The 72,089-nt window shown below is 40.6% G+C and overlaps 1 protein-coding gene across 5 annotated transcripts; it reads left to right on the top strand.

Moving 5' to 3' along the window:
- Window positions 1-17,485: 17,485 nt before the first annotated feature.
- On the top strand, window positions 17,486-49,443 carry SULT4A1 (sulfotransferase family 4A member 1). 5 transcript variants are annotated; one of them, XR_011741790.1, is made up of 8 exons: window positions 17,486-17,763; window positions 36,246-36,376; window positions 37,831-37,911; window positions 38,036-38,162; window positions 41,521-41,615; window positions 43,057-43,195; window positions 46,004-46,133; window positions 46,810-49,443. XR_011741790.1 is itself a non-coding variant. In XM_065856543.2 (7 exons), exons 1-7 carry the CDS (start codon window positions 17,595-17,597, stop codon window positions 47,876-47,878), a joined length of 855 nt encoding a protein of 284 aa, XP_065712615.1. In that variant the 5' UTR covers window positions 17,486-17,594; the 3' UTR covers window positions 47,879-49,443. The 5 variants fall into 5 exon arrangements, 3 of the variants coding, with proteins under 3 accessions (XP_065712615.1, XP_071672545.1, XP_071672535.1); XR_010652797.2 differs by having other exon boundaries at window positions 47,766-47,882; XM_065856543.2 differs by lacking the exon at window positions 46,004-46,133 and having other exon boundaries at window positions 47,766-49,443.
- The last annotated feature ends 22,646 nt before the right edge of the window (window positions 49,444-72,089 follow it).

Here is a 72,089-nt window from a genome sequence, read left to right as displayed (position 1 = left end):
ACACATATATGCTTATAGACACACTTAGTAATGTTGGTGTCTGCTTATATTTTTCAGCCTTTTTATGAGTACCAAGAGAATGCTGTTCTGTGTGGGGCCATGGAAATCCTGACCCCAAAGAGCAGGGTGCAGTCTCTGGAAGTACCAGGATTCAGTCATGATTAGCTGCCACAAAGATTAGTACAATTTGTCCCAGTCCATGCCCATTGTCTGTTACTGGGCTGTTAATTCAATTTCAGCAAACCTCAGACCACAACCCTTGCTAAAGACAAGCATATAGGAGACAATACTACAGCCTACAGCAAGTGTTTTCATATCCAAAGTTCTACAGGCATCCTTTTAAGGGCCGTATCTCACACCTAATAGTTACGGAGGTTGAGATATGTTTATCAACATAATTAAGATTATAATAGGGAACAGCTGAAGTAAAGGTTGCCTTTTCTATTTGCTATCCAGACATGATGAGAGGTTATTTCTTAAAGAGGTACTTGAGACCTGTGTGCTCTAAAGTTGGAGAGTTATGGCATACCGGTGGGTGTACGGAGCAAGGAAGCTGGCCGAGAAGCATGTCTAGCTAGACAAGGGGTGAAGTCAGAGAGAAAAAAAAGATCAGTCTTGGGAGCACTGTTTTGTAAACACTTGGCTCTGCCCTCTAGGCTTAGGAAGCCTGTTGCAACAAAGCATGGCAACTCCTCATGACCCCAGTTACCTGTACAAGCTGCAGGACCTGTTCAGGTATCAAGCAGCTGCTCTTTTCTGTGACTCAGTACAATAATTGCTAGAAAAGGACACCAGCTGGGTTTACATTACCAGGACTACCATTTCCTGGCGTTAGGACTGCTACCATTTGTGCTTCTGCCTGTCCTTTAATGTGCCTCTGCCTTGCCCTTTTCCTTTGCAGGCAGAAGACTCTTTGCTCTGTTGCTGTAACACCAGGCAGCACTACAGCCTTCCTCCAGTGTGTGCTGCAACTCTGTCCCCACTGATCTGGCCAAAAGGCTTTTCAAAGTGGAAACACTGACAAACATGGGACTTCTTCCTGTTGCTAGGGGCAAGCAATCTGTTCTCTTCATAGAAAATATCTATTAGCAATGGGTAAGCTATGAAAGCCAGCCCATGACATCCATACTCCCAAGTGCTGTCTGCCCCATGGAAAATTAAAAATCCAGAAAAAAAACTTCTCATGGATGCCTTATTAAAGAGGCATTAAGAGGTTTATTGAGTCTACAGCTAAAAATATTTTAATGTAGGTCACCACTGATGGGTCAACTGAGATTAGTTATAATTCTATAATTCTTTCAAGGAGCATGTAGAGACAAACCATCCTTCCTGGATCTGTTTTTAAATTGGTGGGATAGGGGTGTAGCTAGTCTGAAAGGATCTTTAGACAAGCCTAAAGTTACCAGTCGCTTTTTAAAACACAATTTCATATCATTTACATTCAAATCAAATGTCCAACAGAAAGAGTATTTGGGGTTGTTTTTCCCCGTTGTTTGATAGGAAGGTCCAGCTAGAAGCTCTTGGCTGTCCAGCTGTTAATCACTGGTGAATCCTAGAAGTACAAAAGGTCCAGTGTCAGATTGTACACAGCCTATTGTACACAGCTTGCCCAATACACATACCAAACTGCTCACAAGCACTTTATCCATCCTGAGTTGTAGAGACCTCAGTCAGCTCTCAGCCCAAGACTTCAAAAAACCTTTCAAAATAAAAACAACACTAATAAAACACATTCCTACAACTCCTAATCTTGTGAGTTGGCTGTGATGTCCCCTACTGAGGGGAGGCATCCATTTCCTTCCTTGTTATCTGTTGCTAGCTTCAGTGAACCCAGAACTTCAGTCCCAGTCTTCTGCTTAAACCAACACCATTATTCCTTTTCCCCTCCTGAGAATCAAACCAGATCAAAGCTGTCCTCAAAATTCACCAAGTCTCCTGACTGAAGCCATAACATACTGCTTCCTAGCTCTGAAGAACACGTGCCTGCTTCCAATTCAGCTGCCTAAGAAACATCCACAGAAAATGTGGAGAAAAGGAAGTTGTCCCCACATCTCATGTTCATCTTCCAGTTGCAGCTAAGTGACTAATTCCTCAGATCCCCACACCACCTTTAAAAAGAGCGAGACAGAACACTTAACTGCCAAATAAACATAAGGAAATTTGTGCAGTATTGCCATCCTAGTCAGCAGGTAATAACAATTAAATATTAGATTATAAATATTTTTATTTTCCCAGAATGGAATGGACATGAACATGTTTCCATTTCTGCCAAGATTTCTCTCTTCTCTTTCACGTATCAATAATGCACAGGCTCTAGGTCAAAGAAACAGTGCCCTGCAGTAGCAACAGGCAATAGTTCTTTGTTGTATTGTTCCTAATACATATATATTTCTGCTTTTCTTGTAAAGAAAAATCTTATTCTGTATGACTCATTCACTAATGTTCTGCTAACCAGAAGCCCAGCTCCCTAACAGAAAATCATTCCCAGTTCAGTGCTTAGTATCAACAACTGCACACCTTTTATTTCCTCCTCCCAATAAAAACTCTGAACTTAGAGAAGGCTGCAGCTTATCCTCTCCCATCATGCTCTGTTTTGCAAAGTGAAGAAGCAGCCACAGAAGAAGTCAAATAACATGACTGAGAAGCTGTGTCAGAAGCAAATAAGCAAGAATGAACAGCTGAGGTTGGACAAAAGAGGGAGATGGGCAAGTAACTGATCAAGAGAAAGTATGGTGGAACAGCAGCCTGAAACTGTTCTTTAATGTGCTAAGCTTTTTGTGGGATTGGGGATATGTGCTGTCTTTGCCTCACAACAGGAATGATCAAGTTTAGTGCACACAAAATAGCTGCTTTAATTGAGTTTAAGAGATAGTCCTAATTCTATTTAAAGATGTTACCTTTTGTTTAAAAACATTCCTGATGTCAATTAAGATTGATTAATTTGTAGTTTTCTGTAATCACAATATAAGTTAGATCCTTAGAGCAACACTGCAAAGCATGATGATGCAACCCAGTTTGTCAATTGTTCATTTCACAACTAGAATAGCAGATTAAAGGACCACTGAATGTTACCTCTGTATTCATTATTTTTAGTGCAACATCATGTGTAGAAAATATAACTCTTATTTTTCTCATTCTAACTCTTTCACTTCCCTTTACAGAGAAGGAACAAAAAGCAGGTCTAAGACCTAACTGCTCACCCACTTCTTGCAAACCACAAGGAATCATCTATACAAATAAAACTCTTTTGGTTGAGGCTTAGCACTTCAAACTAAGATTTGTTATGATCTAATGGACAATGTATCACTAAGCATTTACAGAAGGAAAAACATAGTGCTCAATATTTAGCTGATATAAATTGTCACAGAGCAAAAAGTGAATGGTGTTATAGTATTGACGAGTAGTTCAGTAACTATTGTTTTGCTTTATTCTTCAGCTTTTCCTTTGTAATGCCAACAGCAGTAACCTAGAAAGCAGGTCTAGCAAAGATTAATGCAGTTGTACTCCCAATAGGGAGTTTACAGTCTCAGTAGCTGGAAGGCACATACACAGGCAATGTGACTTTTGGTTTCTCAGTTCCACAGCCAGACCTAGTAAGCCAAGTTTTCCTTTCTTATTAATTTTTTTTTTTCAGTTTCATTTGGATGTAAGAGCATGTAATGCTGATATAAATCAAGTGAGAGAAAATCCAGGTGCAAGAGAACTAGAATGAAACTAATTTACTTTGTTGTGCAAGAAGGAACACTCCCTTTCAGGTCAGATTTTCAAAATCTGGCAGGCTGAATTTCTTGCTAAATTCTGACAGTCCCATTTGACATGTACCTGGCTTTTGCAAATGCAACAGTATAATAAAGGACAGTTTGAACAAGAGTTACAAAGGTTAGGTCATGCAGTACCTAGAACTGGTGACGACAACAGACCCTCTATTACAGCTCAAGTACCACTCTGTCTTCTGTTTATGTGCTTTTTCCATGCATATATTATTTACCTAGGCCATGAGGTATCCTTTTTTAACCAAAAATCATTTAAATCCATATTTAAATCCAAGACTGCTTCATCCCTATGACAGAGATGAAAAGCAATGCAGTTTACGCTCAATGTGTTCCTAGTGTTGCAGAATGAAAACTGGTAGTCACAGCTGTAGCCCTCAGTTGGAAACCACCCCCTTGAAAGAGAAAGCATTTAAAGTTGTACCAGTCATTGCAGTTTCAGTCTGTGAATGCAAATTGCATTGTCTGAAATTGCAGTGTAGGCAGTGGTACACTTTTTTAAAAGTTGCCTTGAGTTATCCTTCTGTTGAGTGTATTCTCTAGCACTGGAAATATTGGCAAACGAAACATGAGTAGTGGATATTTCCTTATTATTTATTAAAATAAAAAGTATTCATTGAGATGCAGCAATTCTGATTCTGATAATGACTTTTGCAGTGCAAACCAAAAGCAATGGAATCACTGAAGTCCATGAACATGCTATTTAATTTGTAAAATGTGACTCTGGCCACAAGTTCATGCTGTAAATCTATGGACCAGTTGTGTCTTGTTCATCTCCCTGCTACCCCTTTCTGGAGATGACTGCTCCCACAACAACACTGGTAAAAGCAATGGGAGCTGGCATTATTTGCTTCAATGTGGAGTTACGCATTTTAGTTTAATTTGCTATAGAAATACAAGGGTGACCTGCTTGTAAAGCAGATTAGAGGAGTGCTCACACAATGAATGTACATTGCTCCTGCAGGACTCTGGCTGAGGAAGCAGGGACACCCATCCAAAGAACAGCAGCTTCCTATCACTTGAAAACGATGGCTCTTTCTTCAGGTGATGGTTACATCAGGAATGAGTACACAGTGATTCTGATGAAAAATAGTGCTCCATTTTAAAACTAAATTTGAAAAGAATAATGCAGGCTTCTTGTTCAGCCTGTAGTGAACATAGTGATGCTTTGGAGAACCAGGCTATCTACAGCTTCAGTGCAATTCACAGTGTAAATACCTAAGCAGTTTAGGAAACATTATTTTTTTTAACATATGGCCCTCCATTATGAATAAGAACTTGAAGCTCAGTAATGGATTTGGGCCTATGTGTGAAACGCAGAGCAGACCTCATCAACAAGCATTTCCCACCCAAATGTACGACCATCACTGAGGACTTTACCTCCCTTGTTACAAAGGAAAGCCTTACTTTCAGCAGCAATCCAGAATATCACCCTCAGCTTCAGCTTCTGAGGAAAAAAAAGAAAAATCAAGCTGTACTTTGGAAAATTATAGCTGAGCAAAAGAATTGTAAGGACTTGAACAATTCCATTGTTGTTAAAGTTTAAAGAGTACCCCTGTGCATTTTCCTCTTCCTAGTGACTGCTTCAAAAAATCAAACACAACTGTTGTAAAGCATAAGATGTTTGGCACATGAGTGCCAGTTGCACCTTACTATCTGACAACAATGTGAACGTCACAGCTGCAACACGAAAAATTAAAGCATTCTGGCTTGGTATTTAGAGACTTACAGAATAAATTTCTCCATAACATGCTAGCTTGAACAGCTGGGATTGAAAAGCTCATTTAATATTTTCCTGTTTTGCTGGCAGATTCCCAAGAGCACAAGACACTTGGAGTTGCTTTTGCAATTGGACTAAACCTCCCTCCAACTCACCTCCACAATGAAAGTACTCCTCCTGCCACAGCCTTTCAGAACACCCATTACTGATTTAGTAACTACTGGTTTGGAGTTAGATTGTCCAGGAGGGCTTTTATTTGCATTAACAGCAGCTGAAAGCCTTTCATGTTAATTTGCACATAGCTGCTTGAAGGTCTTACTTCATGTTAATTTCTCATAGGCATCCAAAGAAATTGCCTTTTCTACCCATCTCAAAGTAGTGGCAAAGCAACTCGGTGACAGCTGAATTTATTTCTATCTGCCATTTAATACCTTGCTCAGTACAGCATCTTCAATTATATGTAGAACATATTCAGTTATGACCTGAGCTGTATTTATTATGACTATTCAGTGCAATTCAAGATAGTTTGATCAACTCTCTACCAGGATTTTTAAGAAAAAATAGGAGAATGAAAAAATAATACAAATTTCATAAAAAAGGGTCCTGGAGCTGTGTACTAAATCGCAGCCTGTTCAAAACTGCATTACTAAGCCAGCCAATGCGCCCAGCACTCTGCTCAGTACCAGGGGAAAGAAGCCCAAGACACCCAGGATGCACTTCTGAAGTTTTCCCTTCTCCTGGCCTCCAGACTCTTCTAGCCTGCAGCATCCACAGGAAGCATAGTGAGGGGGAGGACCCTTCATTTTCACCCAGTATATGTTTGATGACCAGGCCACAGTCCAAGGACATGGATGATGAGGATTTGAAGCTTTCTCACAAATGTGTTTTTCATCTTTATTTGCCCAGGCCTTCATTCAGGGTCCTTCAGTGTAAACACAAGAAAGGCTCATCTGTGAGAAAACAAGACCTATTTCTGAGGCTTACTGTAGTTTGTTCAGATGGCATCAGAACATATGCAGACTTGGACACCTTGCCTTCTGGTCCTGGAATGGTTTCCTTCACAAGCCACACAGAGTACTGGACATAACCAGAATAGCTTGCAGTACTAGGTCAGAAACTCCCAAGTCTTTCAATGCAGAACTTCTTGGGCAATAGCTTCCTTTTAACAGCCTTTTTCCCTAGCAATTGTCCTCTCTGTGTCAGTGCTTGATACAAATTTCATTTCCTCTGTATCATTCCCACAAGAGATTTTAATTATGTGCTCACTGCAGCTTCCTCTCAGCTAAACGTCAGTCTTTGCTCAGCTTTCCTAGGTCATAAAAGCAGTTTGCCTGTGCTTTAATTTCTCCAATTACTCTGATGCCTCCTTCCTGTCTTATAAAAACTATACCAAATGTGTGCAGATCAAGTGTTCTCTGAGTGGATTTGTACTGTTCACTCACTAGGTGGTCACATATACATGCCCTGGTGACAGAGTTACAAAGCTTGCAACAGAAGACAAATAAGAGAAGTAGGCTTTAATAGTCTTTCTATGTCATTGTTGCTCGGGTGTGTAGTTGAAGGTTGAACAAGCATGAAGTACTGGGAGCTGGAGTTTGTGGTGGGAAGAACACAGCACTGGACGTGGTAAACACTCTCACATTTAGCTCAGAAGAGGCTGCTGTAAGGAGGAGGCGTTAGTAAATCTATCATAAAGACTTTAAGACACTAAGAGAAAGACATTAGCTACATTTTACAAGTATGGAAAGAGGAAGTTTAGGAACTGGAGTAAGAATATCAAGTAAATAAGAGCAAAACTGCAACTGGGAACTAAGACTTCTACTTCCCATCCGCATGTTTAAATGTCAGAACAATAGTGTCTCTCCTGGAGTACCTCTGGTTTGTATTTGTCATCTTTTTAGAGATGAAGCTTACATCTCTTCATATGATCAGTCCCATAGAAACTAGTGAAAATGAATCAGGATTTAACATTTAAATTACAGTCCTAAGGATTTTTTGGCACTTTTTTTTTCTTTTAACCCACCACCTATGCTTTCTTAGCACTCGGTACGTAATTTACGACAATAGAAGTTATTAGGAATAATAGCAGGTATATTCCGAACGCTCCAAATTACATTTAGCAAACAGGTACACTTGCTACTGACAGTATAATGTAAGAAAAACATACAGAGCTATTTGCCAGACTAATTAATGGGTTTGACTAATATAAGCCATATTACACCTGAGCATATGACATGCTCTTCAAAGACTGTGACCTGTGCCCTCATTACAGGTCCACCCACAGGATATGAGTGCAGTCATTTGCAGAACACACGTTATCTCTGAACTATTCATGGCTGCTTTCATGATGCAGCTGATGAAACATCCAGAATAATCATGATACTGCCACAGGCCAGCAGATACTGTATCATAGTCCTTGTGATGTTTGTCTGAAGAACCATATTGCTAGCTGTACATATTAGGATCAGGATGGAGCTAGAGGTGGTCTGGAAGCAAAAATCTCTTGACTGTGTAATAGTCCACATGTGAATTTGGCAGCTGAAAGATCAGCTCTTCATTTCCAAATACAGCAATTGCCACTAAAAGAGCCTGCTCTTCCCTTTGTATATCACTTCAAACCTTGCAGGGCAGAATGGCCTTGAAGCCTGGCATATAGTAATGCACAATAGTAATGTGGTTTGTTAATCTGCATTACAAGACACTTGGGCACGATCAGGCCACTATGGATTAATACTGCTCTTATCACAGAACCGGTCGTGGCATCTTACAGAGAAGGTTCAGTCAGTTTTGTGTAATCACTCTTGGGTACTTGAGGGTTGTTCTCTCTGTGCCTTACACAATCCATGCAGGTGATGATGTAGGCATTGCTCACATCTCTTCCTGCTCCCTGCTGAGCAGACCCTTTTGTGGTAAGAACAGAGGAAGAGCCTGGCTTCCCTCTTCCTGTGCCACACAAGCCTTCAGGGAGTGCACTTTGCACAAGGAGCAACAGGCAGGATCAGAAAGAAGATGCATCCTGAAGAATGCTACAGCAGCTGTCACCACTCACACAAGAAGCCTTAGCAAAACAAGGGAAAGTCTAGGCTGCAATTTCTGAAGTGCTAACAGGCATTCCATCTGCACCCAATTTACATAATAAGAGATGTTATTCAAACACTTGTATGAGAAAATATATCCCTCCCTTTCAGCAGTACATGCCTGCTACTGTGCCAGTGTCTGGAATAATTGTAAGGGAGACTTATTTTGTCCTGTATTCACCAAGCAGCAAGATCATGGTCCAATCCTGCAACTTGTACTCTCTACAATGAGAGCTGTAGGAATGATATTTTGATGCTTTGAGCAACTACCTTGCTCAAAATATCTGTCACCACACTTCCTTCTGCCTTTGCAAGTTCTTTCCAACCACTGCACTTTCCCACTGCTGAATATTCTGCTAGAATCTAGCAGCTCCCTTTCCTCAGAGAAGCTGCAGCAGCAGCAATTGGTAGGTGTCCAGGATATTTACCCCATAGAGGTTGTCATCCTGGACTGACTACAATTACAGAAGAGGAAACAGTCCCTTCAAATTCCTCTTTCTCCACTACACACTTAGGAATCAAATGAGTGACTAGGGAGACGAATTTCAAGCTCAGACAACAAAAAAAAAAAAAAAAAAAAAGATTTCTCTGAAGATTGAAAAGAAGCACTCTAGTTGCATGATAATCATAGATGGTACTACCTACCTTGCTTTGAGAATGTGTGAGACATGTTCAGCTGAGGCCAATGTTGGATGGCTGTACTGTTGTGGCTCAGGTTCACAGGTAACATGTATGAGGCATCACTTGCTCCAAAGATGTTTACCAAAGAGAAGGAAGGAGAACTTTTGCATTGATTCTAGTACGTAAGAATTCTGTTCTTACAAACAGGCTGTGTATGTGATAGACATTTTGTCACTATTCAGTGTCTCACATAGAATGAAGGCAGCCCTTACCCCAGGATTGCCCCAGGAGTTAAAAACAAGAAGCAGGCATGTTTGTGAGAACCATGTGAGCCAGTTTCTCCATGTCTCTCATCACATTTCCTCAGGTGTATGTTTTGAGGCTGAGGTGACATAACTCACAATATCGGGCTCTCTGGGAACGCCTTTGAGAATGAGTCTTAACCTTGGCAACCATCATGGGTTCTGTCTGCTCACATGCAGACAAAATATAAAGTAGAACTTGACAGATGGAACCATCAGGAATGACACCCAGAGTGACTATTTTCTTGATCATCATATCTAGCCTGACTCAAATCTGTTCTGAAGTGGTACATGACTAGTTAAGTGCATATGTGATATCCATGAACATACAGAACATTGTGTCACTTGTGCCATTAATGACATTACTACTATCAGTTCCCACTCAAAGTTTGTACATTTTAATACATCCACGAAAGAGACTATTACTGCACATGGTCATTTTAAGTATGTGAATAGCCATACTCATGCTAATAGTGCTCATGTAATCCAAGTCATGTATTCTTCAATGTCTGCATCTTTAAGTCCTAGTCAACATTCAGAGTACTATCACATTACTATATAAATCTGCTCTTACCTTCTTTTAGGCCTCTTGTGTGGTCTTCCATTTCCCACTCACCCTCAGTTTCTGTGTCTTATGTTTCTGGGACCTTTAATGGTCCTGACAGCAGCAGGCTCAGTGGCAAGCCACCACCCGTTCCTGCAAGTAACCTGGCACATTCATTTCAGCATCTAGATCCTTCCACCTCTATCTGGTAAATGCTTCCACTCTTCCTAGACTGACTACCTTTATGTTGCCTTTCTGTGGTTGTCCTGTCTCTTCCTCGACATTCTAGCTTGCTCACCTCAGTAGCAGAAATATGTTTCTCTTTTTTGTTTTTTTCAAATGGTTTCCCCTCAATCTCTCTAATCCCTTCCTCTAGCCTTTCCCAGAAATCCATTAGTAAATGAGGCAGAAAGCTGCCTCACAGTTATGCATACCCATTCAGTTTTCTGTGTTGATGTGAGGCAGAGGTGTCAAACTCATTTTCACTGGGACCCACACCAGCCTCGCAGTTGTCTTCAAAGGGCTGAATGTAATTTTAGGACTGTATAAATGTAACATAGTTTGACACCTGTGTTGTGAGGCAATTTTTGTAATGAATGTGTAACAGAGATTGTTGTTCTGTATGTTTCTGAAATCATATAAGAGATTGTCTAGGATGACATATTAATCCCTTCTGAGGTAAGTGGTCTGGAACCATGATCAACACCTGCTGATTAAAGCAACTCTGGACACACCTAGGAAGCCCAGCTGAGCAGCTCCTTTCTTTGCTGTGACCTTTTATTGCCATCTACACCCTCATTGTGAAAATGACTTCACAACTAGAGTAGCTAATTTCCTTTAACACTACCTTCTTTTTTTTTCTTTTAATTTCAAGGCTAGCAGCTAGATTTATAAAGCTGTAATTGCTAGGAGATGTTGATTTGGTATCTGAGGGGTTTTACAAAAGTGCCTGAAGGGTAGGCATTGCAAATCACAGCGCATAGTCCCTAGTGCAGTACCATCCAAAGCCTTTAAATCCACACACAGTTGCTCAGCTGCCCCAGAAGAATGAGCTGTTGTCTGAAAGCAATGAAGCCCCCCTACATCACTACACAAACCACAGCCTGACTTGTGCAGAGTCAGCTCAAGAGTTGTCTTTGCATGTACAACTGTATCTGGACATGACATTCTGCAGTGGTTTGAATGCCAGAAAACCAGTACAAAAGCATGCACATTAAAGGCCATTCGGTAGTTCACAGGGTCTTGTGTGGTTTAAGGGCCATGACTTGAAGATTACCTATCCTCATACCCCTACGTCCATGTTTAGATAAAAATATTATATACTTTTAGAAGCATACTATAAATGAAATGTTTCTCACTGATTCTCATCAGGGACAACTGTGTCTGTGTCATTTCTACAGTAGCTTGCTTTGAGAAAGATAAATTCAGAGGCATTTTGAAGGGAAAATAATTTTCAGTCCATAGCACTAAAGCAGCCACAACCAGTTCACCTGCTATGAGTCTTCAGTTTCTATGCTGTTGCAATCGTAACAATCACAAAAACTCCTGTAGAAATGACTTGTTTGAGTGGTACTGAATCACTGAGATGTTCAAATCAGGTCCCTCAAAAATAAACCAGTTTAATATGAGATAGCTGCACAACCTTTATTATGCAGAGATAATGAAACCAGCATATCCAAAGGCCACTCAGTTGTCTGCTTCTCCTAACACACTGAAAACTAAAAGTTACTACATGAATCCAGTGAAAGCCACACTAATTACTGCTTTAAAACAATCATTTACCTTCAGTGCCCTGATCTTATTTAAGAGACCATTTAAGTTATGCCCAAAATGTTTCTCTTCAACTTTAATAATGACACAAATAACGAATTTAAGACTTCTAATTAATAAGCATAGTTAATTGATAGCATTGTTCTTTATCAACATTGAATTTTACTTTCTCCCATGAACACATAGATATGTTCACCTGTCTATGTCCCCATTTAAAATGAAGGGTGACTTAAGTGAAGCGTGGCAAAGTAACTCACCCAACTTGACCTACAGAAGCAGCAAGAGTTTGCAATGGAATCCAGATCCCCTACATCCCAGGCCAGCACTTTGCTTACAGGGCCACATTTGAACATTTCCAATGAAACCTAGGGCAGATTAAGTTAGAAATTTTCTTTCCTTATGGCTCAGTCCCAGCCATAAATTTATGCTACAAAAAAAAAAAAATTAAAAATTAGCTCTTTTTTTAGAATAAAAGTTGCTGTTAAAAATAGCTACAAATTCAAAATTGGAGGAGGATGGAACAGAGATAGAAATGTGCAGACATCTAAAGCCATCTACAGCTCAGTGGGGAAATATTTACAGTGTGGCTAGCTGAGTTATGCAAGGTATCCCATACTGTCTCGTCTGGTGGAATTATCATTGCACAATTTGTGGTGGGGATCTAAAAAATTGTAATTCTGACCTTTCAGGAAAGCGAAGCCATTAGTACACAGCGCTGACTTACATGCTGCTCATCTTCCTCTCATGTGATCTTTGTTTTGACTCACCCAAAATACTGGTGTACCTCTTGCATTTTTCCTTTGAAGTAATACCATAACTTGCTGATGATTTTTAGTTATTTGCCTTTTTGTGTTACTTCCTTCATTTTATGTGTAATCTATACCATGCATCAGCAAAGTGACCACACGTTTCCTTATACTGTTTAGGCTGGCAGTAAGGCAAGCTCGTCTGAAAGTCTCTCCCTACACAGCCTGCTGGGAAGCATAGCGGTAAGAATAAAGATGATACATGATGTCTACATGTACTCATGATCCAAGTCTGATGACTTTTAAATGCTGCGGGGTATAATTTTAGAAGCACTGTAAATTTGTGGAAAATATGATACAGTAAGGACCTGTATCAGAGTTGCGCACTGGCTGATTTGCATTGCTACTGAATTTAATGCTAGTGGTCTTTTGCAGCCTGGGAGTGAGCAACTGGCTCTCTTTTCAACTTTATTTCATATGAACACTAAGCAAGAAATACAAACTGTTGCAATCTAATCATATTGATCAGGATCACTGCAAAGAAAACATTATTTGCATCAATCTTGCCTCCTAGAGAGACCTTGAATCTTGTGCTTAGGTAATGAGAGGCAAGAGATTTATCTTCAGATAGCCTTGTGAGGAGGATTACAGTACTTTGACTGTTTTGGCACGTGGAAATTGAAGCACAGGGAGACTCAGTTAATTAAAGCTATATAGAAATCCTAGCAGAAAAGAGATCACATTCCTTAACATCCTAGATATGAGGCCAGAGCACTCATTTCTGGTTACAGGTACCAGAAACAGACAGAAAAAGAGACGGTGACTGCTGATTAATGGCTTGATCCTCAGCAGAAGAATTAAATGCCGTGTTAGGATCATGTGCTCAAACCTCACAGCTATGGCTCATATTTGGGCTGAGTCAGTAAGAAAAATTCCTGAAAGTTCATGTGTACTCGCTGAACAAACATGAAAGACAGCAGAAAAGACAGCAGTGTTTTATAAACACTGTAGATTTACTGCACAGTTGTTTATTGCATTAATACAATACCACATGCTGTTGTTAGGGTATCACTAATCAGCTTCATGTAATACTTGAGGTAGCATTTACAGATTTCATGTCTAAAACTAAACTGCAGTTGGCACCCTAACACGTGCAAAAAGTCTATCTTCCTCTGAACATGTCCCTTCAACCTTGATGCAGGTTGCTATTACAATGGTTTAATAAAGAGGTGACATAAAACATTACCACGTTTATATTTTTTCATCAGGTAGATTTTGAAAGCTGAAACTCCATTTTGGTGTGTGCAACAGCACACGTCCATCTCAAGACAGGGACATTCTTTACAGTATCTTCAGCTAATAAGTAAGCACATCTGACAGCAAAGACAAGCAGACACCTTCTGACCCTTCAGCAATACAAAGGTATAGGAGTGCTTTTTGTAGTGACAGACCACAGAAATACAGGTATATCTAACCAGCACAGGAACACATATTCTTCTTTCTAGGACTAAAACCTACTTTCACGGATCTTAAAATGACAACATTTTCCTAATGTGAACATTTTATTCCTTTTATAAGGTCTTCTTTTCCCATGTCTTATTCAAGTTTTACACAGAGGGGAGTCGAGTGATTTCCGTGAAGTTGGTCCCAGTTTACAGCACTGTGAGAGAATTCAAACTTTTTCACCTACATTTCTTTCTGCTGCTCCATGGGAACACCAAATAACTACATATTCTGAAATCAGTTACATTACAGAACAGTCCAAGTGTTACAGAAGAGGCTGTGAACACATTCAAATAGACTGAGATGCTGTTAATTTTTTTCTTTTAAACAGAAAAATAAAAAAGTCAATCTACTAAAAGTAACTTTGCAGGCTATGTATTCTGATTCCCTCCAAAAGACCTCTCTAGTTTGAAGGTAAGTCAAACAGTACTGCATGGTTAAGCTGTTCTAGAATATTTTATTCTTATTTAGCTCGAATGCTGGATCATTCTCAAGTTGTTTGCAAATACCCTTTGGTAACTGAATGAAGGTCTAACAGCTTCAGCATTTTTGTTGTAGACTACCCTGTTTGCAAAGGGTGTACTGCCTCTGGGAACAATGTATAGGTTGTTGTGGGGTTTTTTTGGTTTTTTGTTTGTTGTTGATTTTTTTTTTTTTTTTTTTTTTTTTTTTACAGGGAACTCTCAGACAAACCACTGTCATGCATTTTGTAGTTCAGCTGTCTTTGAATTCCCAGCAAATCAGATGTGTCTCAAATATGTCAGATGTGAGTAAGCACTGGGCTGGTGATCTGCATGCACACAGTAAATCCTGTATGCTTAATATCCACATGCATACATCAGCTGTGCAATTTGTGCACCATAGGTCCAACATTAGGATTTACTGCCCCATAACACAGGGTTGATCTTTCCAAGTGCAGCAAATCCAGGTCATCTGCTTTCTCCACCACACCGGGCTCCAATTGCTCTTTCATTTGAAACATTATAAGGTAAGTGAAAGCATCCATTGCTAAAGAGACAGCTCTGATTATTGTTGCATCCTTTGTGGTACTGCCTGCTCTTTTTTGCTCTTCAGAAGCTGGTATTCCACCCTGAGTTATGTTTGTACAACTCCTGTTAACTTAAAGGGAAAACAAACAGTTTTTCTGTTGTCAGTACAGCTCCCTCCACTTGATATATTGAACAAAGACCATATCCACACCCAAGGACTAAGTCAGGAATTAAAAAAAAAACTAAATTAAAATTTTAAAAAATAATAACAAAGACCTGAATTCAAATCTGTCTGTTGTGTTGGACTTTAAAGTTATTTTTTACTAGTATAGCTTAATGTTTTAACCATCAGAAAATACCAATAAATTTTGCCTCAAAGGCTGGCTAGAAAACCCCGCAACTCTACTTTCCACAGAAAACTGCAGGTTTGAATTATTAAGCAAGGAAAAAAAGAAATCAAGCCATTTAAAACACCATAGGAGAAACAAACAAACAAACTCAAAAAACCCACAAAACAAAAAACACCACAAAGCAACAAACCAGGCACCAGTGCCAGGATGCCAGTTGCTTCTGAGTTTACAATGTTATCTTAAAATACAGAATGCCAGTTGCCCAGCTGCCTGTTGTTGTCAACCCAAGATGTTAGTTTTTGGTGTACTTTTCCTACCTGCTCTAACCAAAGTTCCAACATCTGCAGTTTATTATTAATAGGAACAAACATCAGTAAACTACAGTAACAGTGTTGATTTATGCATACTAGTAGATAGAACTACACAGGCTGAAAGCAGTTACTGCCCTCAGCTGTTTGCACTGTTGATTTTCATAAGATTGTTCCTGTAGAAGGGATAACTGGACAGGACACACAGCCACTAGCTGGTTGCTGTTTAAAATTCAATAAACTCAATTAAAATTAGCTGTAATTTACTCTTTAGTGCTTAGATGCATATATTTTCTAAGTCACCATACCCACCTCCCTTACTTTATTGCTTCTTTATATACTTCTTTCAAATGTACATCTCCTGCAGACAGCTTGTATCTGAAGCTTTCAAAGAAATTCTATTATATTCTAGCACTATTACAGAAGCATACACAATTGAACACAAAGTAGCTGTTATAAGGCTGAGTAAGCTCAACCAAAACTCTTCCCTGACTTTTTTTTAGAACTAACAGAAATCTTAACTTTGTTTAGCTACTGTTAGCTTTCCATTCATGCCTTATCAAACAGCCAAAACAGTCTTCAGTAATGCAAGCAGATCTCAGAGGGGTTAGAATTTTTATACTTCCCCATCAAGCACCAAGAGGACTTAAATACTCTGAACAGCAGCACCTGAGCTGTCTTGCCCATAAGCCCAGCTGGGAGTTCTGCCTCAGGCCTCATTTATGATGCCAGGAGCAGTGAGATTGGAGTTGCTCTAATAGGAAGATTGAGGGATGTGCAGACAGAGCTGTGTCCTCACTAACCAGCCCCCTGTGATCTTGGGATAGGGGTGTTTTCTGCTGCATAATGACCACCAAACAAGGTAAGTTAGAGCCAGCTCTGATGGCAAAGGAGCAAGTCAGAAGGGGATGTGCTGGGTACCTGCCCTGGGAGGGGCTGGGTGCCCAGGCCTGAACTCACCTGCAAGATGCCCTAGGCTGTAATGAAAGCTGATACCATCCCAGACACAGAGAGGTAGCACCCAAGAGATTGAGAAAAGGGAGCCAGGATAAATGGCTTATTGTGTAAACAAACAGGTATGTGTTTAAACCTGAGCATTACAAGGACTGAATGATCTGTGTTGCTGGAGAAGCTGGCTGTGTGCCCCCTTCCAGAACACCGGAACAGGCTGCTCAGAGAGGCTGTGGAGTCTCTTTCTCTAGAGACACTCAGAACCCGCCTAGACACATTCCTGTGTAGCCTCATCCAGGTGTTCCTGCTCTGGTGGGGGGGACTGGACTAGATGATCTTTTGAGGTCCCTTCCAATCCCTAACGTTCTGTGATTCCTTACTCTCTCACCCTCCCGATGCATTGTGCTGAGGTTCAGTACAAGGACAGCAACGACTGCACCTGACAGCTGCTGCTCAACCCCCTCTCTCGCACATCTCCCCAGCCGGCTGCCCGCCTTGAGGCCGGGCCTTGGCGCTGCCGCAGCACCGCAGAGCCCCGTACTGCGGGCTGAGCTCTGAGGTGAAATTGAGGAAGGCAGGTCCTTCTCCTGCCCTCTGCCCAAGCGGGCTGCGGCCCCAGCACCGTGTGAGGAGGCCCGGCCGGGAAGGAGAGGTGCTGAGGGGCGGACAAGCCCCGCAGGGAGGGCAACCCAGAAGGGGCTGCGGCGGCCCGACAGTTACCGGCCGTTGGCACCGAGCGCTGCGGCTGCCGCGCATGACATCACCGCGCGCGGGGCCCATGCGCCGCCGGGCGCGCGCCCCCTCCCCGTGCGTGCGTGGGGGCGTGCCGGGGCAGGGGCTGCCGCGCCCGCCGCCGCTCGCCCGCCCGCCGGAGCGCCCGCGGCCCCCGCACCTCATCCCCCCTCCTTTCCCAGCCCCCGCTCCGCGTCCGGCAAGGAACAGGATGGCGGAGAGCGAGGCCGAGACCCCCAGCACGCCCGGGGAGTTCGAGAGCAAGTACTTCGAGTACAATGGGGTGCGGCTGCCGCCCTTCTGCCGGGGGAAGATGGAGGAGATCGCCAATTTCCCGGTGAGGGACAGCGACGTCTGGATCGTCACCTACCCCAAATCAGGTAGGTAGGCAGGCAGGCAGGCAGGCAGGCAGGCAGGCGGGCGGGCTCTCCTCCCTACCTCCCTCCCTCTCTTCCTTCCCTGCTGGGTGTGGATGGGTGACGGCTTCCCCTCTTCCCCGCTCACAGGGTGGCCGGCCCGGGGAGGGGCGGGAGGCGCCCCCTCGGCCCCGACCCCGCGGCGGGAGGCCCTCCCTGGCGGGCGGTGCGCAGCGGCCGCCCGTGCCCCCGCGGGATGCCGGGGCGAGGCCGGTGCTCCGCCGCCACAGGCGTGTGCGGGGAGAGTGGTTGCCCTGCTGGCCGGGGGTTCCTGGAGCACCTCAGAGTTGAGGGGAGCGCACGTCCCCCGGTCGCGGGCACCTCCCTGCCCTCGGGGGTGCCCACCGGGTTTAAATACCAGCCAGCGGCGGGTGCTGCTGCCGGTGGTCCTCGCCTCGGTGGTCCCGGTGCCCGCCAGCCGAACTCCTTGGGAGGAGAGGCTCTTCTCCAGGCAAGGGATATCTCGCTCTTCTGTGTTAAAAAATGGGGATGTATATAGCGTGCACGCAGATTTCTGATGTGACAAGCAGGTTTGCTGTCGGCTCTGCAGACCTCCGTGTTGTGCTCCCGAGGCGGCTGCCCAGATCGTTCTGGGAGAACATGTGCTCCAAGTACATTCTTGCTGCACTGTCTGAATTACCAGGAATATCTCCTGTTAGCAGCACCAGTGTGCATTTCTCCAGTAGATGCATCCTGTGGCTGTTTTATACCATTTGGGTGTCTGCTTTTAATATCCTGTTTCTTGATTTCTTATCGTCTCCATTTCCAAGTGAAAATGTTTGAACAGAATTAACACAGATAAAATGCTGCCTGCAAAGAGGCAGACAACATGGTAGCTTTGTAACCTACCTGATAAAACCAGAACTGAACAGGGATGGATAGGCTCTTTTCTTGAGTGACTTTTTTCCTGGCAATAAGATGATCTCTTACTAGAAAATTCAGAGTCCACTGGAGATCATAGCTGTTAGCTCTGTAAATACCCTTGTAAAATGATGTTTTGTTATTGTAGGTTTCTGACTTATTTTGTAAGGCCAACGTCTTTCTATTTCTTGGTGTGCAGTTTCAAGCATATAGACATTTTCTACAATGTGGCATCTATTAAGTTATCATTTCTTAAACAGTTTCAAAAATTTGTGTTCACATTTTTGTGGTATTTTGATACTAATGGTGCTGTTAAAGACCAGCTAGAGCTTGATAGAGGCATAGGTTAGATAAGGGATATTACGTAGACTGATTACCCCCAAAATGCTAGGGTTAGAAGCAGACAGCTGCATCTTGTTGTTCTTTTAAACTGTTTTCATAAAGATTTATAGGATGCAGCAAGAATGTTATTTAATCCTTTCAGTTTTGCAAATCTGAGTTTACAGTGTTCTTGTGTTAGTGTAGCACCCCAGCTTCATATTCATGGATCGTTAAATATCCTCAGCTAACCTCTGTTTCCAACAGCCAAAGCACAGTATAACTAACACATCAGCTGGCAGTAGCTTAGTTTTGATGGCTATACAGTTGGCCATGGAAAGCCAGCCTGCATAATCACATTCAATTTGCTATTATTTTGTGAGTATAGCAACATCATATTAGGTCTCTCGGGGCCTCAGCTGAGGCCAGTCAGAGGGAACTGTCCACTTAAAAAGTTAGTAGCAGTGCTTACTATAAGTGGATTTACTAACAATGTGTAAGAAGGAAAAGGAAGGTTGAGAGCTGGGGCAATAAAACTGAAGGCAGAGTGTTGTGTGGAGGAGCTGGGGGAACAACCTTGGGATAAAAGTAGTATTTTACTTGCCAGGAAAGAGAATATTTAGGTCTTGAGGAATCTGATGTCCTTGTAATGGGAGTAGGCTCTAGACAATAATAATAATGTCTGCAAGCTTGACCTTCAGGTTGCTTGATGTTTACTGACACCCTTGGAATTTGTTTTGTCAGCTGATCCTGTGTGGCTTACAGCTCGGTGCCATATTTAGGGCTTCTGAATGAATTATCAAAGGCTCTGCTGACTAGGGACAGGCATGTCAGTAGAAATTAGGCTGTCCTAATATTGTTTCCACTGATTGAGCCAAGGTCATGTAGGAAGTCTACAGCAAAGCCAGAAATTGAATCCAGAACCCCAAGCTTCTCTGCATTACCTTAACTTCATCTTCTTGTCTCTCAGTAGCATTGACAAAGACTTTTCTGTTTACTGGAGCTAATCAGAATTTTCATAATATTGCTGTAATCAAAAAAGTCGGTTTACAAAACAGATTTCATGGACAAATAGAATTATTTGGGGTGAAATACTTTGGGTCTTTTTGGTGATATTTAATGTTAAAACATGGTTTGGACCACTTGTCTATTCTGATGAAATACATTTGAACAAAATTTCAGTAATATTTTTGACAACAGAATTTTAGGAAAAGAAAAATGCACTGATGTCAGATAAGTTCAATGGAAAAAAATTTTTATTCTTAAGGAAAGCAGTTTTGTTCAGTGTTTCACCAGCCCTCCATCTGCTCAAATTGTGGAAGATACACAAACAAGCCCTTCTGCTGGATGTGTGAGAGGCCAGAGCTTCTCGCTCTTACTGAGCCCTATGCTGCATTCTAATAGCAGAACGCTGCATCGGTGGCTGTTGACCATATGTTGGTTTATCTGGCAAAGAAAATACACAAGTGACTTACAGGGTCAGGGCTGCTTCAGTAGTCCTAGGGACTGGTCAAGTAATGTGTATACCATTTTGAACACATGCTCTGCAAGACTATATGATACAGCTCTAAACATAAGCAATGCAGATAGTGCTTGGAAATAGTTGTGGATATTGTTAAGTTGGGAATGACCCAGGAAAAGGTTGGTCCAATAATGGTTGAAAATTGAATGTACCAGTGGCCTTACTGGGAATAATGTAATAAGCCTAATGGAAAATGAATCTGCTTTAATGTTATTTTCACTAATAGGTGCCTAAATAATGATACTCCTTATATATTTAATTATTCTTAACACCTGTGTCCAGTCAGTGGTAACAGCTTTTGGGAGCTGCTGAAGTAGAAGCTTATGCGTAAAACCCAAAGACTCATTTAGACATGCAAATATGCGGAGGTCCGTATATGCTTGTACATATCTATACAGTAGAGCTGTAATTACAGAAAACATTTTTATCATGATGCGTCACTTAAAATCAAGTGTACTTCTACGCTTGTAGAAATGACAATTTTCATCTTGCATGTAACTTCATAGTATAGAATGGGCAGGCTGAATGGGACACACTAAGATCTACAGTAGTTGCCAATGTAAAATGGAATACCATTCTCTAGAGCATTAAATAATTGGAGCTCACACAACGTATTCCTTCGCAAATAAGTTATAGATTAAATGTTCAAGGGAAACAATGTGCATTTGTCACAGCTTTCCTTGAACCCTCTCATACTGTGGGATTTTAGTACCCTAGTTGAAAATTAAAACTCTTCTCTATGAACTTAAACTACAGAATTAATGAAATAAGCAAATTCTTTCATGGTGTTTCCTCAGTCACTGTGCTAAGGGCTAGATAAGCTGTTTGTTAAGGTCAATTATTTCAATGGAATTCAGTCAGTCCCCAAAGTATAGTATTGAGTCCAGGTTCACTTAGTATTTTGCTATGTCTTAGGATGATAACCCCTGACTGTACATGATCTGTCCATTTGCTTTACTCATAAGTGGTGCAGAGTAGCTCTCTTAATACCATCTTGTATCTCTTCTAAGTGAATGTGCATTTTGCATTCTTGGGTCAAAGCCCACAAATTAATGCTTTTTGCAAAATTGGTAATTTGAGAAAGCTAGCTATTTACATTAATAATGAAGCTGTCTCTCCCATGCTGAGTATTTTGCCAAATAATTTCTGCGTTCTGTGTGGGAAAATGTCATTTGTTGGGCAAACACCAGCTTCAAGTCCGTAATTCTTGCGTTTAGCACCAGACAACAGGTCAGAAGAGGAAGTGCTGGGTCTGGCCTTTACCTATCTGAAGGTAGGTTTTTTATAGGTAGCATTTTGGATTTTCCTTGCAGCACTGTATATTTATAACTATCTATTAGCTTGTAGGGAATATGATGACTGACTCTAGGCCTTTGGCTCAGTGAAGTGCCAACAGTAAATTTGCAGATCCGTTGAAGGAGAGTTTTCCTGCATGTACATTCGTTGAATTCTCCTTTTTCAGATTCTTTAACACTTACCTCCAGTGTTGTATGAAGTCGACCAGGGAAATTCAAATTGAGTTATCCATTATTTTATTTGCTTAAAAGATTCTTTATGTACAGAAGAAGGTCATGCTTCTCAATGTATCTGTTGGTAAAGTGCATTGCGCACGTTGTGGGTTTTCTGTTTCTTCCCATTCTGTGTGCTTCTCCCACTGCATGCATACCACTCTTTTATTATCCTTTTCTATTTCCAGTGCTACCAAATGGAACACCTACTCTTGCTGGGACACTAGTAAGTCCCAGTCCCTTCCCTAGCTGACGGGAGGAGCTCTGATCATGGTTCTGGCCTTCACCTTTCTCTGACACGTGTCAGGGGTTGTGTCTGTAGTCTTCATGGCCCATTCCCCTCATACTATAATCCCTGTCAGTCTTTGTTTGCCAGGGACGCTGCGTGCCCCTGGGCTTTCTTCTGTTATGGGGAAACAGTTGTTTGATCCATTGGCCATTACAGCAGTGACAATCACAGCTCCTGGGCTCTGAACCATATACAAGACACTACGAAGTAAACCCCACTTCTCTTGTTTGTTTCGTCACTAGAGTTAATAGACTTCTACTCATCAACATCTAGAATATTCTTTGGATCAGACTCAGCACTCAAAAGTTATTACACTTTGGGCAAAGTGAGGCTTGAACTATTGGGGATGTAGACACATGGGGTTTTTTTGTCTGTGAAAATGGTTTAAGGATTTCTTATTTCTGGCCTCTTGTTTCTTCCCCTACACCTTTCAATCAATCTTAGCTGTCTATGGGACCATGTTATAAAAATGTATTGGCAAAATGTCTCAGTTTAAGAAATACATCATAAAGAAAATGTACCAAGTGACTCTGCCTTGTGCAAAATCTTCCTTTGTTTGTCTTGTGCAATCCTGCACTTCACATTTTCCCCAGATCATAAAAATCTCTTGGCAGGGATGTTATATTTACCATCAAGGTTGGTTTGTGGTTCTTTAAGCATTAATGTACTGCACAATAATACCCTTATTATTTAATATAAAGAATATTACCACTTGACTAAAATTACGTGGTTACACATGACCTATACTTGCAGGGATGTCCTGCAGTCTGTGGACATCTAACCCACCTGCTGACATATGTGCAGTTACCTGCTGTAGCAAGCAGTGAGTAGGGGACAGGTCAGCACAGAGCTATGTCAGTTGACTGTTATGCCAGGGTGTCACTGTGCCTGTGTCCCCTGTTGCCTGCCTGTGGGCAGACCCCACTTATGACTTGGTAAAACGTGCTTTTTGGTGCTGTGGCTTGCTGCCTAACCTGCTAACGTGTCCTAGTAGCCTCGACATGATGTGACAGACTGAAAAGCCATAAGGGGTCCAGTTCTTCCTACCTACCCAGATACGCACAGGTCCCACACTGCCAACAGTCCTGATTTGTATAGTCATCAGTGAGAGGAAAACCAGGCTGAAAGTTTACCACAGGATGTGCCCAAGCTGGAGGAGTTTCTAGGCTGGGGGGTGTCAGACACAGTGTTGTGAAGCAGCTGTGATGGATTGCAGGGGTTTACCCTTGTAGTGGTGAGTCTGAGATGGTCTTATGCCATTGTAGCTAAGGCTCCTCAGGGAACATGAGCATCCACATGGATGTTTGTGTGTTAAATCAGTTGACTGGCCTTAATTTCCAGTGTTCCTTCCAAGAGTTTTGTTAGTATTATTTTCTAACAACAGTGTTACAATGGCGAAAGAGCCAGATTCTGCTGTTCTGCTTTTATGGTCCTATTCTATTTGCAGGATCTTTGTGCGTTGAGCTTGATCCATTTTCATTTAAAGAATGAATGCACATGTTACTGGCCCAGAAGCATGCCTCAAGAAATCATGAGATTGGCCCCCAAACCAAGAGGTTTTTATAGAGAATACATGTAGGATTCTTTTCCTTTGACCTCTGTTTTTGGTTGTGTTTTTTTTTTTAAGGCAATATTATGCGCACTTACAAACTCTTCCTTGTTGCATGGAATGATAGGAAGCCTCAGTTAGTTTCATGAATGTGGATGAACAAGTTAGTTAATGTCTTTAAAATCAGAATATGGTATTTAACTTTTTTACAATAAAATCACAGTTACTTGGTTTATCTTAAGTAATTTTTAAAGCTCTGACATAATTCCATTTTAATGCTATATGAATGTCCATTCACATGCCAACTGGCCAGAAAGAACAAATGATGTAGGCAGATAAAAAGGGAACAGCAAACTGCATTAAGTTATGGAGATCTGTTTTGTGAGCTGTTCTTTAGGGACTGATGTACAGGGTTCATATTTGAATCTGATTTCATGTTCTTGGTGACTGAAGTCATGTTCCCTCCACCAATTAGAAGGGTAAATACTGTGCTGCTTAAATTCACTCAACTGAATCACAGAATACCAGGTTGGAAGGGGCCAGAAGGATCATCTGGTCCAACCTTTCTTGGCAAAAGCACATTCTAGACAAGCTGACCCAGTACGCTGTCCAGCTGAATGTTAAAAGTGTCCAGTGCTGGGGAATCCACCTCTTCCCTGGGGAGATTATTGCAGTGGCTGATTGTTCTCATCCTGAAAAATGTCCCACTTGTGTCTACTTGGAATTTCCCTAGGAGTGATTTGTACCTATTGCCCCTCATCTTTTCCATCTTTCTTGTAGAAAGGGAGTGTCCATCTTCTTTGTAGCCACCCTTTAAATACTGGAACATGACAATGAGGTCTCCCTTAAGCCTTCTTTTCTCAAGGCTGAACAAGCCCAGTTCTCTCAGCCATTCCTCATGTGGCTGCTTCCCAGTCCTTTGGTCATCTTTGTGGCCCTTCTCTGGACCCCCTCCAGCCTGTCCACATCTTTTTTGAATAGCAGGGACAAAAACTGTACAAAGTGTTCCGGATATGACCTGACAAGCACTGAATAGAGTGGAACCACTCAGGTGCAGAAAGTAACACCTGCAGACAAGTGTTTGTGGACGTTAGGACTGCTGGGTTCCTGTGCTTCGAGAGTCCTTTTGAAATGAGTCTGTCTTTTGTTTTATTTATGAATAGCTCAAAATACCTTCTGGTATTATACCTTCTGTCTGATTTGCCAGGCAAAGAAATGATAAATATAAACATCAAATAATAAGTAATTGAAGACAATGTTAACCTTGCCACTGATGCATTTAACTTTATTTCAGTGGGAGTAGGATTGAATGGGTCCTTACATGCCTCAAACAGGAAATAAAGGTGGGGAAGAAAAATCTGTTGTTAAGGAACACTTGTTTTTGTTATCTGTCTAGCAGTGTTTCTTTCCTGAGCCTTTTATCAAACCAGTGAAGAGATGTTATTAGAGACAGAACAAATTGTTCAGAACAGGAAGAATTCTCCAGCTACCTAATAGGTTTCACTGGGTCTTTTGCAAATGTAGCATAATTGCTTCCCTGCTGTGAAGTAGTGTAAAAGTCGAGCAACTTGCTTTCTGAAAGCAGGCCCAGGATGTAATAAAAAAATAAATTGCCCTGTATAAGAAGTGTATTCTGGACATGTGAAGTCACTTTTGACTGGATTAGATGATAATGACCTCAAACACTTAGAAAATGATTCAAATTGACCAAGCCCAACAGCCGGTCATTCTCATTTCATGTTAATGTTCATCTTTCATAGTGAAGATAGTAATGAAAGGAAGCAAAATGCATGAACATTGGACTGAATTAGATTAAGCACATATAATTTTTCATTCTTGTTATGCAGTCTTTTATTAAGTGGAGACTTTTCTCTTATTGGGTACAGTAGGGATTCATACACCTCATGCTGAGGGGAAGGAACTACTGCATGTGTTGTCCCATCAGTGTTGCTTTAGAAGTGATGCAAGGTTTGGTACACTGGATGTGTGATGTGACTTTTTGACTGGAGATTCTGTGACCTTGGATAAGTCTTTTAATCTTTTTGTCTACATTTTCCACTGGAGGCATGTGAAGGTATCTGTTGCCTACCAGAATTTTTCACGTATAATGACAAGAAATTATCTTGGTCAAAGGGTGTCTATATTTTTATAGAGAAACTAGCAAATTATGGCTTTGAAATGGAATTAAGTATCTAGGTATTAAAGCTGGGCACATAATGCTAATATGTAGGGATATGCTTTTCCCCTTAGTGAGACGGAGGAATTAACAGAGGATTAATAATGTGAAGCACGCAACATCTTATCATTGACCCTATTGGGAGTTTCTAGAACATCTTGGACAATCCAGGAAGGTGGGGCACAAGAGCTGAAATAGTTATGGTTCTGTACACCAGTCTTTTACAGACTTTTACAAATAAATAAACCATTTATGTCATGTGTTAATCCTGTAATACATTGCAGAAACCGTTCATTATTATAACATGTCGGGCAAACTGGGCTGTAGGCTTAGGAAAGCTGCTGCGAGGGGAGTGAAGGGGTCCTGAGGAACATCAAGAAGGAAGAATGTCACACGACTGAAAGTGTGTAGAGCAGGTTTAGCTAGTTAGGTCTGAGGCAGTGACTGAGACCTTAAGGGTTTAAAAGTAAAAGGAAGAGCACTGGAGAAACAACTGAGGAGGGATTTTTGTCACTAAATGACAAAATCTATCTATAATTTGAAGAATGCAAGCTGATTTAATGTGCTTTTATCCACTTGCTGTTTATAGTGCAGGATATGAAGGCCATCATACCTTCTAAGGCGTCAAGTTCTAGATGATGTATAGTGACGTTAGATGACTTTTTAGGATATAGACAATGGTGCTGAATTAGCCTTTCACTGCATGCGTAATAAATTCATAAAAGCCAACAGAATGTGACAAGCATGAAGCAGGTGAGAAGAGAATCGTGTTCAGCAAATACACACAGACTATACATGCAGCAGTCCAGATTTGGCAGAATGGTGACTGCTTTGCAGTGTCCTGTTCATGCAAGGCAATCATAAACCCAGGTTAACCCTCCAGTTAAAAGCTTGTTTACTGCTGTTTATGGTTGCCAAAGTGGCACAGAACAGCTAGAGGCATTGCTAAAATTGGCTTGCTCTATGCATATATAGCTGAAGTGCACATTAATAATGATCAATGTCAGTGCTACTATTGGATCACCGGTGCTTTCTATCAGAAATAGTGTGTTCTTTTCAAGGATTTTGCTGCAATACTGAGAAAACCCATGGTGATATAGATTGGCTGATCCCCTCTTATACTCCTAATTAGATCTATTTCTGTTTCTAATTCTGAAGAGCAGCAGTAGAGATAGAATAGAAATGGCTTTAATTTGCCTAAAACTGCAGTTCAGCAAACAGAGGGAATGACTGTGTGCTAAATATGAGTGGAGGCATAGGTACCTTGCGAAGAATGGTTTTGCTTAGGGCAGCTGTAATTTGAGGCGGATTTTGTTTGAGACAAAATACTTTACTCCATGACCTTAGACAACCAACAGCTGACTAAACAGACTGCCTAGTTTCATGCATAGAGTGTAAATAGTGTTTCTTGAAATTTTGAAACAAATTCAGTGGTTTTGAATGTATAACTCTTATCTGCAATGGTTTCACACAATACTATTGCTGTCTTGTCTTCTTGCAATTTAATTCCCTAATATACACAAATGAACATTAATGTGTAGGCAGGTTTTGCCTAACAATTTTCCTGGAAGAGGCTGAAACTGAAGCATAGGATTGCATTTTGAGTAGTGACAGACTCCCACTGAAGTACACTTAGCAAATGGGGAGAGAAACATGTTCACATCAATGGGTGTGAGAACTACCTCAACACTGGTTTCAAATGCAAGTGCCCTCTTGTCTCCTGTCTTCTGATTCTATAATATTTGAGTCAGCAGAGCTCACTATGAGGCTCTGCATTCAGCAATGTGACTTTGTGGAACACAACACATAGAAATCAGTGGTGCTAAGGGTAACTGTGCACTTCTCTTCAACATAATGAAGTCTTTGAGAGTGATTTTAAAGAACAATGACTTGTCATTACAGTAAAGTTCTTTTCTGCATTGTTATCTTGGGTACAGCATTGTGTCACCTGTATGAAAATGAATGGAAATTAGACACAGGTGGGGGGAACTTTCTGTTGGAGATTGAGCTCCTGCTGGGGTAATGTATGATGCAATTTGGGCATGTTTTTGATATAGGCTACAAAGTGTTGGGAGAATGGGACTGCCAGAGGAAGCGGAGGGGGGCAGGATACAACTGAGGTGAGATTGGGGTATGTGTGCCCCAGAGTGGAGGTGAAATTTGGAAATTTGTTAAGACACCTTTTGCCCATCACTGTCAGGAGGTAGCATTGTTAGTTTACCTAGCCAGAGTTTGACAGATAATTTTCAGATATTTGAGACAGAATCTGCCCTGTAGCATGTATTAGCCCATAAAAGTACCCTTCCTCCATGAATTGCTGTCCTGCTGCCCAACCCTTTGGTGTGACTACATGATCCTACATGCTCACCCTATTTTCGTGAAAGGCATGGTGTCTCTGAATTGAGTTGTGAGGATGTCCATCAAAGGGAGGAGCCTGGGGAAAGAGGTAGCAACTGAATGTAGGGGGTTGACTTTAGATGTGGTCAACCTTGAATAAGTGTAGGAAGGGTGAAAAGGGATGTCATTCTGTCAGGTAGGTGGTAAGGGGGCAAGCAGGCTTATCTGTTATTTTTATGTTCCTGACGTTATACTGTACTTTTTTTTTTTTTTTTGACATGATAGGTGGTGTGCTCTGTTACACCGTGGGGGCATGTTTGGTTGATAAGTAGAAACTGAGAGAAATAATCCAAGAGTATGGGTAGATGTCCTCTTTTAAAAGCATCTATGCTAGTACAGGATGTTTAGCCTGCTGATTGTCATTTCTCTTAAAGAACAACCTGCAGAGTGCTCAGGGTGAATGCATTCTAGTTTGTCCCAGGCAAAATTTGCTAGGTGAGTTGGTGCCAAGAATAGAAACTCCTAAAGCTTACTTGGCTGATTTAAGTGAATTGGAGTAACTTCACACAAACGGCTTCATTGGCAATGGCATCTGGTGCAGACACAGTGGACATATTTTACCAGCCCAGCTAAAGCTTAAAGTGAAGAGTAAAATACTTTTCCCTTTGAATATCTGATACCAATAAATATCAGTTGCCAACCAGTGTCAGCTGTCAGTGAAGGACTTGTAACAAAATCTGGGACACCTAGATATGATGAAATCATGGATGTCGTGACAGGCTTGAAGACACAAATCATGAGGAGAGGAAATGGCCTCAGTTTGTACCAGGGAAGATTCAGATTGGATATTAGGAAAAATTTCTTCACGAAAAAGGTTATGAAGCGCTGGAACAGGCTGCCCAGGGAAGTATTTGAGTCACCATCTCTGGAGGTGTTTAAAAGACACATAGATGAGGTTCTTATGAACATGTTTTGTTGACAGTGTGAGGTTAACTATTGGACTTGATGATCTTGAGCATCTCTTCCAACCAAAATGATTCTGTGATTTATCAGTTGGAAGGCAAATAAAGACAAACCGGTGCCTTGTCATTTTTAATCCCTAGATTTTGAGCAATCTGTGGACCTGACTTGTTAAGGCTGTTAGTATACTGCTTACTTAGCCTTTGCTGCAGAACATGTGAGGATGTTGTGGCTTATTGAGAGAGATAGAAAAGAAATACTTTTGCTCCAGCTGTCCTCAACAAGAGGCCTTTGCTTTGTGGATCTCTGTCTTCTGGGACAGATTGGGATAGCCACAGGTTAGATTCAATGGTTAGGGAGTATGTGACTCTTGAACTATTTTCTTCTGAATTCTAAAGTAGGCACCATAGACCATGCAGTTATCTGCTTCACCATGGCTACACTAGTAAACATAACTATGACAGAGGCTCTGTCAGGCTGTCATCCATGCTATTTCCTTGCTAGCACATTCCCTGATGGTTTTGCTCTCCCCCGGTACATTCCCCAGCATGATGTGAGAGATAGCTGGAGACTCTTCCCAGGAAGCTGTGGATGAAGCTGCCTTGCTCTGGGAAATTGATCTCCGTGGATGTGGGTTTGGCTGTCCCGCTTGTCCTCCCAGAGAACAGGCCCTGGTATGTTGTATTTACTAGTGTTACTTCAACATTAGGATCTAGCATGCTCAAAAGTGTCAGGAGGCCTTCTTTTCTGAGCTGCTGTGGTTGGCTTTAGATGTGAAACATGCTGCATCGCCTGTCTTGCTGTGTGGAAGTAGAGATACTTCAACAGTTGGTGCCTGGTCTGAGATGTATTGTGGTCGATTCTGCACTTTTCATCCTGTCCTCTATTGAGTAGATAGTGTACTAATGTAGAGTTAGGACTCAGGCTATTTTTTAAAAAAAGTACTAATGCATTAGCCAAAAATAACATTGTTTCGTAACCTGTTTATTAAAGCAGAGCTTTAGGATACTGTATTATACATAATAGCAATAATTCTGTGGATGATACATGTGTGTACACAGTTAAGGGACAACTTTTTTACCAAGCAGAATATACATTTTAGTTCTGAATTGAATATGGTTTTCATAGTTTGCTGTTTACAGCCTCTGGTGAAACACATTTGAAACACAGCTCAGACCTAATGGACCCACTGCTGTGTTCTCTGATATAAGTCTAGTGAAAGGCAAGCAGAATTTAGCTTTTCAGTTTAGTTTTAAAAGCCAGTGGCTGCAAGCGAAAACTAAATGGATTAATAAGTCTAAAAAGTCAAGATTTCGCTTACTGAATGTTACTGGAAATCGTGCAATTAACTCTTGTTTTAAATCCAGTCTCACTTAAGCTGTTGCCATCAGTTTCAAAAGATCTAGATTCATTTTCCTCATGTTCCACAGAATCCCTTGACAGGTCACTATTGAACTTACAGGCATTTAGGCCACGTAAAAGGAGCTTAATCTTAGAGGATGAGTATTCAGGCCTTTCTGAAAATCAGGCCCTCATACATATTTAATTAGGCAGTCAAAAATATTGACAATATAACATCATAATTTCAGCATTTATTCTGAATCCCCAGTATCATCTAGGTACAGAAGAATTAAAAATACAGTATCAAGGTGTATACATTATTTTTATTATTAAAACCCTAATTGGTAATGAAATTCCCTATTCTTAAGCCAGTTGAAATTCCAAGATATAGAACTACAACTTAGAGACCTCAAGAGGATATTTTTATGGTCTGGAAATTGTTTTAATGGAAAAATCTAATTTTGCCTCCACTATTGCAGGATGAAGATGAATCTGTCATATTTACCTGGAGATATACACTTAAATTGGTGACAGGGGAATGAGCCTGCAGGCAATTAGAGGAGCTATGTGGGAAATCACTTTACAGCACTTGCTAGGCCAATCTGACAGCTTTAGCAGCCCACATTTTTAATGAGCACTTACATCTACTGATCCTATAAAAAAAAAAAAAAGAATTGTAATGGGTCCATTGCATTGTATTAGCTGAAAATTGATCGAAGTGCAGCTAATTGGGAGTGCTGGAAGACTTAATACTAACATTAGTATTTATTTATTTTTCCACGTGGTTTCCAGACAAGGGGTGAATAAAAGGAGCATACCAAAGACCTTTGCATCCTTGAGCTGTAGGTTTGTCCCATGTTAGCTGATATGGGTATATTTATGATACATTGGAAACCATGTAGGGAAGTGAAGTTTCACAGGAAATGTTATGTTTTTAAATCTGCCACTTCACTTTGAACAAATCTGTGAGGTTCACTGGCTACATGGCAGTGTGCCAGAGGCTAGGAAGTAGTGAGAGAAGCCAGAGAACAGCTGCACTAAAGATTATTTCTCCCTCCTGCAGAGTCTAAATTTGATGTCAAAAGGCATCTAATGCATAGAAACAGAAAGGAGTGGCTGTGGTGTTTCAAAGTTTCAGCTGTCTTACTGTGCTGCCTGGCTGCTGCTGCAGCAGTTACTCTTGCCGATAAGCAGAGGCAGCATCACCATGAACTGACTTTGCCATTGTTGCTGAGGCTTTGGCCATGAAAAAGGGTACAAATGGAGAGTTCCCATTCATCATGGACTGCTGGAGGGGTGATAGGATTCTTAATGAGTCCTGATTTCTCTGCATCATTAGGCATCACGGAAAAGGACAGTGCAGTCCAACTAGCGCACTTTCAAACTGCTGTCATCGGACTGCTTTTATACATACTCTTATGCAAAGTAGAAATGCAGGTTCACAGAGAATTTTAAAGGCTGTCCTAAAACACTGCAAATTCTGGCAGTAGCTTATCACCATTGTTTCCCATCCTATCTTTTCCCAGATGCTATGCAATAAGCTGGAACACTCTTTTCTGCTGAGGTGTTGTATTGACATAACACAGGAACTTGTCAGGGAAGAGCATTTCTCAGGTACAGTGCACCGATGTTCCTCAGATGCTGCCTGGCTCTATTTCAGTAGGAGCTGGATAAATGTAAATGAATTCCACACCTGTTTTGGCAATATGACCTTGGAGGTAGCGCGGCCAGCAGTCTTCCTCCAGGATGAATTGTGGATCTGCTGCAACTGGAAGTAGGAGAGGTAGAATTGCATGGTACTTAGGAATGTTTGATCTGGTGCCTTATGCCCAAAGGCTGACCAGTTAATTCTGGTTGGACTCTTCCTGTACCATCCCAAGTGAAGCATGTGCATACATCTGCATCCACAAGGAGAAAACTGCATAAAATACTAGAGATGCACAAGATCCACTGATTGTCTGCAAGAAGGGCCTTGGCTTCATATGCATACATGATGGCTTTTCCATTCAGTGACCTAATCCTTTAATTTCACTTTAAAAGTAACCCTAAAGCAACAATAGATAGTTGTTGGCAGCCAGGCCAGAAATTTAGGGAGTATAAAGATAAGTCCTGCACCTTTTTTTTCTTTAGCTTCCTTCATCTTTTTCTGCTCTCCAACAAGTGTCATCGTTGTCCCTTTTGCGAAGAAAATTTCTGTGGCATTTGGATTTGGCCAAGTTTTGTGATAGACTGGGTTTATTGGAGGTTATTCCCATAATCTCCTTTGAAAAATCTTAGTTTCAGCAATTTACTCTAGCTTCCACCCATAAAATGGTTGTTCTTGCACATGTCCACAGATCGGAGTCTAAGTCGGTTGGTTGAAATGGTCAGTTTCTGTGCACTTCATACATAGATAGGGAATCGGGGGCTATAGCAGAAGACTTGCATTCACCTCCCACCATGGCAAATTTAATAAATTCTGCTAGCCCTAGTCTAGGCCCAGGCCTGTCATCACATGCATAGGTACAGTATACCGGTTTGATTGGCTTTACAGCCATCTGGTGTTCCCAGGGGCTAGAAGATCTTACCTTAGCAGCTAGGTCTGGAATTTGGGTTGCCGTTCGTGTATTACTAGGTTAAGCCATCATTTCTAAACCAAAAGAACATTCAGCTCTGATATCTGCACTTTAACTTGGGTTGTTTTTAATCCTAATGGAGATGTGAGTACGTTATATATATTTGTATATAAAGACTTTTAGCTATTTGCTTTTCTTTTTAAACAAATTAGCATGTGGTGTTTTAGGGTTTCTTTTTAGACAGGAGATCAGGTCAATAATTTTTTTTATATGGTGATCTTGGGAATACATGTGTGGGATAAATAAAAATTGTTTGAATGACAAGTTAAAAAAAATCACAATTCCCTCAAAAGTTAAATCTCTAGTTTTCATTTGCATTAAGACCCTGGAAGTTCTAAGCAAAGCAACTGGAGTGCTAATGTGGAAGAAAATCAGGCTAATGTAGTGGGTGACAGAAGTGTAAAGTAGCACAGAGATCATGGGTGGGACAATTCAGGATCAGTGGTCCTACTGCACATGTAAGGAGGAGGAATTCTAACCTGCTGAACAGCCAGAAGCCAGACATCTAAACTGTCAGCTTGCAATACTCCCTTTTGCAGAAGAGATATTGCAGAAATACTGCTTGCTGTGTGATTTGTAATAGGATGCTGAAATATGTGCAGCACTACATGCATAACTACAGTAATTTGTGTATGTGCATGCGAATAAGTAGCACTGAGGTTCACAGATATACAGCACTGTTTTAAAAAAACCTGTACTTGATGAGATTTTTAATTTTCTGCCTGGAGTACTTGCCACGTGCCCAGCATTAGTCTGTCGATGAATCACTGTTTTTGATGGAAGCACGTTTAGATGAAGATTTACAAGATGAAGATTTACAAGGCCTACTTCCTTCTGAATTGGAACGCTTCTTTCCCATGCCTCATACATTAGTATGTCATTTCCTATCTCTGCAGTGCTCCATGGATCTGCTAGCGATTAAGCCAAGCCTAGCACATGGCCCCGGGTCTGAGGAGAACTAGGTAAGGCCATGGAGGCTGTGCACCCTGGCCCTCACCTCCTTCTCTGGTTGACTTTGTGGGGAGCTGGCAGGGAACATGCTGCTCTCCTAAAGTTTCAGCATAATTCTGCCTCAACCTTGCAGCCTTTCTGTATTCAGAAGCACAATGGAGATGGCTTCTTTTTACCTAGAGAGCAGCTGAGTAATGAAAAATTAGAAAGTCCTGGTGGTGTTGTTTATCCCCATGCAGTTATTCCTATTCCTTTCATGGAACAAGGTTGCTATAATAGCGTTTTTCTTTGCAGGCAGAGTTGGAAATACAGAAATAAATTATAGGATGTCTCCCGTCAGAATAAATATTTAATGAGAAACAAGGGTTGTGCTCATTCAGAGTCACAAGGGCTGATACTGAAGTACTGTACGTATGTGAATTCTAATATAAAATATATGCTTGGGCTTAAAAATGCAGAATGAACAGCCTTAAGGGCAAGTGTGTATTAAGTCTGTGACAGTTGTCTCTTTGGGTAATGATAATGTAAGAGTGTCTTTTTTTTTCCAAGCCACTTCAATTTACCCACCAATCTGTCAGGAAACAGAGGCACCTTTAAAAGTATTTGCTCTCCAAAGCAATTCTTGGAGACTTGTGCTCTTTTGCATTGTACTCAGACTGTATTCACTGTAAGCAGCCTCTAAAGTACATCAGCTTTTTTTAACTCTTCCTAGCTCAGATTTAAGAAACAAAACCAAAACTAAAACAAACAAACCAAAACCCCAAACAAACAAAAAACCACCACAAAAACAAAGAGCCTGAATAATGATACACTGTTTTTTCTTAGTGCTGTAACAACACACAGTTTGTACAAAACATGTTCATTAGTGTCTACAGTCATGCTAGTTAGCATGAATTAACGAGTGACTGTTATAAATTATTTGCAATTTACAAATTATTTTCAAGTTGAAACAGGAACAAAATGCATGATCTCGGAGTTTGCAGCTCATCTTTCCAAGGACATGTGATGTTGAGGCAGGCTTGAGCTCTGTAAAGAGTTCTGGAACAATTACTTGTTCCTTTAGGCAACATGAGAGAGAAAATAAATCCTGGTCATATTTTCCTTACCGCTCACAAATGCTAACTAATTGGTCGATCTGCTGCAGTATCCAGGATGCACCATGGCCATGTGATTTGTCATCTGAAGTGTGGGGTCCCTTCCCTGCTAGGTCACTTTGATCTCTCCTCATTCTGTTCCTTCATCTCACCAAAAGCCTGTGCCTTTCTCTTCATAAGCCCTTGTCAGATATCTCTGAACCTTTGTTTGCCTGTTTTGAGGATTTCCTACCTGCTTGAAGGTAATTTGAAATAATTTTCCTGTTCAAACTCCTGTTTGGAATACCTATTAATTTTCCAAAGTGCAGTCATTAAGGCTATAGTACCTAATGTTTGCTTTGTAAATGTCCTTGGACTGGAGAGAGATACATACTTGAGGCCTCTAAAGCTTATGACTAACTTGTGATACATTGATGCATTCAGTGGTTTGTCCGGGTCATAACGTGGAGGTATAAATAGACTCTCAAATCATTGCATAACACTAGAATTGCCTACAATTTGGAGTAGAAGACACTAGCAGTCTCCCAGTACAGCCGCTAATGCATTTTTGTGAACTTCAGTGATCTCTGTCTGCCTCTTTTATTTTTTTTCATTTTTAAAATGGAAACAGTAGTATTTGCCTAGCTAACATTCACAGTAGAAAAACTTTTTAAAAATGCTTTCCAATGTACAAGTAAAGTGGTTGGGAGACAAACATTTAAATTATTACTGAAGAAAATCTCAGGTCTCTTGGGTGAAAGGAGATCTTCGTGTGTTTAAAATAAAACTAAGGAGCAGACAGACTACATTAAATAGCAGTTACAGACTTAGTTCATGGCAGACTGCTAAGGACGAAAGTTATATTTTTTTCTGTGTCTAGGTCTCCCTTCTGTTTAGATAAGAATTGTAATACAATCTGTTCTCTTTCATTGTTTGGTTTTTGCAGGCACAGGCTTGCTGCAGGAAGTGGTGTATCTAGTGAGTCAGGGAGCTGATCCAGATGAGATTGGACTAATGAATATAGATGAACAACTTCCAGTCCTAGAGTACCCTCAACCTGGTCTGGACATCATCAAGGTACAATTTATTGCAAAGAAAGTCTTTCAGCATTTGGATATCTTTTTCTTTGGCTCCATATTTATCACTTCATTTCATACTGTGTCTTTGTCTTTCCATGATTATAGTTGCTCTGTTTGTTGGAATGACTCAGAATATTATTAGGTTATTTTAAAATTGGTTTTATTAAGCTTTATTCTCTATTGAATCCTGTAGGAGATGTTTCTCCATATCATAAATATCTTGGCAATGGGTTTCCTGAATAAAAGTTCCAGGCCTCTCTTGCTTATGTAAACAGAAGGTGCCCAATTGAAGCAAATTTACTTTGATCCATTCCCTGAATTTGTGAAAGAGGAACTACAAATACAGAGATTTATGGATCTGTAGACCCACTACTCTGTATTTACACATCTAAATCCTTATAGAGCTGGGATCTGGGGATCTGCAGACTCTGTAGTTGGGGGAGTTTGGGGTCTTCTACATGAAATGAATTCCACATTATTAAAAATCACTGGGAGACTAGTGGCATGGCATAGAAGTGTGATCTTGTCGTTGCTGTAACTACCTCTGATACAGGCATATCTTGGAATGATTGGGCAAATTACTGGGCTTCATCCTAGAACAGCCACAGTGCTTGTTGAATTGAGCTAGCTAAGATTGGCACAGGTAGATTTAAGCTGCTTCTGGTCAATGACAACGGCAGCATCAGCCCCTTCTAGGCTGAGAGTATTTGGACGTCAGAGGTTTCTTTTCTTTTTCATCTGTGTGAAGCCTAATCCGATGGGACCTCATTGCTACCTTTATGCAAATAAGTGGTGGCAACAGTGAGAGGTTTAGTTTGAGATTTTAGTAAAATCATAGTGATCTATACTAATGTGCTAGCAACTTGATCCAATATGGATTTTTGCAGTTTTTAACTACTGGAAGGTTTGTGTCATAAGATGATTTTGTCGAAATTGTAGAAAAATACTGTGTTTGAAAACTGTTCACACACTCAGATAAACCTTTGGACTGTCTGGGCCTAATTCTGAGCATAAAATAAATCACAAGAGTAAAATTTTGAACTGTGAAAGTGAGGGTAGGTTTTTCAGAGCTTTTAATATTTTTTCAAGGAATTTTAGTGGAAGCATCGTTGGAAACAAAATTAGTTTGATATTAAGAATCTTTAACTATTACACTGTCTTCCTGAGAAGGTCCTACAAATGGAAGTACTTTGAAAACAGAAGGATGGAGGGGAAACAAAACCAAAAAAAACACCAAAAAAACTTCAACTCATTATCCAGCCTTTTGATATTTAAAATCCAGATGTAACTCCCTGACCTAATTTCTAGACCCAGACCCCTAGTAGTTTAAGAAATTAATTTGTGAATGTGACTCAGTATAGTAAAGGGCTTAAAGTATGACAGTTCAGGACAACTCAGGATGTGCCAAACACTAATGCACAATAAGAAATGTTTCTGTCTCCTTTATTTAAGGAACTAACATCTCCTCGCCTTATAAAAAGCCACTTACCATATCGATTTTTGCCTTCGGACCTCCATAATGGCAATTCAAAGGTAAAAATGAAATGAAATCATGTTTTTAACTGTATTGACAACAGTTGTTTAAGTGCTTGGGAAACAGAGTGGAGAAAAAGTTTTCAATATGATTATTTTTTGTTTTTGCCCCCCTCTGTCATAGGTAATATACATGGCTCGCAACCCTAAAGACCTGGTGGTGTCTTATTACCAGTTTCACCGCTCCCTAAGGACCATGAGCTACAGAGGAACATTTCAGGAGTTTTGCAGAAGGTTTATGAATGACAAGTGTAAGGAGCTGTTCTCTCTGCACACGCTGTTACACATTTATTTTCATCTCTGCATTCCTTCTGCAAGTACAGAAATGAACTGGATAAAGGTGCATTTGTTTTGCATATACAGCAAGGAAGTTGCTACAGATAGTGCTGCATGGACTTAGATTTGGCCATGCCTTGTCAATAATTGCCTTACAGCATTTGACCCCATGGGCTCAGCAGTATTCCACATAGCTCAGGCAAAACTGTGGTCTACTCTTCTAGAATTCAGTTTGCAAGGTACCAGGTACCTTGTGAAAAGTGAATGTTCCAAACATAATTTGGTTTCAGTGGTACCTCACTGTTAGCAACTTCACAGAAGTCTTTCTATCCCTCCAGTGGTTATTTTTTTTTCCTGATAATTCCTTTGATGTTTTTATTTCATCCAAAACCTTGAAATTTGTCCCTTTCTAGGTACCAGTTAACACAAAAAAAAATCTCTAGTTGGCATGAGATTGATCTGGAGTACATCAGTAAGTTGAAGTGAGCCCCTGTAAGAAGGCAGTTGCAGTCTGCTACTATCTGAGAAATGCACCCCTATATTGAGAGTACAGAAACCTGCTTTACAACTACTCATCAGCTGCTCACCCAGTAATTCCTTCAAGTGAAGGCTGTTCCATGGCGCACCCGCTGTGCTCCTGCTCGGGCTGCGCTGCCTGACGTAGCTCCATTACACAAGCTCAGTAAACTTACAGGGAGGACAAGCCCCATGTTCTCACATAACTGGCTGCCACTGGACTTTTTGCCAGTGGATTGCCACACTTTCTAGCTAGGAAGAGACAATTTTTTTACTGCCTTCTACTTCTCTACAAAATCTTCTCTATGGTACCTTAACGTGACTCTAATCATTCACTAGGTGCCTTGTGTTCCGAGAGCAGGATCTCCTCTAGATCCAGTGCAGCAAACTTTCCTTCAACCTGGAATTTGGAGGAGTTGATGCTAAAGGAGCTGTATAATACTAAAAGGAAGAAAACAGTAAAAGCCCACCAGTGGAGGTTACTTAGCAGGCCTTAAACCTTTGCAACTTTCTCCTGCAAGTTTGTGGAGGGAGGGTAAATGCTCTCCTTCCATTCCAGCCCACCTTCAGCTTTTTCTTTTGCATTTTCTGAGAGTGGGATGTTTGTCTATAGACCATGATCAGAAACTTCTAGATTGGTGACATATGAAAGATACATTAGAAGGCCTTCAAAGACAGGAGGAAGGTTCATTATTCTTTTTCATATACATATCCCAAGAGTTATTTATATCTCCAGCTTGTAGCTGCTAGCTGATGTACCACAACCTCCTAGAGTCAGTAAAACATCACAGCATGTTGTGTGTCCGTAATTGTGCAAATGGAGTGTTTTGTAATATGGTAAATTTAGCATTTAGCTAGATGTTTGCATCTCATGGAAGCAATGCAGCAGCAAAAAAACCTTCACAAGAAATCATAGGATTGCTAGAGAGAGAAGCACTGCACGCAAATAACACAATCCCGCTCTTTTTATCCCTCCTTATACCTGACCATCTTGAAACAAATCCAGTCCATGGTAGCTATATTGTTTGAAAGCACACAGTTGGATAGGGATTTGTCTTGAATGTTCTAATTCTTTGGTATTACCCTCTAAAGCTTAAGGGACTGTCTTACATAAAGCATAGGTATACTCTGCTAATGTAATCTTAATGGATTCTTGCCCTGTACCATTAAGAGCAGCTTGAAACACTTTTTGTTTGACTGGTAGGGTAGTTTCATGCATGAAGTTTTTTAGGGGTATATGGAATGGGAATAACCAAAATGGAATTTTTCCAATACCTTTATAAAAATCAAAAATTAGTCACCGTATTAAAATAATTTTCCTATGAAACTGACCTCTTTGTCCATCAAAAATGTTCCATTTACCAAAACTAAGCAATTATTTTTTCAGAGAAAAGGTGACTTCAGAATACAAAACTATAAAGTTTCATATTTTTCTTTAGCTTCTTTGCTGAAAAGATAAAATTGACCCCAAAAAATAATTGGGAAATAATGTGACGAACTGCTCACCATATTTGCTTAACTCCTGCCTTGATTATTTGAAGTCCTTTGGGTGAATTTATCACTGGTAAAAAAGAAATATGCGGAGTGTGTTTCTCTTTGGGTTGTCTTTCTGGTAATATTGGCAGCAAAGTCATTCCATAAGTAATAAATGCCAGTGTCCGAACCTCTGCTAGACACACATAAATTGACTGAAATCAGTGCAAATGTGGACTTTATCAGAGAAGTTAAAAGCAAAGTAGGAAAGTTTTGAGGAGAGGGTTAAGACTTCCATTAACCACTGTCTCAGCAGTGTTGGGAGCACAGACCCTCCCAGTGTAGCACCTCAACTTCTCTTCAAGTCCCAAACCCCACACAGCAGATAAGCGGAACTGAAGAGAAGCTGCTGGTGGCACATGGGAGATAGGAGGCATAACCTTTTCATCACTGGCAAGCCTGTACACTGGGCCTGCCCACATTTTCAGATATGTGGGGAGTATATTTCTGATATATGGGAATATATCTGAGATACATGGGGAATATACCCCATCACATGGCACTAAGCTTTTGGAAGAACTTCACGGGCATCTGGTTGTAGTCTGGATTTATTGTGTAGTTGAGATAACTGCTAACAGTATGACTGAAACTGTGTTCTGGCATATCTGCGGAAGTTGTTTGGAAGTGTTCAGAAAATAACAATAAAAGAGAATAAGTCTTAGATTTTTTTGGGGGGGAAAGACATAATGATAAATACAGTATTCTGTCAGTACATCCTACATTTTTGGGAATGACCGTGGAGCATTTTTATAGGCATGTTTCTTTAATACTTGTCTAATTAAGAAAGGACAATGGTTGGTAGCAATTCTTTGTTCATAATAGAAGATCCTCTATGGAACTTTCCATGAATGCTGTATCTACCTTCTAAGTGAAGGATCCTGCAGTGTGATATGCTAATTGCAGTGATTCACGCAGATTGGAGCCACTGGAACTTTTCCTTCTGCAAAGCTATCTGTGTAATTTTTATTTTGGCTCAATTTCCATTCAAAAATCAGGCATTATTAATACTGAGCTCCAAGAGGTCCCTAATAAAATATGATGGCATTTTCAGTTAAACAGTTTATGGTAAGTTAGTTATTTTGAATATTCCAAAATGGTAGAAAAAGCTTTTTTAATTAAGTTCCTTGCTGTGCATGGCAATGGGTCAAAACCAGATGCTGTTCTTCTGGTGCTATGAACCTCTCCAGTCAATTTACTTTTCTCCTTTTTTTTTTTTTTTTTTTTTTGAAATGGGCTTAATAACAAGTGTTCATTTCCCTCATGCCAATCATAATGTCTTTGTAGTAGGATATGGTTCGTGGTTTGAACATGTGCAAGAATTTTGGGAACATCACATGGATGCCAATGTACTTTTTCTCAAGTATGAAGATATGCATAAGGTAGGTTAGGTGTAGCAAAAAGGTATTATAATTATGTTTAACATCATAATCTGTAAAATACATAAAGTAAAATATTTGCTTATCTCCACGTTTGGGCTCCCTAATGTCTGATACCATTTTTAAAGCATTGATATTCAATAGCTTCTATGGACTTTCAGCTCTCTCATAAACCCGGTAATTTGCTCAGGAATCTGCCTGTGTCCATGAGGACTAAACTACTCAGAGAAGGCAGAAATGTGTAACTATTTAGTGCTTGCTACACTCAGCCCTGGACATTCATTTAAAAGTGTCTTGCGGTGTGTACTGTGTCAATGAGAAAAAAGCATATCATCAGTGTTTTGTCCTATATATTTGGCACTTATTCTGATTATTTGCTTGTTCTTAGTGTCTTCTGTGAAACAATGTTGAAAACCATTAGGGATGATCATGTAGCACAAGGTGAACATAATTATTTGGTCCTTATGGTATGCTGGCTAATAAATCCACTGTATTTTAAATCAGAAATTTAGTGGAAATACTACATAGACTATTGGTTTCCATTTCCTGTTGCAATAATATATTTTGAGAACTAATGAAAATACTTCAAAATGTTTATTTGAGTGGAAAATTATTGCAAACATGGGAAGAACTCAGCTCCTATCTCTAAACCTCAAAAAAGCAAATTCAATGGAGAACTCAGTAAAGCTGAGTAAATTATAATTTCAGCTTTACTGAGCCTTCTGATGGAGTGTGATGCTAAAAGAATGTAATACAATCAGAATAATTAAAAAAGCTTAGTAGAAATTATTTCAAATCCATGGTTTTGAATAATGATATATTCCTAGCTGTGCTCACTGATGGGTGCTGCCAAAAGCTGGTGACATCACAGTATCCTTCTGCTTCCTGATAAACATTGCTCTTTTGTCCTTGCAACTCCACAAGTCTTACTCATACTGAGGAACCCCAGAGTTTTGGATATATAAGTTAATGACTGCTTATTCTCAGAGGCCACCTCACTAGATCATTTCCGTGTACATGAACTTAGCACCAGGAGCTAATGATGAAGGAAGGGCTGCTCTAACATTTGTAGTCACTTATTTTACCGAGATCAAAATCAAAGTAACTTTTAATTCCTCCAAAATACACTTGTATTCCAAAGTTATCCATTAAGGCTGTGGGGTTGTCTCAAGTGGGAGGCATCACAATAAGCTTGCAGTTCCCCATTATAGTATGTGAAGAGGTGAGCTTATGTGACTGTGTTCTCTGCTGACCTGTCTTACCCTAGTTACTTGAAATGTGTTTATTTTCAGCAAGTTGAAAGGTCGCAAAATTTTAAGACAATGGTGCTTCTGCTTTTTTGTTTTTCACACTCATCAGGATTAAATTTGAAATATTTAAACTCATTGGAAAAAGGTCATTTAAAATATTATAAAATAAACTATTTTAAAATATTCTCTTACAGGACCTAGCGACAATGGTTGAGCAACTGGTGAGGTTCTTAGGAGTTTCTTATGACAAAGCACAGTTGGAATCCATGGTGGAACACTGCCATCAACTCATTGATCAGTGCTGTAATGCAGAAGCACTTCCTGTTGGCAGGGGTATGTTTAAAACCCGCAGTAAAACTCTTGTTGTGGAAGTTGCAAGAAGCAACTGACAACTTAGTAACCTCCAGGATGTGTTAAGATGTTGGTAAAATATTGCTGTGTAAATGATGGGAGGAAGCTGACTGTTGGTGCAGTCTTGGGGTTGTTTTAAAATAAAGTTAGGTAGAAGTGACTACAAAGAATGGAAACGTGAAAGATCAACAATGTACATTCAACACCATGCAAACCACCCTGTTAGAGAGTCTTTGGCTTACTTCAATGGATTGAGCTATTCATGCTGAGGCGACTGCACTGCTCCTTCTGACCTTTAGCGTGTCAAAGCCCACACAATTTCATACAGTTTATCTCGGCCTAAGACCTTGTGTTTGAGTGTATCAGATTTTCTAGAATAACAGATAATTCTAATTTGAAGGCATCAAATGACAAGGAGCTGTAGTTTTGTTCATGAGCTTTTTCTTGTTGTTGTCTGCCTTAGCTGTTTAAAATGTGTTAAACTTCTAGATGTTTATTCTGGTGAGGTCTCTCTGTAGGAACCTGAAGTGCCCTTAAAGCTACTGATGCATCTGGCCTTTGAATAATGTCAAGAAATCAAGTCCTTTCTCAGTCTTCCTTCTGATAAGCATAAAAAGTCACTCAGTAAGTCTCCCTCAAATTGTTTTCTCTAGGCTGCTTTACAGCATTTAAAAGTTCTTTTTAAAAATGAAGGCATAAGATGAAGATGGAGAATTCCTATGTCAGCCTCACAAATGCCTTATCCAGACATAAAATCCCTTCCACTGATTTAATCCAGTTTTAACTGAAGTTTTCTCTGCCCGTCTCCCTTGTTTGTCCATCCATGGCCACACTAGCACTTTTTGCTACAGCATCATACACAAAATGTGTCATTTGTCATGACCACGCTCTTTTCAGAAGAACTAGTAGCAGGGTCTTGTCCCTTAGTCAGGGAGCCCGACCTGAATACTTTGCTCTTGAGTTTCTGTGTAGAAGCCCTTTCCATACTACCTCTCTCAGCCAAACTTATTATCTGCAGGTTTTATCACCTATAATTTTTATGATTATTTTCAAATCTCTGATAAAAATATCATCGGTCCTCCTTGACTGCTAATTCTGAGTTAGCTGGTTGTTTGATCATTTGTCGTGCATTTTGTTGACATAATGTATTTCTCTTAAAAAACATTGAGAGGGCATGCCTTGCGAAAGCCTATTTTATCTTTTAATTCACCTTTAATACAGTCAAACTGTGATCTTAGGAACACTTAATGAGGTCTGAGGGCAAGTTTGCTTTCCCATGAAAGCAGTTTCACTGATATTCTACACTCCCTTTGTGTCTGTCTTGGCAGAGCCTTGTGCCAGTCTTTTCTTTACTTGGCTCAGACTATCATCAGAGTAACTGACTCAAGAGAACTTGTTCTGTTTGTATGTTGGCACAAATGTTTCGGGATGTCGTACTCGGAAAAAAAGCCATTGCTCTCCCCTCCTTGCTTTTATCTGTGAGTTTGCACACCTGTTATGGAAGGGCTCTTAGCGTTTTATGTATGGGCCATATACTCCAGTTCTTACAGTAGGACCTAGAAAACAGATTTCTATGAGTAGTTTCCTGTCATAACTCTATATGCCACCTCTTTTTGTCTGAGTTCCCTTACATTATGGTAAATGATGAGTTCTTGAAATAAATATCTCAAGTTAGTTGGCTTGAGGTAAAATTCCAGTGAAAACAAAGGAGTTTATAGTTTCTCTGAAAGACCTAATCTGTTTGCTAAAGTTCCTGGTAGAATCTCTACTGAATGGTGTGTTTTCCTGCCCTTAGTTATTTTGCCTTCAGCTCTCATCCTACCATCCTCTTATTACTTCAAATTGAAAATTCAGCATGTAATACAACTTATATCTTGTGTAAAAACAAGATACCATCTCATTTGCAGTGGGATTTTACGGCACATTGCCTAACTGATTACCAACCCACTTCTCCGCTATGAAGACAAGATCACAAAATAATGAGTCTGATAAGAAGACATCCTGAGAGCCTTGGATAAAGTGTTTGATGTCAGTGCAAGGTTTTACAAACAACAGAGCTGCATTCTCCTCCATTGATTTGCATTTGACACAAAAACCTAGGTTTATTCCTAACCTCCATGAGGTGGACATCTCTGGAGCAACAGCACTGCCACACACTATGCACAGCACAGAACCCCCCTCCTTGTCCAGTGAAGGCCAGAAAGGCATTTTTGAAAGAAAGGCGAGGTTGTAATACACAAGAAGAGAACAGAACTGCTGGTGAGGCCTTCCACAGGCAGAAAGGTCAACTGCTGTTTCTGCTGGACTGTTCATCTCCACCCAGATAAACAGGGTGATGTCCACTTCACCTGCGTGAACCATTTGTACGTGGTGTCAGCGTTCATTGTTGTGCAGTGGAGTCTTCAAACTCCTAGTCAAGTGTCAGAGCCTCATATTTATACTGTCTACAAAGCTTTCAAAAAGAAGCCTCCATTTTGTGATAGAGAAGGAAGGGAGCTACAGCAGTTAATGTAATATTTTGTCATTTGTTCACTGTGTGCTTTTTATTGAAAATATTCTTATTTTGAATTTCTTTTGTTCGCTGTCTCTAGCTTTTACAGTATTTTGTTACTTCAGAATGCAGCTTCGTTAACAGTGCTTTGTTCCTTCTCGGTTTGTTTCTGTGACAAAGAATGGTGGCAATAACATGACAGCTTATTGTAATTTGTTTTAAATACTTTTAATTTGTCATTCGTTACATTTACTTTCTTATTTTGCTTTATTTTAGTTCTTCATTTTTTTTTCTTTTAGCACATTGATCTTTACTCTGAAGATAACCCTGAGCTGCTGTGAAAGCAGAACAATGGTTAGATAAGTTACTTATATTTGACTGTTATCACATCATAAATTACACAGTTGCATGATTCAAATCATAAACCAGGTGGGTGACTTTTTGACAAGCTATCAATTCATATGGTTAAAAAAACAAAAGTGACAAATAATCCACTGCATATGTCCTTTATAGAACTTGTCATCTGTCCATACATGTTGTTAGGGAGATTCAGAAATAAAAGGCTTATCTTTCCCAAGCAGAGGAAGAAAATGTTTTATTATAGTTATTGAAAGGGAAATACAGGATTTTAGGTTTCATGCTGCACTTTATGCAATTATAGTTGCCAGAGCAAAACTGAAATAAATATCAGATGTTTGATTGCAAGTGTTCTCTTAATGTTTTTTTTTATACAGGAGAAGTTTTGTGAAAGCAATAAATGATGCATTTTCAGTGAGTTTCAGGTTCTTTTGATCTTTTGATCCTGAAAACAAACTAGCACACTATCGTACCTTCAGGAGTTACAGGAAAATCCTAATTTCATAGAACAGCCTTTGCCACACATACTACACCATCATGTTAATATGTCATTTGTAGATGTTTCTGGGAGTTTTGTCTTTGGACTCAATTATAGAGCTGCTGCATAAAAGCAATGGTAATTAAATTAAATGGGTATTCTCTTTATGCATCAAATGCATAATTAAGCTCCCTACATGTACTTTTGTTCTTGCTGTCATGATTAAACTCTCTGGTAGCACAGTCCCAATTCTCCTTTCATTTATTCCAGTTGAACAAGCCTGGATTTTGTCTTCATTTGTATTCAGTACAAATGAGAAGAGAATTGGGCCTCTCAGTCTGGTTACTCCATGGCTTTTTCATCAATAAGTGACCTTGGCTGACTTGGTGTTAAATAAATTTTGGACTGCAGTGCAACAGTGGTTAAGGGGTTTGCAGCCTTTGACTGGTAGGTTCAGCAGTGTCACCAGATTATGTTACCAGTTGGGTTCAGTAGAGTAGAAGAATAGTCCATACAAGGCAAAAGTGTTCAGTGTTCATATTGCATCCACCAAAAGCTTCCAATTCCTGTGTACAAAATCTAAATTGCACAAACTGGGTGTATGGGATTTGTTCTTTTCTATAGATACAATCTAGGCACTCATGTTTAACGGTTCTCTCCATACTGAGAAATGTAAATTCATCTGTTGAACTTATCTTTAAACATAAAATAGTAGAAATTAGTAATGATAATATTATATCTCAATCAGAATTCAATAATCAGTTTAATACACCACATTCCATGTGCCTTTTGGATAGTTGTCTGACCAATGTATGCTGAAAACACGGTAATTTTGAAATGTATTGTTTTTAGCTGTTGGAGTTATTAAACAGCCATAGTTTGCACTGGAACCAGAAATCCACTTGTAAATAAACACACAGGCCAAAATCTGTGTTCATTTCTAATTAAGACTAAAGCAAAAACCCTACAAAAATCTGAATTCTTGTATAATACTTGCCTGGTACAGATGACAAGGCATTTGGTGCTTATCTTAAGGCTTCACAAGGGTTGTAGCAGGGGGATTGGGTAAGGCAAAGAACAGCCTTAGGACTCATTGAGCTTTCAATGGCAGCCGAGACTGATGAGCACCTCACAGGTGATATTTGATGCCCTGCATAATTAGACTGTAGATACTTGGTGTCCTGTTGTGTACGCTCTCTGACTTGTGTTCCTTCTCTGTGTTTCAGGACGAGTTGGCCTATGGAAAGACATCTTCACTGTTTCAATGAATGAGAAATTTGATTTAGTTTATAAACAGAAGATGGGAAAATGTGACCTCACATTTGATTTTTATCTATAAAAATGCATGCATATGATATCCAAATATAGCTAGAAGTGCTTTATGCATTCATTTATTACCTGCTGGACAAACTACTGTGGCTATTATATGTAACAAGATTTAAAGAGAGAAAAACAATCTTAAGTAAACCATATCAGATACAATTATCTTTGATCCTAAACAGCTGTTTATCTTCTGGTATTTTAATCCTTTGTCCACATGCAAGAACTTCTTAGACAATACTAGAATATTCAGCTGTTATGGAATGTATTATATACGTATAAGGTATGTATCATATATGCAACTAGAATGTACACCTTTTCAGCCCCACATTGATTATTTAATGTGTTTTATAAAAGCTTTTCACTAGAACCTAAATAAATGTCCATAAACCAAATAAGAAATTATTTCAGAGGGAAACAAGTAACAGGCCAAAACTGTATGCTAGAATGATCTCAGGGGTTAAACGTCACATTTATTTTTATAGCAGGTGAATTGAGTATAAATAAATCCCATTCCAAAATAGTAACTAATCAAAGTGGGGTTCACATTAGCTTCTGCACACCTTTATCTGGATAATATGAGTAGGTTCTGTGCACTGGCATACTCTGCAAGATGGGGCTTGTTATGAACTATAGCTGCGATTGTGACTTGAATCCCAAAACCCACCCATGCTTTCATAGATGACAGCACACAGCTGTTTTCCTGATGGAAGAAGTTCAGCTCCATGCCAAAGGTCAGCAAAAAGAAGCTCCTTAAACTCCCAGCTCCAATTCAGTCCCTCAAACTGGGGCTTAAAAGCAAGGCATCTGGTGCAGGGTCTTTCCTGAGGAGTCGGTGTCTCTGACCTATATCACTTCGCTGTGTAGATGTGAATTTCACCGATTAGATACAGTAAGAGAAGATAAGGTGCTGGGCATCCTGTAGTTCTACTAAAAATTAAGGGCACTTAGCGCTGTTGGTGGTTTGTGCTGCTGGACTCCATCAGACTAAAGTGGAAGATGGATATACAGGCCAGTGTAAGCGGGCAGAAGAAACGGTGGCACTGAAGGAGGAGTTTAAAAATACACCACCAGGTGGGAGTATTGCACAAGTATTCATGCAGAGTAGTTTAAGTAATCTTTGGCCATGGCTGGTCTGGATTGTAAGCAGGATTCAAGTTTATTTCTGTATCTTTTTTATTCTCTAGACAGGTACATAAGCAGCCTGAAGCAGGCTGCTATCACTATAAAACTCTCCAGAATTATTTTATTGTTAGGTAATGGCAACTATGCTTTATAGGTTCTCAGCTGCAGAAGGCCCGTTTTTGCTAGTCAAATACTCGGTCTCACTAAAAGCCGTGAAGAAGGACTAGCAGATTTTTAGTGTTTCAGTTATGTTGGGAAACAAACTGTCAGTTCAGCAACTGGCAAGTGGTGTAGCATGATGTGGCTTGACAGCACTTTTCCTTGTATATTTGTGAGTGAAAATGCTTTCAGTGAAATTTTATTTCTATTTTTATATTTTTAGTACTGTATGAATATTAAGCACTACACATTATACTTCTGTGCTTGCTTGCTTATTGAATAAAAGATGTGTTCCGTGCATCATGGTTTGCTCATTTTGTAGACCTCCTACTCAGGCCAGGTTGTCTTAGTACAAGCCAGAGATTGTCTCCCCTACCCACACCTCCTGACTTATGACAGAAGAACCACAGAAAGGTAGGATCAACTCAAACCATTATCTGACCCACTGAGCCGTCTCTGACTGAGCGGCCCATAGCGAATGCCTGTGCAAGAGTACAATAAAGAGCACGAGACTCTGTGAGGATATTTGTGTTTAAAACCCTTCTTACCGTTTTCCTTCCCCTCATGTGACTACTGACAGTATCCCATGGCAATGAGCTCTTTGTCTAAATACACGCTATATCTTAAAGGACTCACTTGCTTAGAGACTGCCACCAGGTAGTGCAATTTGGTGTTCCTTTGCTCTTATGTTATGACAAATGATACGCAGTCACCGTTCAATCCACTCAAGACTTTGTATGCTTTTATCTTGCGCCTATTGGGCAACTCCATGCTGAGTAGTCCTACTGGTCTCTGTCATACAGGAGGCCAAAACCCATGAACTACAACAAGCTGCAAGAAGACAGAAGAAGGATAATTCTTCCTTGCTACAGAGGAGCACAATCTCCCCACAGTTCCTATGGATTAGAGTCTGAAGAAAATTTCATTAACACCAAAAATCTACTTAAGTCACTTAATCCTGAGGATGTATGAGCGATGTATCTTCACTGACTGCCTAAAAGGCTTCTCACATTTTTGAAGGCACCAGGGCATTCTACTCCTGTTCCCAGGCACAGTTTGTCTCCTTCGCTGCAAAAGAAAACTGACCCCCAAAGCCAAAAATGTCGTTTTAAAGGCTCATTTTTAACAGCTAGGTGTATACATGTGCCATTGACAATCTGAGCCTGTGTAGAGGGCCACCAGCTGCCAAACTAGAGGGAAAACAGCTAGTGGGGGGGGGGGGGGGGCGGAAATCCTTCTTGTAGAGAGTAATAGCTTCTGTGACACTCTATTGTGGGGGTGTCCAACTCATTTTCACCAGGGGCCACATCAGCCTCAAAGGGCCAAATGTAATTTTAGGACTGTATAAATGTAGGAGTAGTTACATTTATACAGTCCTAAAATTACATCTGGCCTTTTGAAGGCAACTGTGAGGCTGATGTGGACCCTGGTGAAAATAAGTCAGACACCCCCGATCTGTTTTGCACGTACTGCTGTGCTGGTGTTCCTTGCTTCAGGCAGCAAAGTTGCTGTGTGCTAGGAATCTGCTTGCTAGGACCAGAAAGACTGTGCTCAGCCAGAGCTATTCTTTCCTAACCCTTGATCCTGTTGCTGCCCTTGCTGCTGGGTGAAATTCATCCAAAAGTTGAAAGCCCAGTCAAAGCCCATTCCCATATAAGCCATGCTGAAATTTGATCTTGGGATTTCTGGTCCTTGAAAGCATTTTGGTCTTTCTGTTAAAATCCATTCATGATAAGCTCCTTCCTATTTTGACAACTTGAACTTTGCAGGACTTGGCCAAATGTCACCATGACTCTATCCAAACGCAGACACCCCTTGGTCAAGTGTGCCAAATTATCTCTGGAGGGAATTCCTCATTGATTTGAATGCACTGCAAATTAAGAAGAAAGATACCAGAAAATCAAGAGAATTATTTTTTTCTCCCTTCATTCAAATTTGGTAAGACTCTCCTGCTGAGATAACTGCCACAAAGCACAGAAGTCAGTGCTAGCGAGATCTATTACAGTTGCGCAACAGGTAGCCCATTTAGTGATACAAATCTGCAAGACACAGGGAGTATTTGGATGGTCTCATTGCAATGGTGCTTCAGAGCACCAACAGGCATTCTGCTTCCTTGTAAAGCTCTTGGCACCCTTGACAAATATACCAAATATACCACCTCACTAAGCAGGTGCACATCAAGAATGACTTGAAAGGCCTTGGCTGTAAGGCCAAGGTGTCAAGAGGATGGGGCCAGACTTTTCAGTGGTCCCCAACGACAGGATGAGCGGCAACGGGCACAGACAGAAGCACAGGAGGTTCTATCTGAATATGAGGAGAATCTTCTTTACTCTGAGGGTGCCAGAGCACTGGAACAGGCTGCCCAGAGAGGTTGTGGAGTCTCCTTCTCTGGAGACATTCAAAACCCACCTGGACACATTCCTGTGCTATATACTCTAGGCATACCTGCTTTAGCAGGTGGGTTGGACTAGGTGATCTCCAGAGGTCCCTTCCAACCCCAGCCATTCTGTGATTCTGCCCCCAGCAAGCCCAAGGCTGTGCTGAGCACTGCCATGGCTCCTGGCTGTCCACCCCTGGAGCTCCAGCCAGTGGGATTCCTCCTGTACCAGCAGCACTGAGTGGCTTGCCTCAGGAAGAGCCTTCCAAAGTGTTAACATGAAGGAACTGAGTGGGAAGTAATCTAGGAAAGAATTTTTGCGTTATTTTGTGTAGAAAGGGTTTAAGTGTTGTGGTGAAGTTGAGCAGTAAAGAGGAAAGACAAGAAAGCTAATGGATAGCTTTTCAAGATTCTCAGCACTTTTATGTAAGCATCTCAACACAACATGGCACCAACAGTTCTGGCAATGATTATAAAGATATATAGGCTTGAGTCACCATTATTATAAGCCATTAGGTCTTGCCTGGGCTGTAAATAATGTCACTCAGTAGCTACCACAGAAGATTTAGAGGCAGGATTAAGGAACAGCAGTTGCCTCTCCAGTCAAAATAAAAGGGCTAAACAGAGATTCAGCTGAATCAAATAACAACAAAAAAAATCCCAAACCCACTGACCACACCCATGGGAGGGACACAGTACGGACATGATGATTTGTAATCTCACTGCATCCTTCTCAGCTGCGGGTGTGCTCGCTACATAATCCATTTGATTTCTTTACTGCAGGATCTGCAGACTAGTGTCCTCTAGTGTTTGAATCATAACACATATGCAGGTGAGCATTTTCAGCTGCGTGTCATGCTCTATACCACACAGACAAAACAGAAAAAATTGCAACCAATAATCTGCTTCATTCTGACAACAGAGTCTGCAAAAATGAGCACTTTCATTTAAAAAGAAAATTTCTCCAGTTTTCAGCATAATGGGGTTTAGACCTCAAGTGCTGAGTCATATTCTGGTAAAAACTGCTGTTGTGTCTTTGAGAGGTGGCAAGAAAGTCAACAACAGTGATGCCACTCTGCTCTGGTCTACCTGTGTATAAATCATGCCCCTAAAACAGGGGTGTCAAACTCATTTTCACCAGGGGCCACAGCAGCCTCGTGGTTGTTCTCACTACTCAACCACTCTATAAATGTAGAACTAGTTATATTTACACAGTCCTAAAGTTACATTGTAAAGGCAAGCAACAACTTTTGCTGGATTTCTCACTGTGCACAGATGACAAGCCCTGGCAATTCACACTAGAGTGATTTTAGAAGCTACCACCTCTAGCTGTCCACTCTGCCTCTCTGCCAGGAATTGCCACCGTGTAGGAGAGACAGCAGAAGCAACCATATCGTGCTCCTCAGCTGCTTTAATTTACAGGCTGACACATTAACTTAAAACTGATTGGGATGATGGTTTCAGATAATAGGCTGATTTGTTAACTGCAGCTGCAAGGAGTTAAAGCATGTCCTTGGATGCTGCCCTGGCTTGGAGGTGATCTCCTGAGTCTTTGTCAGAGCTCTTCAGAAAGAGCTCTGCAATCGGCTGGATGCTGTCTCTGCTGGGGGAACAGTCCATTTCACGTATGGACCAAGTTTCACCTGTAAAAGACAGTATATAAAGGTAGAGTTGTGTCCCTCAGTAAGAGGGGAAGACAGACCCGCATTGCCACATGGAGGGAATTAACTAGAACCCGCTTCTGGAAGGAAAGTTGTTTTGTAGGAGGCAGTGCTGCAATATGACATGCTGTGTGACAGCATGCAAGATGCAGAAATAACAGTAATGTAACGGCAGCTGAGCGCTCAGACCAATTCCAAGCTCTACCACTAATATGCCGACTTGTCTGATATGTGTGGTACAAGTGATACTCAAAGTAACTGCCACCCAGACGTTAAATCCACTGTCACCATCTCTGTCACATAGTCAGCTTTTGCCAGCACTGAACATAAGATGACAATTTAATCCTCACACGCAGATAACAGTAACGCAGCTGGTGTAACAGTGTGCTGAGACTTCAGCCCTCGCAGCCTTACATCTGCTTTCTTACAGCTTTGCAAAACAGTCACCTGTAAAGTGAGAGCTCTAGGAACTCGGCACAAGTGAACCAGTTAGAACAAAACAAGAACTAGGGAAAAGGTTTAGATTTCAAGCTCCACCAGGAAGACAGTCTTTTATTTTTCCCCATTCATCACATAATCAAATGGCTGGGCCTCAATAAATAAATAAATATATATATATATAACAATTTACCGGAGGAAGCAAAGGTCATGATGAATATTCCCTACTCAAAACTTGCACCACTCCAGATTTTAACTTTTCCCAGGGTATTTATGTACCACTCTTGATTGCTTCTTCACCTTGTTTCTTGTTCTGCAACCCCTCCTTCCCCCACAAAAAGACAGCTCTAACCCTACTGAAATAGATAATCCTGAAAATGCTGCAGGAAACTTTCAATTCCTGGCATTGCCACCACTAGGATTTCCACGCAGACATGACCACAGTGGGTTTCCAGTTCTGTTCTTTAACCACTCTCCTTCAGCCACACATGCTTAGGGTTTGATCTCTCTTAAGAGCAAAACCCTTTTGGATATGTTCATTGTTCCCTCAGTAAATCCCAGTGAGATTAGAGATTAAAACCAGTTCTGACTTTGTTTTTATTATTGAAGATCTATGTAACCCTCTGTATTCTAAACAAGATGAAAAAGAGTATAAACAAAAATATAATATGGCCCAATTCAAGCTGTAAACATTTTAACCATGCAAGTATGGATCATTTGGCCACTTTTTTACTCAGTAATCTGTAGCAATTTACATGAAGTCTTCAAAATGAAGAAATAATTTCAAAACTTTTTTTTTTCCTAGCAATAACTAAGATGCTATGTATATCCATTACATTCCTGCAATCTTACTTCTGCTGAAGTTATTGTCTTTAAATGAGTACTACCACTGAATTCAAAGGGACCACATGAAAGTTAAGTTACATGCACAAATGTTTGTGGGAATCAAAGCTTTAACGTGCCCTGCAGGGCATGAGTCTACATCAAGAACTACTGAAATACTGAACTTGTTCATGGGCTTTTGAAAACAGAAAGCATTATCAGCTAATTGCTGATGCGTGGCCAGTGTGTCTAGACTCTGCAAGAGACTGTATTTTTTCCAGACAACAGCTACAATATGGTTTTCAACAAATTTCATTCAATTTATTAAAAAAAAAAAAATACACCAAAGCTTAGGGAAGGCCTTAGAATGAGGCCTCTTTTCTGATGTCAGTCTGCAGTAATTTATGCAATCCTTTTGGAATTAACAAAAAGGGCTTAAATCAAGACAGTAGCGCCCTACCAATACTTTACGTGGATCACCATACCATGAAAAAGTATATGTTTTATACTGAATCAAACCTTAAAGGGCTTGGTTTCCCACTGAAATACTCCAAGAAACCTTAAACAAAAGCTACTCACACAACAATTGGGCAAGCAGGTACTAACACCTCCTTGGCTGCTCCTCAGTTCAGGCCTGGCCAAGCAGTCATGCCATGGCCATGGCCACCAGAGCCTGGGGGCGATCCCCAGTTCCCTACTGGAGGCTCTCCAGGGATGGCCATGGGGGCACCTGCCTCCCTACATGAGGGACAGCTTTGATCACTCCAAGTAATCACTTCAGTTTTCTGTCACCTAATGGCAAGCACTGCCTGAACTAAGGCTGCACGGTTGGCTTGCTCTGGAGGTTGGGGGTCAGGGACTCTGCTGGCCCAGGGGCTCTCTGCAAGAGTGGAGGGAAAGGTGCCTGTGGGCTTTGTGCTCCATCAGGGCTGCAGGTTTGGGCTGAAGAGAAGACAGCGTGGCTGTTGAAATCCTCTGCTGTTGCATTCAAGGGGAGTAAAGAAGAAAAGAAATTATCTTAGGAGGGAGGCTATCCCTAAGTGCCTCTGATGAAGAAGAATCTGGTTTACATGTAGTTTATTCCACAGTTCTGTTTGCCACGAGTTCTTTCATCTTTTCTCTGAAGTATCAGAGAAGCATTATAGTTCAGGACCTTTATGGACCAGTAGTCTGTCCCTGTAGCCCAACTTAGAGCATGTCTGATAATCAGAATGACCTGCTACACTGTGAGGTAGGACAGAGCACTAGAAGGGGCAGCCAGTGTGCTGTTGAACTTCTTTTTTTGCTGTGTTGCAGGTTGGCTTTAACTTTGCGGAAATTTCTGCCTTTGGGATACAAAATCACACACTGCCTGAGCTCATAATATATACAATTCTCTTTGCAAAATAAAATGCACATCCTGTAGATTATCTCAGTAGTTTGCACTACTCATCAGAATCGAAACTTGGAGTGGCCATTTCTATATTTGCTGAAAAGCAAGATGGTTATTAGCACAGACTAGAGTGGTGTCACGTGCCTGCCTGATCAGTTGAAGGTGTTTCCAGCTGTACCATCTTGTTTGATAAACACAGGAACAAGTGAACATGCTCAGCCACTTGAATAACATAAGGCCTTTTAGGGGGCAGGGCCCTTTGAAGTGATTTGTCTGTGTGAAAGACACATGTGCTGGCATCCAGAAAGCTCTACCTTAGCATGTCACACATGGACAGCCTACATGCAGGAGAGGGTATGGTATATAAATAGTTGTTCTTTCCAGAGAGCTTTCATGTTTATTTGCTTCTGTTTTGCATTTGTCATAAAGCAAGTGCTACTACTGTTTCCCCCAGATTGTGCAAAGTGAGAAGACTTCTTCAGTCATCTTCTGAGCAGAACAAAATCAGTCTCTAAGTAGCTGATATTTCTGGAATTACCCTTTCCACCTCAAGCCATTGGAAATAGTATGGGGAGAAGTAGCAACTGCAGACTGAGAATGTGAATTAAGGACTTAAAGACTGGAGCTAGGGAGGTAAGAAAGGGAAGGCAAGGAGAAGACACTGTCTTTACAGTGGATAGTCTGTGATTTGCACACCAGAATTTTTCCTATGGCTAACAAACACCAACAAAGATGCCGTGTGCCTCAGAGACAGGGAGCTCTAGGAAGAGTTGTGAAGTAAGATCTAACAATGACTTGCCAAGAAACCTGCGCTTTACCCGTTGTTTGGGTTTCAGGGTGGCTTGCTCTGTGTATTTGGTATAGATGTTAAGGTGGTGGTGGTGGGGGACTGTAGGGGCACCCTCTGTGAGGAGAGGGCGGGGGCTGCTCCTTGCCAGACGCAGCTGCTTCCAGCTGGCTCCAACAGACCCACTGTGGTGCACAGGTGAGCCCATCAGCTGTGGTGTATCTGTGAAATGGTGTTTAAGAAAGGGGTTTTTTTAAAAAACAAAACAAAACAACAATGCAGCACAGCTGCGTTGAGGGAGAGAGGAGGGAGAGGAAAGAAAGAAGTATGAGAAACTGTCCTGTGGATACCAAAGTCAGAGAAGAAGGAGGGGAGGAGGTGGTGGTGCTGGAGCAGAGATTCCCCTGCAGGCCCTGGAGGAAACCACAGTGAGGCAGGTATTTCACTGCAGCTCATAGAGAGGACTGTGCTGGGGCAGATATCCATGCTGCACCCCACAGAGGACCCCACATCAGAGCAGAGGGGCATGCCCTGAAGGACACTGCAGCCTATGGAGAGCTCATGAAGGAGCAAAAGGGTGATGGGAAGGTGTTCTAGGTTCTTTGCCCTTGTTTCTTATCATCCTAGTCTATTTTTAATTGGCAATAAATTAAATTTGTTTCCCCCAGATGGAGTTTGCCTTGCCTGCGATGGTAACTGTTGAGTGATTTTTCCTGTTATCTCAGCCCATGAGCTTTTCCATCTTCTTTTCTTTCCCTGTCCTGTTGAGAAGAGGGAGTGAGTGTGCAGCTGTGTGGGCATCTGGCAGCCAGTCCAGGTCAACCCACCACACCATGGAAGCCTCTGGTAGTTCATTTCAGATTACACAGGAGCTTATACTCTGTGTGGCTTGGCTGCCAGTTGTTTGCTATAACCCAATTATGAGAACAACAAATTGTGTCAGAACCGCAAGCTTTTCACCCTTGATCTGCATGGCAGAATTCATAGCCTTGATTGGCCTTTGACAGTTGCAGAGACTGCCACTCTTTTGAGGGGAATAAAATGAAATAAAGGACAACGTTACAGTGATACTTTAGTTTAGGTTACATAAAATAAAATGTGTTAGGCTTAAAAAAAAAAAGACCTAAGAGAAAATAAAGGTGAGTCTTTCTGTCTTGTCAAACACACTACAAAATAGTGAAGCTTTCAGAAACAAATAGAAAAAGCATTCTATTCTAAATCTTCATTTGTTCTTCTAAGAAAAAGGATGTGGTCCCATAGGTCTGTCTGAAACACTGTAACAGATCCTCATTATCCTGTTAGTTAGAAATTGCCTTCTAATTTTCTACCTAAAGTGGCCAGAAAAATGTTTATATCATTTGTGAGATCCATCCATCTTGTAACTATGGAGAAACATGCCTCAGATGCAGGAACTTGGTGCATAGACACTTGGGAAACTCTTATCAATTAAATTATTGAAATGAGAAGAAATGAGGGCCAAATCCCTTAGTGGCTATAAATGCTGTAGTTCTTCTGAAGATAGGAAACAAGCAGACTTATTCTGATTTATAGTAACTGAGGATCTTGCCCTCAGACTAGTAGGAGTGTACTTAAAAATATAAGCAATGGATCTGATTTATGACTATGCACCAGCATGAATTCCAAGTAACATATAAATCAGGACCTATTCAGTGCAGGTTAGTTGTTCTTGATTCATGCACTGATATTTTGCAGGTGTAAAGGCAGTGTATGTGAGAAGAGAACCAGGCTCTTTATCTGATCACACTTTAAATTCAGTTGTTCTGTATCAGTAATCTTTTATCTTTCAATTTATGGACTTCTTATGGACCACAGACTATTTCTGAAGGATCTGTGAAAGATAGCTAAGAAAGCCAAGCTGGCTGTTAGTAGACAAAATGGACATCTGCTTCCACCAGAAAATGTCTAGAGTCCAGAAAAATACCAGTTGCACTTGGTTTTTACAGGAGTGGTTTAGAACTCCATCCTGATTTTCTGAAGTCAAAGAAAGCTTTGCTAATGACTTCAGCAGCAGCAGGATGTTTTTCTACTTACCATATTCTTGTTGTAGCCTAGATACTGAGCCACATAGCTGTTGCTGCCTTAGCTGTTTGAATGGTCATTTTGCTAACAAATTGATTTAAATATGTCTGCTGAACCTATAAAAAGGGCAGAGTAGTATTGAAAAGTCTGTGAATTTCCCTCTGGCCTGGACATGGTACAAAGGGCTAACACAGAACCTTCAAGTATCAAACGCCCAATACCTGAGGTGGAACTTGGTGGTGTCTGAGGAGGCAAAGGCAGAATCAGCTTGTGAATGTTTGTTTTTTTGTTTCAAACACACTTATTGTCTTCCAGTATCTATGATGGGTTAAATCTTGCAGCCAGAACCCATTTATTTGAGCTCTTGGTCTCTGAGAAATGGACCCTCCTTGTTCATGGTTTCTAAGGAGCCAAACTTGCATGGGTGCACTGCAAGTGCATCAGCCAAGTGACTGTGGTAATGATGACACTGAGCCATGTATCAGATGAAGAAAAGGTTGTTTTCCACCTGAATGGTGGAGAAAGAACACTTGGAGGCTGATTTCTTTTAATGGATGGTTACAGACCTAGGACATCTGCCAGGGGTTACTGCTGATAGGCTGATACTGAAGATAGGCTGTGCTAGTAAATTAAGTGTGCATGTGACTCCTCCTTGGCATTGAGCCGAACTGGCATAGAATAGTCCATGTCCAGATTGTTAAATGTTTCGTACCCTTTGAAACAGGATAGCTGCACACTAACTGCCCATTGGGGATGATTCTTGACCTTACTAACACCCCAAATGTGCCCAAGAAGCTGCTTGACCCAAGCTTGGGTCAAAACTCAATCAGAGATTATTCCAAAAATTTGAGCGTACGGAGGATGAAGATGCAGTGCCCAGTGACAGTATCCAGCAACTGCTTAACTTACCACCTGTTAAGCAGTGGGGATGGCCTACTAGGATCTACTTCATTTCTGTTTGATAATGTGGCTATAAGATTGCTTAAGTTGTCAGAAAGGTGTTATTTCTTTTTCCTCTCCTTTGAAGCATTTGAACTGTGGTGGTTTGGGGTTTGTTGGTTTTTTTTTTGGGGGGGGGGGTGGTGAGCGAGGTGGTGTGTAGAGGGCAGAAGGGCTATTCTGCCTGTGTAAAATGCTGCACAATGCTGCATTTTTGCTAGAGGACTAGCAAGCTGTCCTCTTGTCCTGCTGTTTCTCGCTTGGCTGTTAAATGTCTGCTTTTTTTCTTTACTTCTCATGTCCCTTTACATAGAACTATCTGAGCCTCCTTACATAGCTTTCATCATTTGTACACAGCATGCTGCATTTTCAGAAGGCTACAAGTCATAGAATTCCCTGTGCTAACATTTGCTTTCTATACTGTGGTAGCTGAAAGGCTTGAGCAAGGTGCAATTGATTGGCACGTATCAGAGAGAGGGGGACATATGTTATGCTCTCTGACGGTTCCTCAGTTTGGGGAGAAACCAAATTTTAATTATTGAATTAAGTTTTTAATAGAAGAACAAGGCCTTTTAAAATATTTCCTTTGAGGTGCCTGATTGGGTTAACTACATAAGTATCAGTAGAATTACCCTGTGATCCAGTGCATAAGACCGCCAATATTTGAAAGTATTTGTGTAAATAATGACTGTAAAATGGCATGGAAAAGGCTGGGTGATAGCACCACCACCTGAATCACCCTTATTTTATTAGCACTCAAAATGTGGTCCATGTGGGCAAGGACAAATGCCCCCTCATACCTGCAAAAGCCCCAGAGTGGCATCTCCCAAAGTTTTGAGCACTGTCACCTCTCCACACCCCTACCAGGAGCTTGCAGAAGGGTATTTGTGACCGCAGGCGCTGTTGGAGCTGCATGGTTGCATGAAGCAGATGCCAATGGTGTAACATCGCCTGGCGGGTCACCAGTGAGATATGTTGATGAAACTCTTGCATACGCCATGTAATACTCTGTCTGTCAGTTATTTTCCCAGTTAGCTCTTCTGTTTACACTCACAGTGCAGTTTGCCTCAGATTTCTGGGTGTGGAAAATTAATAATAGCTCTTCATAAAACAGAGTAATTAGTGTAATCAGCTGGTCTCTGGTACATACATTTTTCTCTTGCAAAAGCTTAGAAGTCTAAATAAACATCTAAGCAACTCTACTGCTTAATAAAATAGCAGGTTTTCTGAACTAAAAGGTTGTGTTTTTAAAGATTTTTAGAGTACTTTAATGTGCATAGTCTTCAATATAATGGTCAAAAACATTTCCAGAGATCCTTCTGTGTTACTTGGTAAAAGATCTAGTCTACCATTCTAGTCTCCTACTCTAAACTGCATATCTGAAAGTGCTGATGTAGGAAATGGTACCCAGCACAACCACAGAAATGGTGAACTCCTCTCATTTGCTCGTTGCTAGTCAGCAAGAACTATCTCAGTCAATATTTTTATCAGCAAATTAGACCTTATCGAATCACAGAATACCAGGTCAGAAGGGACTACATGGATCATCTGGTCCAACCTTTCTTGGCAAAAGCACATTCTGGACAAGCTGGCCCAGCACCCTGTCCAGCTGAATCTTAAAAGTGTCCAATGTTGGGGAATCCACCTCTTCCCTGGGTAGATTATTCCAACGACTGATTGTTCTCATCCTGAAAAATTTCCTGCTTGTACCCAATCAGAATCTCCCCAGGAGTAACTTGTACCCATTCCCCCTCACCTTTTCCATGTGACTCCTTGTAAAACGGAAGTGCCCACCTTCTTTGTAGCCACCCTTTAAACACTGGAACATGGTGATGAGGTCTTTCCTAAGCCTTCTTTTCTCAAGGCTGAACAAGTCCAGTTCTCTCAGCCATTCCTCGTATGGCGGCTTTCCAGTCTTTTGATCATCTTTGTGGCCCTTCCCTGGACCCTCTCCAGCCTGTCCACATCTTTTTTGAATAGCAGGGACCAAAACTGAACTCAGTATTCCTGGCAAGCACTGCACAGAGTGGGATAACAACTTCTTTATCTCTGCTGGTGGTGCCCTTGTTGATGTAGCCTAATATCCTGTTGGCCTTTGCCACAACAGCACACTGGTCACTCATACTGACTTCTTGTCCACCAGGACCCCCAGATCACTTTCCACAGAGCTGCTCCTCAGCCAGGTAGATCCCAACCTGGATTATGTTTTCACAGGTGCAAGGACTTATACTTGTCTTCGTTGAATTTCATAAGGTTCTTGTTAGCCCACTCTTCCAGCCTATCCAAGTCATCCTACAGGGTGGCTTGCCCTTCCAAAGTGTCCGCTTCCCAATCAGTTTGGTGTCATTGGCAAACTTCATCAGGGTACACTTGACCCCATCATCCATCTAGTGTCAAGAAATCAGTTTTTGTCTCTCGTTGCTGTTACCAGCCACACTGCTTCTTTTTGTGTTCTATATCCTGGTGTATTCTCATTATCCTGTTTTAAACCCAGGGGAGACCATGGCCAGAGTGACAACTGTAGCAGAACTCAGTGCCTTGCACCCCTCCTCTCATGGAATTACATTTATCTCAGGGCCTCATTCTACAGAAAACAAGACATCATTGTGTGGCAGAAGGCACTGCTCAACTAAATCAGCTGCAGGTTTGTACTGATGTCTAAGTAGTCACAGTTTCAAGACTTTAAATCAAAATCCTTCTATTGCTCAGAGGACAAACACTGTGTAACTTGCAGGTGGCATCTTCCCCTCCTTCTTTTCTGTCCTATTTACTTGGGGTTCAGTGATGCCTTTCAATGCAGCAAGTTGCAATGGCCAAGAAGCCCATGTGCTGTTCAGGGTTTGGGACGCATTTCCCTCACTACTTTGAGGTAAGTTATCTGTCACAAATACACCATGTTTGCTGGATCCTGTGGACATGAACAAAGTCAGTCTAGTCCTACTGATGGAAAGAGGGTGGAAGAGGGAGCCATGGTCCTTCTGGCCCAACTCTTGTTCCTCCTGCTTCTATGTGAGGAAACAGGGTCTTTATTTTCTTCCCTTCTCTGAAGTCCATTGGAACTTGAGAGAGATGCGTTCTTGGGATCGCTGTCTCACTTCTGTTCTGAAGTCACTACAAGATCACCGATGCCGATTATAACACGTTATCGGATGTGATATACATCTTATCCTTTGGGAAGTCATTTAAAATGACTATACACTTACCAGAGAAAGCTAATTTTCTGGAACAGTAAGATTTATAGTTTGTTCCAATCAAGTATGCATTTGCCCTTAATCCCAATGTGAACATTCTTCTTGCAAGAAATTTTTAATTATTATCATGCAAGTCTTCCTCCATCACTGTTCATTTTGCTTTTCCTACTCTCCTTGCCATGTGGTTTTAGATTTAGGGTCAGATTCATTGTAGGAGTAAGCTGCGACAGCTCTATTGATTTCACCAAAGCTGTATCCAGCTGTGAATTTGAATCGTTTCTTTTGTTGAAATGGCTTGAAGTTGAAATGAAATGTGCAAGGTGTCCATGACTGTATACTTTCATTGTATGAAAGGATGAGCATAAGAAAAAATTTAGCTCTCATAAAAATGCAGCAAAGCTGTAAATAACAAAAAAGCCGTATGTTGCCATCTTGTTTTTTGAAAATAAAGCTTCTTCTGAAGGCAATTAGATTTTGCTTAAGAGCAGATCCTAGACTGAAGTTTGGAAAAAAAAACATAAATGCCTATGAACTTGCCCCAGTGTTCAGTTTTGTGTGCAAAACCTCCTTTGATTCAAGTAGAAGCTAATTAAATGCACATAGCGCTGGCTGAATTTGGCTCATTATGAATCCAAAGGAAACATCAGGTCAAATCTTTTGGTCTCTGTTTAGTTCTTATTCAGGTTTAATGAAAGCCAGAGGTATCTAAGTAATATAATAACAGGTATCCCTGTACAGTCAGGCACTTCCACTTTCTATTGCAGGTTGTGCTTTTAGTGGGAAAGGGGCTGGTGCTACTAAAATACTTACAAGCCAGACACTCCATATGCAGACAATAAATGCTGACCCCACTACTACCTGATATCTCTACCCGAAGCTAAATAACTGAATAAAGTGTCTCAGTTTTACAGGGCAAAGAGATCATCTCTGTATTTTGAAGTGGGAGGGCTGCTGTCATGAAACACATCTGTGCACTGGAGCTTTATTGATTTTTAACCTGTAAAATTTAAGTGTATACTCCAACTTACTGTTTTGACTGGAGTAGTAGAAAGAGACACCTTGGAATCTTATTTAAATACTTACAATTGTGTTTGGTTACTTTTTTGCTTTCAAATCGGTGGACAAACAATAACAGGCTTACTTGTGTATTCCTAGAAATGAACTGGTTTGTATTGAACTCTTCAGAAAAATATGTGATTCTGCCAGGCTTAAGAGTATCTGATGACTGCCTAATATATTTTACATCTATGCCTGTGTGCTCTGTCTCACATTATTCTCCTGAGACAGAGGGCAGATCTTACTTCAAAAGACAGCTGAAAAAGAAGATGAACTCCAGATGCTTGATATTGGTCAGACCCTCACAGTCACAAAAAGGCGAATGCAGAAGAGTGATTGAAACCTTTCTCTTCCATCTAGCAGAAGCTGAATTTGATGCTGTGCTGACAAAGATATGCTACGTCATTGCTGTTTATAATCATTTAGAGGCTGTTCCTCTTTATACCAAGAGCAAAATTTCAACACGAGCAGGTTCCAGATCAATATTGTCAAAAAGGTGCTAGACATGGCCAAAACCTTCTTTGACTAGCTCAAGTGAAAGTCCTAGAGAACTTGCAAAAGTAATGTGAGCTACATTTGATGATTGGTATGTTTACATGAGGATTTTGTCTGCGTGACACGTCTCACTATTGGGAAGAGTTGCAATTTACTGGCAGGTTTTTTCAGTGTGGGTTTTTTGTTTATTTGGGTTTTTTTTTGCAGGGGTGTTTGTTTTTAAAGAGCTCACAGCTTAAATGCACATACATGCAGTGTTATGAATATGGATAGCTTAGGTTGTGAACTCTGAGTCAGAGACCATCTGCTTTTTGTCTGAACAGGGAGTTTCTCAGCTCACTTTAGGTATTTGCTACCTTAAAAACCATCATCAGATTGGACCTGAAGGAATGTTGGGTGTTCATAAGATATTGTGATCGATGCTTATTAAAAAAAAGGGGGGGGGGGGGCAGCAGGATTCTGATGCACAATCTGTACCAGTACTATTGTACAATGAAATCCTTGTCCTGAAAGTGTAGGTGACTAAGTTTTCTATAGTGCTTTTTTTTTTTCCCCTAATGTACTTGAATCTTGTTTGTTTGTCTGATTTGGATGAACTGATCTATTACATTTGCATTTTAAATTAGTCACTCTGTAACAGGTTTAGTCTATTTCAGCTAAGATTGATGTTAAATCTCTGCTAATATTAAATTTCCATTGGGGGATGCACATACACCTGAAACACGTTTAATAGTCTTTTGGAACAAAAGAAAGATGCATCAGTGAGGCTAATGAGAATGCATATACTTTTATATATTCATGTGAAAGATCATAGACCTAGTTGAGAAATCTTTATCCTATATGATTGAAAGACTTGTGAGTTGTAAATTTTATGAAAAGGATTTATCGATATTAAATGAAGGCTCTTCTAAACAAGTTGCTGAGAAGTAGTAATGTGTAATACACAAAACAAACACAAAATTATAGGATAAATTTATTTTTGCTGTTTAAGAAAGGAATGAGTAATGCAAACGAAAATTCTGATGTCACTGTAGGACTTCTACTTATCCATGTATATTGAAATACAAATCCCAAATACTGGCAACATTACTGTGCCATATCTTGACTTCCTGTCAAAGTCCACAAAATTTGCCAGAAGTACCAGCATGCTCAAAAGGTAAGTAATTGTTCCATATTATGTAGTCAAATTGCTCTTAAATGTAGTCATGAATCAGTTGTGAGCTGTCTAGCTCTCAAGGCAGAATCCAGCTGCTAATGTGAGCTTCTGCTGACATAGAGATACGATGTACTTTTTTCTAAAATTGCTTTTTCTGTACATGTAATTGGCATAGTTGCTGTAGGAATGTTACCTGATTGCCAAAGGGAAAGAAATGGTTTGCTAAGCCACTGATCTGCTACTGGAAAAATATGAACCTTAAAGACTAATCAGTCTGTTCTCTAAATTAAATGTGAAAGTTATTGTGTATGTTGTGTATGTGTATGAAAGAAATGATAACTGATTCGGTTTAATAGGGATTTGAAAACATATGACTCAGCTTGAACTGTCTCAAAGTGAAATATAGAAACTAACCTAAGGGACCCACTAATGGGCAAGTTATAATGTTTCGGGACTCAGTCCCTTAGGAGTAAATAACTCACATTGGTCTTTGTTTCCAGTGCAAGTAATTTTTCAATAATAAAGTTGAGGAGACACCAGCTGTGTGCCAACTGGGATTAAGTTTGGATTCTTACCTTCAAAGAAGTAGAATGGAAAGTAGAGGCACACTCTACATCTGAAAAAACAACCAAACAACAACAACAAAAAACAAACCACAAAAACAACAATAACAACACCCCCCAAAAAAAAAAAAAAACCACACACAAAAAAACCCCACCCAGACAAAACAAAACAAAAGCCCCACAAACTAACAAAAACCACAAAAATCCCCCTGTGTTTTCACAGTAACTTTCTTAGTGGAGCATTAAATATTTTTCACACCACACGCCTCCCCCCCAGTGAAATACAAAAGGTGAAATTCTGCAAGCGGATCTCCAGGGAAAATCCTTTTCCTTCAGTTTTTCCAGTGGGTTTGTATGATCTGGCCTTCAATAAAGAGTTGCCTCAAAAATATTCTGCAAATTCCAGTCGAACTTTGTTCCCAGCAAGTGCAAAGCTAAGGAAACTTTCGGACAAAGAGAGAATGAGGGAGTGTAATACTGAGGATACAAAAATGGGATTAGGAGTTTGAAAGGAGGCAAGAGGAAGAAGAGGAGCAGCAAAATAAAAGAAGAAAAAGGGAGGGACCTAAGCCACTTTCTCCTAGAGAGACAAGGGAGCTTAAAAAAATCCTAATTAATTAGTGAAAACTAATTAAATAACAAATGAGGGATCTTTCCTGGAATCAAAGGGTAATCTTTTCTTTATTACATGCAATGTAATAAAATGGTAAAGCTTTTTGTACACTCGGGGTTGGATTTTCTTCCAACGTTCAAGGAGAATATATGGGATCTTACTCTTGATTTCCTCTCAAACTCAGTATGATGTGGGAAGGAAGGATCACGCTTAGACGACGCTTGTATTTCGGCCAACTAGTTTGTCAGAGAACTGCACTGAAACTGTGTGTGATGTAGAGAAGTGAAAATACTGTTGGGTTTGGTGGAGATCTGGGGCCTGGATGAACGTGATTTCACCACAGGAGGGCAGTGCAGGTGCTGTTTTCCAGGAGTTCTGCTAGGCCACATTGTGTGAGCTCCTCTCTCTCCGTGTTTAAAACTCAATCAGCTAATCCCACTGTATTCACAGACTGAAATGATGGCAGAGACTGGCTTCTGGGGCTTCACCCCACAAATACAAATATAGAAAAAAATGCATAAGGTTTTTCAGAAGCAGTTCCTGAAGGCTGAATTCAGAGAAGGATATGCAGGGAGTAGAATGTGGCACTGGCAGAACCCACCAGCGAAAGTAAACTTGACGGGTTAGTTGCCTCTGAAAATTACCTGCTCTGGTGTGTGATGCAAGTCAATAGCATGAGGGAACAAAAGCAAAACCAAAGGGATGCAGTTTTAGTTTTTAAAATAATTTTAAAAGTTACTGGTGACAAATGGATCTCAGGTTTCCGCTGCGGGAGGACGGTAGGAGGAGACACGGTGGTTGTTCTCTGAAGAACAATCGTAAGGAGCAGAGGAGGGAAGAGAAGGGGCACCATAACTTTCTTGACCTTGGGACGCCTGAGTACTCTGTTATCCCAGCTGCTAATAGCCTTTGTGTCCCTTATGGCCGCAAAAAAAATCCCTGAAGAAAAAATATTTTGCACTGAAAGTCATCACATTTGTGATAGAGGAGCAGCTGCCATATCTCTGTTTTGCTCAGGGATCCAGATTTGTGGTGACTTTTCCCTAGGAGCAGTGCAGAGCTGTGAAGAACAGCCACAACAAAGGCAGGACAAAGCTACTTTATTGCATTTTTAATTGTTCACAAGCTAAAAAAACCCTCTCCCATTGATGTCCCTACAGTGGTCTTCAACAGTACCATGATGCACTTGTGGTTTATGTTCACTGACACACTGGTGGTTTATGTCCATCTAATCTTTTTTATTATATTTATTTTCAGGTTGAACAGCCACAGTTGCCAAACAATGACATTAAGTCAGCTGGAATCCCTGCTCAAACAGAAAGTATGTTGACCAGGGTAATAACAGAAACCACATGCTGGGGTAGTAATTCATTTCAAATAAGTGGATGTTGCTCTTTGTGTACTGGTATCAATTTAGTAACATGTTTAAAAGAATGTCACGCTGTTGTATAATGAGGATCTGGTCATACTTGCGTGCTTAAGGCTTTGTTTCTTGCTGTAGTGTGTTTGGGGTTTTTTGTTTGTCTGTTTGTGTTTTTTTGTCTGGTTGATTTTTTTTTTTTCTTAATTTTGCTAACATACTAAGTAGTATTTTAAAAGCCTCTCTACACTGCAATTCCCTTTTTAGCATAAAAAAAATCTAAGCACTCTTTCAAGCAGTCTTGCAACAAATCTCTGATATAGAACTGGCATAGTCCTACTGTGATTATATTTCTTACTTACTAGATGCTTGTGGCTTGAGTAACAACACTTGACTTATTTAAGAAACTAGATTCTCCATGGCAGTACAGTTTCTGTAATTGTTTAGCCTTTGCAAGACTGGTGTAAAACATTCTGTCACATTAGAAGAACAGCTTTTTAGGCGTTTTGTACTCTTAGAAGTATCCAGCCACATGAGAGCTCAATCTACTTAAATCTCATTACCAATTTGAACAGCACAAAACCACTTTTTTAAATCAAAGAGGAAGTGGTGGTGTGAGTATGGGAAAACTAGTTTTTTATTATTTTATTTTTGCACAAACCGAGCCATGAAAATCCGTTTATCAACATCATGATATTTTATTATATTTGGGCATTTGCAAGGTAACCTTATGCCACATATCATGTCTAATAATAGTTATTATTTACAAGGATACAGAAGAATGCTCCATGCCTTCTAGAGCACTGTGTGACACTCTCTTGGCTCTACCCAAAGACTGTTCATAGAGGAAGAAATACATTAAACATAACCTGATGTGAATTCCAAGGAAAATCCAATCTCCTGCTGTGCTTGGCATGGGCTTGGCCTGTAATTTGGGAGGCAGAAATAAAATCTTTCTGACTTCACAGCTGTTATTGCACCTCAGGGCTGCAGTAGTGTTTGCAACCCATTTGCTTCACTTCCACTGAGTAGGACATCTGAATATATCCTCACTTTAGTCTGAATAAAATATTAACATATCGCAAGGCTGTTAGGACAGATTGTATCCAAGACAATCTTTTCTCGCTGTAGAAAAGCCTATCAATCATAACTTGGTATAGTTGTTATTAGTGTCATAGCTTTTATTCATTTGGCTATATGCAGCTAACTGAAGAGTAACGTTTACGTTTTCATGTTAAGCGTTTCCTATCACAAAAGAAACTGCTGAAATATCTTCTTATTATAGAATTTACAACTTGAAAATGTCCTCCAAAGTCCCAATTAGAGGTCCAGTATATTTAATTTACAAGGTTCTACGTTTTTTTTTTTAACAGCATTGTGAAATAGAGCTGTTACATATATTTTAGTACATTAACAGAAAACCTCATTAACTTAAGGCAAGGTTACTGCTACATATATATCCCAGGAGCAATTCAGTTAAAAATGTACTGCAAGAGATGATATACACAGATAATTATTCAGATACACTTAAGAGTTCATATACTAGTTTAAATATTTATCTGTAATGTATCACAGTGGTTATTCCCAAGCCAAACCTTATCCTGCTTCTCTTGGGTGCACATCATCAGTCAAGGATACCTTTATGCTGGTAACTCTGGGTTTTTTTGGGGAAAAAGAAAATCACACACACACAAAAACCCACACCCAAACAACAACAACCACCACCAGCAACAACAAAGAAACCTGAACAATAAGCATCATGAAACCAGAAGAAAAAGTTCTTTGTGTCCTCAATAAAATAAGGTATAGTAATTTTCTCCTTGTATAAGCAGAAAGCCACACTTGGACCACCTCCCACATGTACCTGTATTTAGACATCTTAACCACCTTAATGGCCAAGACCAACAAAACCAGGAGGTGGTTCAGAGCACCTTCTGGTCAGTGAAAAGACACAGGGGAACCAAGACTTGGGAGGCAGCCCTGGATTTCTCATCACTGTCCTGCACTTAGAAACATCAGCCGTGCAGACAGTTCACTTAATCAAATGATTCAGAGCTGACCTTGCCTGGTTTTGTGATACCAAAGTTATTTGTTGCAGGTAGGTCTTCCTGCCTTTTTTAGTCATTGCTACATTACTTGCTCAGTAAAGCACAGATAAGCTAGGAAAAGTTTTTGAGTATTTCAAATGCCAGTGCAAAACTCTTAGGTTTAATTTTGACTGTAGGGGTCCTTTCATCATTTCTAGTTAAATGCAATAAAATGTTGCTTCTGAAATCACTGTCTTAGCAGCAGCAAACTGTAGGAAAATGGCCACAACATGCAGGATCCCCAGTCCTCCCTCCTAAGCCAAGAACTTGGGTGTGAAGGAGGGTCAAATGCTGAACAGATGTGTGCCTGGGAATATAAATGATGGCGCATGAAAGAGCTCCTTTCTGCTAACTCAGTGAGTTTTCAAGGCAGTAAGGCAGCAATGTAGTTTGGAGACTCATGCACTTCTTTATGTGCTGTGAGTAACAAGAACCAGAACTTTGACACCACACCAGAAGCCCAGACTCTTCTTTTCCATGCTCCTGGCCAGCTGATGCCCTGGCTGCATGCTATGGCTCTAGCACAGCAGAAACCTGTTCAATAAAGGGCAGCTTGTCCTCTAAGCACCCAAATCTGCCACCTTTTTCTTTATAGAGTACAATTTCACTGACTTGGCTGCTGGGACTCCAAAATTAGGGGCAGGATTTGTTCCTCAGTAACACTTGCAAAAGGGCAGGATGCCACAGAAAGGAGCCTCATCTTCAATGACATGGTGTTTCTAAATGTTAGAAAATAAAACTCTGTTCAAGAAGGGCTTGCAAGCTGATACTTTTTTTTTTTTTTAAGGACAGCTAAATTACTCTCCCAAAGTTAGTCCCTCTGCATAATAGTTATCTTAAGAAAGGAATCCATAGAATCATAGAACAGTTTGGGTTGTAAGGAACCTTCAAAGCTCATCTAGTCCAACTGCGTGCAATGAGCAGGGACATCTTCAGCTAGATCAGGTTGCTGGCCTTGAATATCTCCAGGGATGGGGCATCTATCACCTCTCTGGGCAACCTGTGCCAGTGTTTTACCACCCTCAGTGTAAAAAATTTCTTCCTTATATCTAGAATCCGGCAAGTATGAAAAAGAAATAATGAAAACTCTGTTGGAGTGTATAGATGGCTCTGTACTGCGTGTGCACGTCCATTTTACGTGGAGGTCTTCTGCTCATAGCTGGTTGGTAGGAGTGGGAATATTACATTAGCTAAGTTCAGCCTCCAACTGTTTCTCTTTAAAGATTACTGAAGTAGTGAGATTGATTCACATTTACAACAAAGCTGTTCATGTAAGGAGGACTGAAAACTGATTTATTTTGTGTACTCATTGCATGAATTTCAAGGTCTCTAAAAATTGCTGATGGATTGTAACGGGCTACCAATATGAACAAGGATCAGGCCCATATATTTTCCTTGCCCCACCCCTGCTCTAATCTCCCCTCCCCCATTATTTTTTTTTTTTATGTTTATGAGGATCTGAAAATAGTCTAATTCTTTTCTATCTGGTTTGGGCCTATCTTTACCAGCTGGTAAATAGGAAATGTTCACTGTAGGAAGCCAATACTCTGCAGAGTGTAAACAGATGGAATCAATATAAAGTGACAAGTTAGACTGTGCTACTGAGAATACAGAGCCAAAACTAAGAGCATAACAGTCACGATACTTATTTTGTTCCAATTCATTTGGTACTGAATAGCACTTCATATATGCACAGCTGTGTCCTTCCGTTTTTTACTTTCTTTCTTCTGGTTTGATGAGGACAATTTCAAAGAAAAACTTTAATTAAAGATTTTACACAAAATGGCCCAAAGTAGAATATAGGGAAAATGAGCACTGATGTGTTTATAGCAAGAGAAGAATATTTTTCAGGCATTTATTTTCTTTATTCCTTTCTTCCTTTTTTTTAACAAAACAAACAAAATCTGATGTGTGTATCTCTCTGTGTGTAATATGCTAGATTGATAGATTTTTGCAGATTGAAATCTTCCATTTGGTCATAAGGTATAG

This window comes from Patagioenas fasciata, chromosome 1 (genome assembly GCF_037038585.1).
Source record: "Patagioenas fasciata isolate bPatFas1 chromosome 1, bPatFas1.hap1, whole genome shotgun sequence".
NCBI classification, from domain to species: Eukaryota; Metazoa; Chordata; class Aves; order Columbiformes; family Columbidae; genus Patagioenas; species Patagioenas fasciata.
This window is presented reverse-complemented; position numbering and strand designations above follow the sequence as displayed.

Excerpts from the sequence above, each read along its gene's own strand:
- SULT4A1 (XM_065856543.2), top strand. The coding sequence starts at position 17,595 with ATGGCGGAGAGCGAGGCCGAGACCCCCAGCACGCCCGGGGAGTTCGAG. Across the intron at positions 36,377-37,830 it reads CTGGTCTGGACATCATCAAG|GAACTAACATCTCCTCGCCT; the intron begins GTACAATTTATT and ends CCTTTATTTAAG. Across the intron at positions 38,163-41,520 it reads AAGGTTTATGAATGACAAGT|TAGGATATGGTTCGTGGTTT; the intron begins GTAAGGAGCTGT and ends ATGTCTTTGTAG.